General features: G+C 41.1%; 2 protein-coding genes and 1 pseudogene across 5 annotated transcripts; 2 read left to right on the top strand and 1 right to left on the bottom strand.

The window, feature by feature from the left end:
* Positions 1-3892: 3892 nt before the first annotated feature.
* On the top strand, positions 3893-22812 carry LOC105353548 (NLR family CARD domain-containing protein 3-like; annotated as a pseudogene). Its single transcript, XR_013648617.1, has 10 exons — positions 3893-4033; positions 4213-4354; positions 4438-4542; positions 9840-9918; positions 10080-10283; positions 10536-12193; positions 15407-15580; positions 17807-17980; positions 22169-22215; positions 22376-22812. The product of XR_013648617.1 is annotated as an NLR family CARD domain-containing protein 3-like (transcript).
* Positions 22813-28373: 5561 nt separating this feature from the next.
* On the top strand, positions 28374-44872 carry LOC101171392 (NLR family CARD domain-containing protein 3). Its single transcript, XM_011483263.4, has 10 exons — positions 28374-28487; positions 29659-29799; positions 29883-29993; positions 32139-32217; positions 32379-32577; positions 33579-35340; positions 37530-37703; positions 39266-39436; positions 41030-41076; positions 41215-44872. The coding sequence occupies exons 2-10, from the start codon at positions 29711-29713 to the stop codon at positions 41760-41762; spliced, it is 3180 nt and encodes a 1059-aa protein (XP_011481565.3). The 5' UTR covers positions 28374-28487; positions 29659-29710; the 3' UTR covers positions 41763-44872.
* Positions 31828-58818, bottom strand: LOC101171144 (uncharacterized). 3 transcript variants are annotated; one of them, XR_013648469.1, is made up of 3 exons: positions 58340-58478; positions 34763-34855; positions 31828-34675 (listed from the first exon to the last, which is right to left on the bottom strand). XR_013648469.1 is itself a non-coding variant. In XM_078933837.1 (3 exons), the coding sequence occupies exons 1-3, from the start codon at positions 58509-58511 to the stop codon at positions 46597-46599; spliced, it is 1305 nt and encodes a 434-aa protein (XP_078789963.1). In that variant the 5' UTR covers positions 58512-58779; the 3' UTR covers positions 46434-46596. The 3 variants fall into 3 exon arrangements, 2 of the variants coding, with proteins under 2 accessions (XP_078789963.1, XP_011481571.1); XM_078933837.1 differs by lacking the exons at positions 31828-34675; positions 34763-34855 and adding exons at positions 46434-47651; positions 56678-56755 and having other exon boundaries at positions 58340-58779; XM_011483269.2 differs by lacking the exons at positions 31828-34675; positions 34763-34855 and adding an exon at positions 46434-47651 and having other exon boundaries at positions 58340-58818.
* Positions 58819-72089: the final 13271 nt, after the last annotated feature.

Here is a 72089-nt window from a genome sequence, read left to right on the forward strand (position 1 = left end):
CCGCACCTTAGACATTTAGGGCCCCTTGGTGTGGAGGGTGAGGGGACATCACTGTGAGTAATCAGGAGATGTCCCCTTAGTGCCCTACTCGCCAATTTTAACTGCACCCCCCTTAGTACACACACCCCTCCCCCTTCAATATATACATTCAAACATAAACACACACACATGCACACAAACACCCTCTCAAACACCCATACACGCACACACATTTTACAAGGAAGGTGGGACCTGGGTCCATCTGTCCCCTACCCCTTCCCTGGTGGGGGGTGCGGGCCCCTTGGCGATGGCGGCCGTGTCCCTTGGGTGCCGGCTCCCTGGGCCCGGCGGTGCTCTCTCCGCACGGTGGGGGGGTTCATATTACACCTGAGCCGGGGGTGTTCGTGTCCCTGGGGGGTGGGTCCTGGTCCTTGCCCCTGGGCGCTGGGCCCCGCCAAACTTCCAACATGGCCGAGCCTGGTCGGGCCATATTTATAACATCCCTTGTGGGCCGCCCTTTTTTCCCCGGGGTTCCCCCCTCCTGGGCGGGGGCGGCGGGCCCCTGCCTTGCTCCTACCTGGACCAACCGTGGGCCGGGTGGGTGGCTGCCTGGAGTGCGGAGCGGGTCTCCCTTGGGGGGTCCTGGCTCGTACCTGGGGTCGGGGCGGGGGGATGCCCGGAACTCCTGGGTGGTGGTGGGGTGCTCGTCTGGGGCTGTGGGCGTCCCTCTCCGGTGGGGCCCTGCGTTGGGCTCTTCCGGCGCGGCGGGGGGCTGCTTTCCTGGCTGGGCTGGGGCGGCGCTCTCTTTCCCTCTGCGCCTCCCTGCTCTCTGGCTCTGGGGGCCTCGCGGCGGTCCTGCTGGCCCTGGCCTGGGTGGCGGTCTTGGTCGCCCGGGGGGCGGTTGTTCCCTGCCTGTTCCCGTGTGGCGTTGGGGGGGCTCCGGCTGCCGCTGCTGCTGCGGCGGGGGTATGGGTGTGGGGGTGGCTGGGCGCTCCTCCTCCTTCTTTTCACATTCCACCATCCATTTTAGAAGAACATAAACACTCACCTGAGCACAGGTGTTAGCTCACCTTTGCACTAATAGTTTGCATGATTGAATGAATGAAAGATTTCACACTAGTTGGTTTAAAGGCATAGGTATGCGTTCGTGAACACTATCTGTTTTGTGTGCATGTTGACATGTGGACATTTTTGCGGCTAGCAGGTGTGTTGATAATATTTGAGTGTGTGTGAACAGGCCCCGCCCTTTTTGTACTACATTTGAACCGTACCGTAACGATAAACAACCAGTAAACCTGTCTGCTCTATGCTGCTTCATGGTCTTACCCCCCTTCCCCTCCTATTATCACCCTCCTACCCCCCCCTCTCTCTAACGTCCCTCTCTCTTCTTCCCCTCTTTCCTTTTCCGTCCGGTCCAACACCAAAGATTTTCAAACATGATTGAAATTAATAAAGTTTGGCCTCAATTACAAAAGGGGTTTATTCAGACATACCTTTGGTTTGTCTGAAGATGAATAACCCCTCTTGTTAAAATAAAATATGTCCAACACAAGAGGCCCTCAGCTCTCATCTGTTTGCCTAGCTGTTGGACAGGACAAGTTAAAAAAAAAAAAAAATATATATATATATATATATATATATATATATATATATATATATATATATTGAATAATACAATGTCTAATTTAAAATCGGTGTGCAGGTTTTTCACAATTTCATGATCTTTTTATATATTTATAAGAGATTTATTGGTTGATTGTGTATGTGCATGAGGTCATATTTATTTATTTAATTAAATATTTATTTATTTAATTATGAACAGTATAGGACTCCATACTTCTCATGAGTTCTGGAAAACAAAAACGAAGAGTTTTAAGTCTTTTAAAGATGCATATTTAGAATTTCTAATATTTATTATTGGGGCATATATTGGCAGAAAGTGGGAAATTATTCATTTGTGCACAACTTTGCAAACATGTGAATTCATAATATTCTATATATTTAGTTTTACATTTGACCTGTTTTACTTTATTTTCTTGAACTTTGTCTTCACTAACTTGACGCTTTCTGAATGTTTAGAGAAGATTTTCTTTCTCCACAAACTCTAATCACTCTGCTGTTTAAAGATTGGATCTCAGAATAGATCAAAAGCTAAAACTGTGGATCAACTTATTGATTAGTTACATTTCACTGACTTTTGAAGAAAATGACAACAGCTGATGATTTATTGAAGATTTTATACATAATAAACTGTCGTTATTTACAGAATTAAAACCGCTGACTCATTAAATTGGGAAAAATCAGATGACTGGTGCTTCCTGTCAGATTAAGCTGACTAAGGACAATAATGTCTGTTTTTTCAAGACACAAGCCAAGACAAAATCATTATTTCAACTCTGGACACAAAACAAACAAAGTGGGATTAGCCTGGAAGAAGATGGTATGACTATACAAAAGGGAGTGTGGAGATGTCGCCCCACATAAAGTGTTATTTCCAATTTGTCATATAGGCCAGAGTCGCTAAGCTAGAACGCAAAGTTGGGCGCAATAATGGAAAGGATGAGATGCCTGCTCACCTCTGCGCTACAATTGCACAAACAGAACTGGAAAAACAAGGATGGGACTTTCCACAAGTAAATTATTACTGTCAGCTAATAAAGAAGAATTCTAGAAAACATTTAAAGAGGATCTGAGTGAGTTTACTCTCAGAATAGTATTACCAGTATGTTTATGTTAGTTTAATCAATAAACTTCAATACCAATGCGTAAATTTGAACGATCGATGTTTCGGGACAATGTGAGCGACCTTGGGAGCATTTCGGGCAGGCAACTCAGGCAGGCTTTTACTTAGGCCACTCCCCTAGGGTGAGTCAGTTAATCAACTCACCTGTGCAGCATCCTATTTAAGTCCAGGTGTGTAAGTTGTTCATCCTTCTTTACTGCAGCACTGCGTTCTTTGCCCCACCCTCCTCCCCGGCTTCCACCTGTGAGCTCCGTTAGGGGTAGTTATTACCCAAAAGTTTATGGAAATTTGTCTCTTGGAATTGCACGGAGTTTTATGCCAAACTAAAGGAAAGTGAAATGCAAAGTGAAATGCAAAGTTACAGCAAGTGAAATGCAAAGTTACAGCAAGTGAAATGCAAAGTGAAAGCAAAGTGAAGTGCAAGTAAAAGGAAAGTGAATGCTAACTTGAAGGAAGTGAATGTCAAAGAATGTGAAAGCAACAAAGTATGTGAAAGAAAACTAAAAGATGTGAAAAAATAAATATTATTACTACTGCATGAGTTGTCTGACTGAAATGTATTTGCCTGTGACCCTGTGACTTATTTTTGACAGGGAGTTAAAAAGGAAAAATTCGTATTCAATACAAGCAAGAGTTGTATTCCAAAAAAAGAAATGTCAAATGTAAAACTAAAAGTTGTATTCATGCATTTATAGAGAGCACAAAGTTTGAATTAATTTGTGCACAACTTTTTCTGTATGAAAATCTTTCTTATTGACAGTTATCTTACCCCATAGAAAAGAGCCTGATCTGTGCGTAATTACAGTTGTGTGTGTGTGTATCATCTGTGTGTAATTACGGTTGTGTGTGTGTGTATCAGGTGTTTCATGCATACTTTTTAAAATTTGCATGCGTAGTTAGTTTCAAGCTGGCATAAGTTTAAGTTGTGCGTGTGTAAATCGTATTTCCTATTTTTTTCCTATATTTTTGTATTTTGTCACATTTTTGTACATGTGAATACACAATTGCAAGCGCACAAAGTTAAACACAAAACATCTTGTATGAGTTAGAAATCAAGAGTTACACACAAACAAATCGGATGAGACTATTTTCTTTTCGTACAATACAGACAGACGTCATGTGATCAAATCCTGAAGAAATATTCAAGACAAAGACTGAAGCTGACTGGTCCAATCCATAAGCCTGACTAAAGGAAAAATTCTGAAGAAAGCAGAAGAAACTGACGACATATGAGGAAGTTTTTTGGTCTTAAAGCAAAGCAGAAGAGAAAGAAGCAGAGTCACTAATCTATGCTGCAGCTGCGTTCACATGGTGAGTGGAGACTTGCTGTTTCTTGAACTTTGTCTTTACTAACTTGATTGTTTCTGAATGTTTAGAGAAGCCTCAGAAACCTAAGAAGAAACACGATAGAAAAGTCAATCAATGAAGGAAGAGCAGCTGATTTGTAAGTGAAGGAGGAACAGATGTAATGATGTGTGTTTCCTCTACAGATAAAGGGTAGAATGTGTGTGTGAGCTGATGTGGATCCAGTGAATCCAACAGCATGGATCAGTGTGAGGACAGAGAGGAGGGAGCCCCTCCCTCTAAAAGCACTCTGTTAGATGAAAATGAGAGCAGGAGCAAAGCGCAGAGGTGAGATGAACATCTCTAACTGTCCATGACTTTTCTCCATGTCAGAGCTCAGCACTAACATCACCAACCTTCATTCTTCACAGGAACCAATCTGGACCTGGCTCTGACCCCATTTGTGTGTCTTTCAGAAGTAACAGGTCAAGGAGTTTTACTCAAAACTTCAAAGACCGCAGTTCAGTAGGAAAACAGTAAGTGTTTTTCAGGTCAAGGTAAACCCTTTGTTTTTGTTTTCTGCTTCAATCAGTTTCTAAAGATGAGTTTCTTATCTAGATGCAGATAAGGGAAGCAAACATTAGAAACAGATTTAATCCAGATCACTGGAACTCTAATTCAATTGTGAGCTCAGAATAAATCTTTCTCATGGAGTCTCATCTCTTTGAGTGGAATTATTGCTGTTGTGAAAACCACAGCATTTGTGATGGATTTATAATCTGAGATGATCCAGATTCAAAAGAAGTCATCAGACATCATCTTAAAAGAAACTTCCAATAAAACAAATGTTTTTCTCTCAGGATCCATCAGAGACTCAGAACTGGATCTGGATCTGAACCCAGCTGTTTGTCCTTAAAGAGGGACCGGTGGAAGCAGGAAATTATCCGCTTTTGCATTTTAGAGAAGAAAAATGAGTGACAATCTTTCCTCACATTGAGATTTTTTTTTCATAAGGAAAAGGTCCATTCATGTAGCGCTGTTTCTGTGACCCCGCCCACGTGTCTTGCACCTCTCGGCCACCGTAGGTCAGGATTCGGTGTGGACACAAAAGGCAGGACGCAGGATTTCCAAATGAAAGAATTAAATTAAATTAGAGAATGGAATTTAATTTCCAAGATGTTCTGCAGACAAGGATGCTTGTAGCTCTATGAACAGCACAGTGTGGTAGATAAACTAACAATGATTTATTTAAAAGGGGCTGTAAAGAGTCTATGTGTGTATCGGCGTCAACTGCCTTTCCTTTGCTGCTCAGCAAATTTGCTGCTTGAGCATAAAAAACTGCATTTTTGATGGCCAAAACACAATTCTTTTTCTGGCAATTTATGATACTTTTCCCTTACCAAAGTTCAAAGCTTGTCCAAAATAAGGTTATCGAGATCAACGCCCAAGTGGGATGAGCTACCACCAAATGTTTTTAGCCTGAATGCTACATGGAGGGCTGTCTGTGTGTATCACAGTCCAATGCATGCAAGACATGGAGGATGTTTAGAGCAGTGACGAACATAAAGGTTGTGGGGCAATGACTCTTTCAGAGGCAGATACAGGTCATTTTAGAAGTGGAGAAATTTTATGTACACTATTATAAACAGTGCAGTTTCGTAGAGGATGCTCTCACATGCACGCACACACCCACACACCTACATGATAAATGAAGTCTATTCTCTCTCTCCTACTGAACAAAAATCTCTGTGACTTTAAACTAAAAAGTCCTCATTATCCTCATTTAAGTTATATATGATCATCCATTAATTTTTAGTACTTCATGTTTTGAATAAAAGCTGACTCATTTTTAATTAGATTAAATCTGCCACTTTTGCAGTCAGTCAATGCAAAACATAAAATACTGGCTCTTATAAAATAAACTTCATTAGTAGCAAATGAGAAACAAACGTGAGCTCACAAAAACCCTCTCTGTTGAGACAGCACTACTATGTACCTCACCAACTCATTTCAGTGAGGTTTTATTTCACATTTTAACACAAAATAAACTAGATAAACATGAAATACATTAAATATTAGACGGAAGGTGATCATGTAAAAAAAATGTTGTACAGTGAACATTTTAAAAAAAAATATAAAGCATTAGATTTAGGCTTTACATGTTTAGGGTTGCTAAGGGGTTGCTTTGTCAAATCTTGCAGTTGTTATAGCAATCCCTGTCTACCCCTTGGCGTCGCCCCTTTATAAGACATATCTTTTCAGTAACTGGCTCTATTTCCAATCTAGTTGTCCACTTTCTCTGCCTTTCTTTATGTCTCTCTGTGTCTGTGTGTGAAGGTCCGCTTTTCTAAAATATTCTTCAGTTTTGTTTTCATTATATGTTGACATCAGTTTTAAAATATATTTTTCTGCACAGTTTCTTCCATCAAAGCGTATTCTGATCATTGAAATAAATTCAAGTTAAATTATACGATTTGCATGCGATTGCACTATGGGCGTAAAATTCCAGTCAGAAGTGACGCCACCAGCAGGCGTCACATTCTGCAGAAATTCTGGGGAAATTCTACTCCAATGGCGATTACTGTGATGCCCTTATACCAAGACTTTCTTTCTGTTCTGAAAATGTCAATACGAAATATGATCAAGTTTTAAATAAAACTAGAGCTGATCACCACTCTACTGAGGATAAAATAATAAAGAATGACGCTGTCCAATTGTGGAAAATGTATATTACTATCATTAGCATACTAGGGGAAAAGTAAAAACATTTACGTCAGATAAATGCATCTAGACAATAAAGAAAAACACAATAAGAAACCATAAACCACAACAGCAAGTGAGTTTATTGTGCACAAGGGACAAAAGTGTGACAGAGTTCTTCCAGCACCCTTCTCTTTCTCAAAGGAATGCTCCTTTTATTAAGAATCCAAGTAGGAGGTTACAATTTCCAAACAGAGAAACAAACTGAAAAGTTCATTAGGGGATTTCGTAATATTGAACCATTTGGGAGGGTTTTTAGTTCAAACAGCATTCCTTGTCAGCTAAGGACAGTGTGTCGTAAAAAGGTTCACTTTTTACCTTTTACCTGAGGTTCACTTTTTACCTTATTTTACCCTATTTTTTTACTTTAAAAAATATTTAAACAATGATAATATTAAAAAAACATATTTTTACAATTTAATTTTACATGCAATAAAAGCACCATCACAGAATTGACATAAATTAAGTCACTCAGGCCCTGTCTAACAATGTAACAAAAGATTAATAAGCTAAAACCAACATTTTTCTTATGTCAATGGTTGTGAAGTTCGAGCGACAACAAGATTTAGTCTTAGAAACACTAAAAATACATGGGGGCAATGCAGATCGACGTGTTTGAGATGAACCAGCGCCTCGTCTGGATCATTGAGGAGACCAGGCCGGAAGGGTGGGTGAGATGAAGGCAAAGCTACAGTGAGACTGAAGGAGAACAGGAAGTTGGAGTTGTCATTAACATTTAATTGAGGTTTAATGTGCCTCTCCTCTCTTAGTTTGTTATTATATCTTTTAAGAATATTTTCATGTTTTGTAATGTATGTAGCCTTTTTTAATGAATATGTATTTTAAATTATTTCAATTGATCACTCAACTACAAAAACCGTCAGGACACGTTTCCCATCATGCAGTATTTTGTAGTCAATTGCGGCTTGCAGTCAGGGCAGTACTAAATTTCCAGCTCCGTTCGCTTGGGTTGGTGCCTTGCATCCACCCCTCTCTCGTGATATTTTTGTGATGCAAAAGATGTGGAACAAAAAAATCAGGTGATCTGCACAGCGTTGCGACCACCTGGGTGATCTCAAACACGCTTGTTGTGCATTTTGGCTGCACTTGATTGGTGTCACCAACATGAATTTCCATCCGTTTTTGAGCCTTTCTCTGATCTCAGGTATCTGTAACGATTATTCTGATTTCCCGTTTCCTCTACAATAACTTGTGACCGGGGTTTAAACATGCAAAAAGTACCGTATTTTCCGGACTATAAGTCGCACCGGAGTATAAGTCGCACCAGCCCAAAATTGCATTATAAAGTAGAAAAAAACACAGATAAGTCGCACTGGACTATAAGTCGCATTTTAACTTTCACAACCTTATATGACACAATCATAGCAGACTGTTTATCTAATAATTTCACAGTAATTTTTTCTCAAACTTATTTATTTATTCTTTTCATGAAGCATCATTGGCTAACTTATACTCTGTTTTCATCCTGTATTTGTAGAAACAGTTTTCACTTTTATTGCATTTCTGAATTTATGAAATCATTGGAAAATAGAATATTATGTTGTTAGCCTTCAAGATCTTACTGTAAAAAAAAGTTTGCTGATTCTCTGAGTCACTTAACATCCTCTTAACACTTAACATACCTCATACATCAAATTGACCCAGGAACATCATCTCTGTTCCTCACAAATGAACATAACAGGAGGGTTAACAATGTATTTATTTCAATTTATTTCTAATATAAGTCGCTGCGGAGTATAAGTCGCACCCCTTGCCAAACTATGAAAAAAAGTGCGACTTATAGTCCGGAAAATACGGAAATAAGTACGAAAATCCAAAAATGGTTTCTAAATTTTGTTTCTCCTTTACTGATTTGCGTGTTAAAAAGTGAGCTTGGAAAAAAAAACGTTCAACCCAGACTCAAAATTGGGAGCACATACTCTCTGACTTCACCTTAAATTTTAATAAGTCCAAGTATTGTCCAGATTTACTGACAATCCTCTTAAAGCCAGACTGAGGGTCTTAGCTGTATGGGAGGAAGTGCTGCCAAGTGTCCAGCAGTAAGACGTTGTTATTAGGACGCTCAGATTTTACCCAGCAGGCCAAGACATGGTTGTAGTTTTAAAAATAGTTTTATTTTAAGTTAAAAGAGAATAAAAACCTCACACTGCAGGGAAAAACAGCAAGGAGGCCTATTTGCCTGGACAAAAAGGCACACCAGCGCCTCTATTTCCTGAGGAGGCTCAGGCGTGCTGGGATGGGGATCTCAGTCCTGACCTCCTTCTACAGGTGTGTGGTGGAGAGCGTCCTGGCCTCCTGCATCCCGGTGTGGCACGGCAGCTGCTCTGCGGCAGAGAGGAAAGCTCTGCAACGAGTGACCAAAGCTGCACAGAGGACTGTGGGCTGCAGCCTGCCATCCACCACTGACCAGATGCAGGAAACGGGCCTCCCGCATCCTGAAAGACCCCACTCACCCCTCACCCTGTTCTCCCTGCTCCCCTCAGGCAGGAGACTGAGGAGCATAAAGAGCAGGACCACCAGACTGAGGAACAGTTTCTTCCCTGAAGCAGTCAGACTGCTGAACTCTGGTTGATCACTGCAACCCCCCCCCCCTCTCCATGGACAACAAGCTAATTTTCATGTGCAATATCACAGGGCTGTGCAATACTTAATATAATATACTGTGCAAATTGAAACATACTTTCTGTGCAATACTCACCAGGAACCACATTGTAACATATTGATATCACATTGATATTATATTATTTATTAATGTCTGAATGTAAACGGCTGGCCCGGGACCAGAGAGCCTAATTTCGTTTTATCATGTGATAAAATGACAATAAAGATTTCCTGATTCCTGATTCCTGATTCCTGATTGGGCTGTGGCTCAAGGACAGAGGGGAAAAAAAACCTCAGAACGAAGACAGAAAATACACACATATGAATTATGACTGAATAATTTGTATAGAAAGTTTTCCAGCTGTGACTTGGTGAACTGACCAGACCTCAGTTAGTTTCGAGACCTTCCAGCACAGACGGAATGGAGCTGATTGTTGATGATTCTCCACAGAGTGGACCAGCAGAGCTCAGAGACTCCCAGTGGTCAGTCTGTCCAGCAGGATCAAACACAGCTGGACTTCATATTTCTGGTCTGTACATAAACAATAACTATTTTTCCATCATTCTGTTCAAAGTCATCTCCATGCTGCACTTTGTAGACCAGTGGATTGTCAGTTTGTCCAACATGGAGCTGATGTTTGGCTCCATGAATTCACTCTGATTGGCTCATTCATTTATAATTCTGTTGCAGCTGCTGGAGGAAAACATTGTCACTTTTGTGAGGAAGGAGTTGAAGAAGATCCAGAAGCTTCTGAATCAAAATGAGGATGAGGAGCTGGAGGATGAAGATGAAGGGCAGAGGCGCAGCAGAGAGTCACTGGTAAAGATTACGGAGAACTTCCTGAGGAGAATGAAGCAGGAGGAGCTGGCTGATCGACTGACGATTTTTCTGAAAGTTTCACCTTGCTGGATAAATTAAGATTTAGTAATGTCTAATCACAGATCACCATGTATTCAATTACTGCTGTCATGTGATTACTTTTATGAGCAATTAGTTAACTATGCCATGGCTAATTTGCCTGTAATTAATTAACTGCGATTAACTCAATAACCTGACACCTCTAATTAAAATCCTCATAATTTAGGTCTGCAGAGAGTTTACTTACTTTGTTTTTGTCTTCAATCAGGATTTTTTGCAGTTTATCAGCATAAAGTCAAATCTGGGCACAGGAAGAAGTTCCAGCGTGTGTTTGAAGGAATCGCTCAAGCGGGAAACCGAACCATTCTGAATGAGATCTACACAGATCTCTACATCACAGAGGGAGGAACTGGAGAGCTAAATGAAGAACATGAGGTCAGACAGATTGAAGCAGCATCCAGGAAAGAAACAGAAACAATAATCAGACAAGAAAAGCTCTTTAAACTCCCAGCTGGAAGACAAGAACCAATCAGAACCGTGTTGACAAAGGGAGTGGCTGGCATCGGGAAAACTGTCTTAACACAGAAGTTCACTCTGGACTGGGCTGAAGGCAAAGCTAACCAGAACAACAACTTCATATTTCCATTCACTTTCAGAGAGCTGAATGTGCTGAAAGAGGAGAAGTTCAGCTTGGTGGAACTTGTTCATCACTTCTTCCCTGAAACCAAAGAAGCAGGAATCTGCAGCTTTGAAGACTTCCAGGTCATCTTCATCTTTGATGGTCTGGATGAGTGTCGACTTCCTCTGGACTTCCATAAAACTCAGATCCTAAATGACCCTAAAAAGTCTACCTCAGTGAGGGATCTACTGACAAACCTCATCACGGGGAAGCTGCTACCCTCTGCTCGCCTCTGGATCACCACACGACCTGCAGCAGCCAATCAGATCCCTGCTGAGTGTGTTGACATGGCGACAGAGATCAGAGGGTTCAATGAGCCACAGAAGGAGGAGTACTTCAGGAAGAGATTCAGAGATGAAGAGCAAGCCAACAGAATTATCTCGCAAATAAAGAGATCCCGAAGCCTCCACATCATGTGCCACATCCCAGTCTTCTGCTGGATCACTGCTACAGTTCTGGAGGTTCTGCTGAAGAGCACAGAAGGAGGAGAGTTGCCCAAGAGCCTGAGTGAGATGTACATCCACTTCCTGGTGGTTCAGGCCAAAGTCAAGAAGGTCAAGTATGATGGAGGAGCTGAGACAGATCCGCACTGGAGTCCAGAGAGCAGGAAGATGATTGAGTCTCTGGGAAAACTGGCTTTTGAGCAGCTGCAGAAAGGCAACCTGATCTTCTATGAATCAGACCTGAATGTTCTGAGTGTTCAGGAGTTTCTGGCTGCTTTTCATGTACACCTGACCTTCATCACCTCTGGACTCAACCTCATGAAGGAAAAACAATCAAAGATCACTCAAACTCAACTAAACAGTTCAGTCCAGTTCTACCAGAGTGCTGTGAACAAGGCCTTACAAAGTCCGAATGGACACCTGGACTTGTTCCTCCGCTTCCTTCTGGGACTTTCACTGCAGAAAAACCAGAGTCTTCTACGAGGTCTGCTGTCTCAGACAGGAAGCAGCTCACACACTAATCAGGAAACAGTCCAGTATATCAAAAAGAAGTTTAGTGAGAATCTGTCTGCAGAGAAAAGCATCAATCTGCTCCACTGTCTGAATGAACTGAATGATGATTCTCTAGTGGAGGAGATCCAACAGTCCCTGAGGTCAGGACGTCTCTCCACAGATAAACTGTCTCCTGCTCAGTGGTCAGCTTTGGTCTTCATCTTACTGTCATCAAGAGAAGATCTGGAAGTGTTTGACCTGAAGAAATACTCTGCTTCAGAGGAGGCGCTTCTGAGGCTGCTGCCAGTGATCAAAGCCTCCAACAAAGCTCTGTAAGAACTCTCATGGAAGCACGAGAGAGTTGAAGCATTTGTTTTATTAGATAAAACTAAGGTCATTTAATCTCTTTTCCTTAATGCATTTCTTCTTCTTTTCATTTTGGCTTTTCCCTTCGAGGGTCGCCACAGTGAATCATCTAACCTTGTCTTCTGCATTGTCTCCTATAAAACAAGCTAGTTAAAAGCTACTTTGATTTCTTCATTGACTACATCGATAAGCCCCCTCTTTAGTCGTCCTATAGACCTCTTGCCTGGTAGGTCTAGACTCTGCATACTTCCACCAATATATTCACTCTCTCCCCTCTGGACATGTCCATACTATCTCAGTCTTTATTCTCTGACTTTATCTCTTATTTTCTCTGACTTTATCTCCAAAGCTTTTGCTGTCCCTTATAACAGATCCCATACATACTGGTCACTCCAAAAGAGAACCTTAGTGTTTTCATCTCTGCTACCTCCAGCCTTTCCCCAACCATTCCAACCTGCCACACTCTCCATTACCCTGGGCTGTTGACCCTAGATACTTAAAATCATCCACCTTCTTTGTCTTTTCTCCCTGTGACCTTGCTCTTCTACTTGGGTCCCTCTCATTCACACATACGTACTCTTTCTTTCTGTGGCTAACCCTAATTTCTCTCCTTTCCAGGCCAAACCTCCACCTCTCTAGTTTTTCCCCCAACTGTTCCCTGCTTTCGCTACAAAATCACAATTTTAACTCCAAATGTTATACTCAGTGGTGATTCCTGTCTAACATAATCTGTCAGCCTGTCTAGCACCATTCCAAACAGAAAGGGACTAAGAGCTGATCCCTGAAGTAATCCCACCATCACCTTGAACTCCTCTCTTACTCCTACAGCACACCTCACCACTGTCTTACAGCCCTTGTACATGTCCAGCACTGCCCCAACATACTTATTTACCACTCCAGACTTCCTCATACAATACCACAGTTCCTTGTTGGGCATCCTGTCATAAGCTTTATCCAGATCTACAAAGACACAGTGTAGCTCTCTTTGACCTTCTCCGTCCTTTACTAATAAACTTCTCAAAGCAAATATTGCATATGTAGAGCTAAATCTTTGCATGAGGCCATACTGCTGCTCACAAATGTTCACTCTTGCTTTTAATTTAGCTTCAGTTACTCTTTCTGCCAACTTCATTGTAAGGCTCATCAGGCTTTATTCCTCTGTAGTTTCCACAACTCTGCACATCTCCATTATTCTTAAGAATGGGCACCATCACCAAATATCCTGTTGAACAATCCAGTCTAAAACTCCACTCCCATCTCTCCTAGACACTTCAATACCTCCACAGGCACGGAAGCATCAGGACCAAGTGCCTTTCTACTTCAATGCCCCCACACTACACCCTTACTAATCTTTGTTACTCACCTTTTCTATTATTTGTTCTCTCTCGTTTTCTTCATTTATCAACTCATGTTTGGCTTTAAAGTATTCTTTCCATCTTTCCATTACACTATTGGCACCTGTCAACACATAACCATCCCTACTCTTAATCACCCCAACCTGTTGCATTTCCTTCCCATCTCGGTCTCTCTGCCTTCCTGCTTTGCCTAGGTCAGTTTCTCCCTCTTTACTACCCAACCTAGCATGCAAGTCATCATAACCCCCATGTTAGGTCTTTGACACCTCTACTTTCACCTTGCGCTGCATCCCTGTTTCAACTGCTACTTAAAAGCCATGAAACATGCTTCCTTTTTCAGCTTCCACCAGTTTGTCCTCTTCTCTGCCTTTGCACTTTCCTTCTTCATCTTCTTCATCACCAGAGTCATCCTACACACCACCATCCTATGCTGTCTGGAAACATGCTCACTCCTTTACAGTCACTGATCCCCTTCATATAACACCCTCTACACAAGATGCAGTCTCCTAAACTTCTATCCTTGCTACCTTTCCAAAAATCCCGGATGAGGAAGTAGGTCCCGTTGTAAACAAACAGCTGCCACAGACATTTATTTTATGCAGCAGCTTGGTCATATACGAGACGGTCTTCCAAACATGCTTTTATTAATGTTATGAATTTTATGAAGCGCCTGTTCACTCATTTTATTTCATCCGTGTGGTCAGTGCTTTTTTTTGTGGAAGAACGGAGCTGGAAGAAGGCTTAGGATAGGCTAACACACGCTAACAACATTAGCCTTGTGGACACAAAATCCAGGACCATGCGAGAAACGCAGCAATCTGCATCCTGGCTGCACGTAAATATGTGTGAATGACATCAGTCTTTATTTTGTCGGGACACAACTGGAAACATAAATCCACGTGATTGTTTGAACAGTTTCTAAGGACTGAGCGACATTTATTTCTGCTCTGAAAGGTTCACACACACCTCCCCAAAGCCACTGTGTGTGCTGGCGGTTCCTCCCGGGTCCTGCAGCCGCTAACCCAGAGCGGCGGGATGGCTCGCAGTCTGAATTCTCCCACACATAACAAAACAACAAAACGCACACGTAAAAAAGCATCCTCCTCCCCTCAGACACAAATTTATCAATCCAGCTGCTCTGCTCACTCGGGTGCCAGTGGACCGAGTGAGCGTCGGGGGGCACGAAGCGGTCCTGCCCCGCATCTCCCTCGTGAGGGGTGTAAGAGAGGCGAAGAGCCAGCGGGGCGAGAGTGGAGCGGCGCTTTTCACGGGGCCTCCGCAGAACAGCTGGTCGGTCCCCTATGTGCTCCAAAGCTTTCTCTCAGCAAAACACCATCTATGCCTGACGTAAACCAGAGCAGTAGTGACACACGATCCGAATGAACCATTTACAAGCTCAACGATCGGATAAACTATCGGTATAACCCAGCTATCTCGACCGGAAAGAAATATTGATCCGAACGAGTCTAATTGGGGCAGACTATTCCAAACGGCATGTTTATATGACGCATTTTCTTTCCGATCAGGCGTTCTTTCCGATTACTTTTGCCCATGTAAATGCAGCTAGTGAGGGTCATTGTTAATTGTGCCGGTATGGATATCTTGGGTCTGATTTGCATATTTGGTTTGGCTTTTTACGTTGGATGCTCTTACTGGCACAACCCTCTGTATTTATCTGGGTTAGGGACTGGCACAATGGAATCCTGGCTTTGGCTCCCTTGTGGCTACATTCCTAAATACATTACTGAAGAGGGATTATTCAAAAGTAAAATATGTAACTGATTGTAATTATTTTATTTCATTACCTACCATCACCTGTTTCAGACTGGGCTACTGTAACCTGTCAGAAAGAAGCTGTGCAGCTCTGTCCTCGGCTCTCAACTCTCAGTCCTCCAGACTCAGAGTTCTGGATCTGAGTAACAACAACCTGCAGGATTCAGGAGTGGAGCTTATGTCTACCGAACTGAAGAGTTCACACTGTGAACTGGAGACTCTCAGGTCAGGTCTGATTAAATTATTGATTAAATTATTTTTTTCAGATTCTGTTTGGTTTTCTCTGATTAAGAAGAAGCTGATAATTACAGTGATAATTCTGAGTTTAGTTGTATGTTTGTCATGCCAAAACAAAACAAAAGCATTTCATTTGTTCAAGAGTAGTCAGCTGGGCCAAATGTTAAAGTTTTGTGTAATTTGAGGGCACAATATCACGAACTGTGTTTCCATTACACTTATGTGCAAAACCATATCAAAATTCAAAAAAAATTAGAAAATACACAGTTTCGCTATAACTCTGTCTCCATTAAATCATAATAATGCAAATAAACACAAACAAACGTACACGATAATTCATTCAAAAACATTGCAAAAAACATTACATCAGATGTTTTCAAATTTCTGCAAACAGCACTAGTGCTCATCATCATCTATCAGAGGAAATGTCGGCGTCTTATCTAGGCCATGGTGTGGCAAGCTACATGGGAGCGGGTACAGAAGAAGCGATTTTGGGAAATTGTTGTGAGTGATTGTACAGAGTAGCTGTGGATCCAACTATTACACATGACATGCTCAACTTTTGATGAGTTGTGTTATGCAGAGGCATAACATCCCAAGTAAAAACTAAGTAGTGCTTGTCTCAAAACAAGCTGCTTCTCGCTGAGATCGTGTAGTTGTTTGGTGCGGTATAGAGCTGCTCAAAGAGGCTCAGTATGCGGTGCTGCCAACTAGTGGTCGGGGTTTAAGTGGAAAACAAGAGCTAAAGGACACTCATAAATAATTAATTAAATGTCATCCTGAGAGCATTTTAACCCTTGTGCTATCCTATGACCCCACCCTTACATTGACGTGTTCTCCCTACCAAGACAAAGGTGGATATAGGTGAAGAGGATTTCATGTAATCCATGGACACCAGTGAAGATCACAAATCATTGAAGAAAAAAGTGTCCAGCGCACTGTCTTGTGGGGTCTAGATCAGTGTTTTTCAACCTTTTTTGAGCCACTGCACACTTTAACCTTGAAAAAAATCCCGCGGCACACCACAACATCCCAAAAAAAAACAAGGCTGAAACTCTGTTTTGATTTACACGACCGCCCCCCCCCCTCCCCCCCGGCAATCTGACGTGCATTTTTGTGATAATTGTGGCAGAAAAAGCAGATGCTGACAGGGCAGAAGTTGCAGATGTTGTTTCTAAAAGATGTAATAAAAGTTAAGTTACATACAAACTGTAATTTCGTTGTGGTTACAAGACGTTTAGCAAGGCGCTGTCCCTTTAAGCCAATGCATCATGGGAGATGTAGTGTGAAAACTACGTGAAAAAGGCAGAAAGACTCACGTCTCTGAGCTTCATGGTTTTGTTCTCTTGTTCCACGGTCTGATACCGGATTCTGTGGAAAGCTACACCGCTAAAGACGAGCTTTAGCTGGTATTTTTGTTGGAACTGAGTGACTTATGAGCTAAATTGGAACAAGGAAGTTAAGACTTTAACCACTTCTGATTGGTCAGACTGATGACATGTGATTAAGCCTTCAAGAATGATTGGTGGAGTCGTGGAGACAGTAAAAGCTGCGGGACTTTTCAGAAAACAGTTATAGCGGCAGCTAAATCAGGGTACCGTCATTATTATCAAAATGTCTTTAATAGAATCAAATAAACACAAAGAAAACAGTATTTTACGATCTTTCATATTCCTAACTACTCAGTGTTTTATCAGGACCTGTTTGGATGAACAAAGAGCTGTCTGATATCCTGGAGATGGAAAATGCTTTTAGATCAGTTAATGAGGGCAATTTTCCACGGCACACTTGACCATCTCCCACGGCACACTAGTGTGCCGCGGCACAGTGGTTGAAAAACACTGGTCTAGATGACCTCACATCCAATGTTAAAGTGCTTAGGATATCGCAAGGGTTATATCAATGCATGTGTTGCCAAATAAACCATTGCAATATATCGCCAAATCGATTTTTTTCTCCCTAATGTTTATTGTTTAAAGTGTGATGATTCAATAATTGTTGGTAGCATTTTTTGAAATTATTGTGCTCTAGGTCACTCATCTGTTGTTAATAGGTCGCTTATGGATCCAGATTGCTCTGCCAGAAGTACCTGCTGGACAAAATCAAGACTTTTGTTGATGTTGAATCATTTTTAACGGTTGTCGAATGCAAGTATAGTAGCTTTAGTCTCACTGCAGTTCTCGCTCTCTTTCTCCCATTATGTTGTGTGTGCAGCCTGTCAGGTTGTCTGATCACAGAGAAAGGCTGTGCTTCTCTGGCCTCAGCTTTAAACTCCAACCCCTCCCATTAAAGAGAGCTTGACCTGAGCCACAATCATCCAGGAGAGGCTGGACTGAAGCTGCTGTCGGCACAGCTGGAGGATCCACAGTGGAGACTGGACACTCTCAGGTATTATATAATTTCCGTGTTCAGCCCACGCTAGTAACCATTAATGTCAGACATCCAGAATTAGCCAAATACTAACCATCAACTAATTTGTAAAATCATCATACAAAGCGAAGATTTATCATGTTTTATTAAGGTTAACGTGGAGTTCATCACCATGCTACCAAAATTTCACTTAAGGCTTTGGAAAATATAAAAATAATTATATAAGTCAAATCGCAGTATAAAAATTAATAAAGTGTTTGTTGACTCTGCATACCAAGCAGTTTGGGGGCCCCGGGCAGACAAAAATATGAGGCCTTCTACAGCAGTTGTATCGATTTCTTTTTTTAAATCATTACCTATACGGAAACAATTTGGATAACTTCCTTACTGGTCTATTACTTTTAGACAACATCGATGTCAAGAATCTAAATGTGAATTTAAAAACTGAAATCACATTTACATGTTTTTTTATTTTGTCAGGTTTGGCTAAAGATGGCAAAAGAAACAGAGTTTTTTTTTACATTTTTTTAATTCTTTTTTTGTTTTTCCTATTTTATCTATCTTCCAGCACTTTTGGATGTATGGCAACAAATGTCTCTTTATCTTTTCCTCTTTTCACATCCTCTTGGAAAATTAAGATTCAATACAGTAAACCCTTGTTTATCGCGGGAGTTACGTTCCAAAAAGAACCCGTGATAGGCAAAATCCGTGAAGTAGAAACCTCTATTTTTTAACAATTATTATACAATTAAATACTCTGTTATACATTGAAAAGAAAGAACAAACCATTTTACAGGCTCAAACATTTGTTTCACAAATCAAAGTACTTTAAAGACGTTTTTTTTTTCAACAAATAACTTCTGTACTGTACTGTCAAATAATAATTTTAATCATCAATGTGAACAGAAGGCTTCAAATCGCGGAGATTAGCCCCGCCCACCGCGACCCGAAGAATTGGATTAAACGGGAGAAAATTTAAAATGATCATGAAAAAAATACAAAGTACAAACGGACAAATAGTGGCTCAGGTGTATTTCAATGCTCTTCAGTCTGAGAAGCTGCAGTGTTTTCTCCTTCTCAAGCCCGCGGTGCAGCTGTGTTTGTTCGGGAGAAGAACATAGTGATTGACAGTTGGTGTTGCTCTTTTTCTATGGGTTTTAGAGAAACTTGAAATTGCAAGATGATTTGCATGTACGTAATTTGGAAAGCTGATTTACGTACGTGTACATATTAAACTGCAACATTATTGACGCGCAGGTAGAGAAAAAGCGGAGTGACTTTTTTAGCCAATCAGAATGCAGAACACAATGCACGATGCAAATCCGTGAAGTAGCGAAACCGTGAAAAGTAAACCGCGTTATAGCAAGGGATCATGGCCGGCCCTCCCTATACGCGAATTACGCAGCCGCGTAGGGCCCCCGTCACCACCAGGGCCCCGAAGTGGAGAAAAAATAAAATTAAAAAAAGACCCAAATCTGGCAACCTATTTCATAGCTGTGAATGTTGTGCAAAAGAATGTTGCCTGCACTTTTGTGATCCCCCCCGTCAACACACCTGAACCAATCTGGCAACCCAAATAATGACGTTACGCCACTCTCAGCAACGATTGGTCAACATCACTGCATCTGAGCCTGGCACAGTGTGCATTTACGAGAGCATTTTGTTTCAATAAAGTTGAGAAAAGAAAAAAAAACGAGCACATTTTGTCACACTGATCAAAGCGACAACAAGAGCACTTCATGCCACATAGACTTTAACCATCAGGAACTGAAAAAAGATGAACAACTTCAGCATCAATCACAAGGTAAGTTTGGAGGATGATGGGGCCATATTTTTTACATTATCCAGTATTTCTGTGCATTCGCGATTTAAAATACTAATTGATCCGAAGTTCGGTAAAGTTAGAAAGACAGGTGAAGTTTGCACATAAACGACCCCGTTTCGTAATTTCCAATGGAAAACTCTAAAATAATTCTGATACCCAAGTTTCCTGGATGAGGTCAGACATGACCTTCCAAAACGGCGAAGAGAAGATTAAATAACGACAACGGTGATGGCTGATAAATGTTTAACTCACGTTATCGTATTGTTTCATTATTTTGCTAACACATATTAAGTGCGTTCTGCATTTTCCGGTTTATGTCAGTAAAAAAACTCCTGTTTATCTGTTATAGACAGTCAGGTAGTCTGACTTTTTCAACAATGTGTCTTAAAATCTTGCATTGGCATGAAATATGGAGAATCAAAACTGCCAAATACATAGGAAATAAAGGTTCTAATTTATTAATGACAAAAAAAATGTACTCATTGTAAAATTATGAACATACAAAATAATAGAATAAGAAGTGTATAAATGCTTATATTTCCATTTATACTCAAATTATTATTCACATTTATTATTTATAAATAGGTACAGTTCTTTCTTATTTGTATTTTGCAGTTTTGGTTTTACATAATGAGGATGTTTTGCACAGTTCCGTGTCAGCCAACATTTTCTTCTGCTCTCAAAAAGTATCAAAAAGTATTGGAGGAGGTGCAGCATCCACATCCCTTCATGTGGCATGTATAGTAATTTAAAAAACAGTGTCTGCATAACCCCTTTTTTCCATAAACAGCGGCTGAAGAGTATGGAGCCCCAAACTGTTCATAATTAAATAAATAAATATGATCTTGTGCAAATATATAATCCAACAATCTATTTCTCATAAATATATAAAAAGATCATGACATTGTGAAAAACCTGCACACAGATTTTAACTGAACCACTAAACTATTAGTAGTAATCTGCTATAGTTATTTTATTAACTTCATCATTAATTATTGTATAATAATTCTTGTTTTTTAGCTGCAGAAGAAACTCCTGTCACCACATCTTCTGTTGAAAGGGAAAACGTTGATGCTGCTGCTGGTAAGTTCAAATTTACCCAATATGGAACCCAAATCAAACTTATTGTTTCATTATTACTTAAAAGACAGTTATACATTTGTGCACACACGCACAACAGTGAAGGCACTTCTTTCCAACATTCTGCACTAGATATATCTCATTTATATTACAACAACAGTTGCGTTTTGTTGGTGCTGCTGATCAGTTAGAGGGCCCACAAATTAAATTTCGCTTAGGGCCCCCGGAAGACCAGGGCCGGCCCTGCAAGGGATCACTGTATACGACTTTTTTAAAAATCACTTTAAATCATCATTTAATCTCTGCCAGTGTTGCTAGATAGTCATGGTTTTCCAGCACAAAAATCATCTAAAAGCCAATAGATCCACCTACCCAAAATATTAATCAGTGATTAATTAGCAGTAATAATCATCTATTATTTATTACTTCCTCATTTGATTGAAAGTTCAACTTGAACACATTTTAGATGATAATATGTCCACCGTTTTTATTTTGTGGATTTTACAAGGGTGCCTTGTTTGTGCTAGCTTTATCGTCTTGATAATTTTATGTGAGTGGAAAAAAGTAAAGTAAAGTAAAGATTTGTGAATTAGTTTCAATGTTGAGAAATGTGTTAAGTAATTTAATTACAATTTCATCCAGTAACTAAAAAAAGTAATACATTACTTTTTAAAAGTAATTTACACTGATGCCAGTTCAGTGATTGTTTTTTTTTTAAATGACAGTGTTGAATAATGATGGACGCAAAGTCTATTTTAGACATTTTATTAAGTGCTCAGCTCGGGGCCCCTAAAGTGTTGGGGACCCCAGGCGATCGACTACCTTTGCCTTGTGGTAGGTCCGCCCCTGCCAATACACTGTCAGCTACTTGTTCACAGGTGTGCCATGATGACAAGAGCAGGGGGACAGAGACAAAGATAATTGATTTCATTTATTTATTCTACAGCAAACGAAGGCAGCAGCTCACATAACCATGGAGCTGCAAAAGCAACCCACCTTCTCAAAGCCATGCAGCAGAGCAACTGTCACAGGCCAAATCAAAGCCCCGCCATCTCTGTTCCACACACACGCTGTCCCCAATTAATACAAGGCCTATTTATGAATTAGATTCCCATTAGCAAGACTAATAAACACTTTATGGTAGTAAAGTGTTGCATTTTAGTTATTATAATTTAAATAACGTCAACACTGGAGCTAAAGCTACTGTGTTAAAGGGTTAAAAAAATGAGGCAGAAGGGAGCACTTTCCAAACATCTCTATTGTTAAAGTCAGAATTTTCTCTGAACCTCCTCCTTTTTCAGGGTGGAGCCTGTTGGAGATCAGTGGTTGACTCCAGGTCTGAAGAAGTGTAAGTGTGCTTTTCAATTGATTCATAACAACAAAGTAGCTCAAATTCACACATCTTTAAACTGTCACATCAGTCATTCATGAGTCCTCGTCAAAGTGTCCATCAATAATCAGATGATGGATCAATAACTGCATCTGGATTGTGTTTGTGTCTCTGTCAGATGCCTGTCACCTCACAATCGACACAAACACAGTGAACAGACACCTCAAACTGTCTGAAAACAACAAGAAGGTGACCTTTGAGAAGAAGCTTCAGTCATATCCTGATCATCCAGACAGATTTGATCATTGGTATCAACTGCTGTGCAGAGATGGTCTGACTGGTCGCTGTTACTGGGAGGTTGAGTGGTCAGATCTTGGTTACATATCAGTGAGTTACAGAGGAATCAGAAGAAAAGGAAACAACAATGACTGTTTGTTTGGTTGGAACAGTCAGTCCTGGGGCCTGTTTCAGAAAGGAGGTTAAGTGTAAACTCTGAGTGCGTTAACCCTGAAATCAGGGAAACCCTGGGTTTTCCGTTTCAGAATGGGAGGTTTGTTAAACCAGAGAAAGCAGAGTAAGTCAAACCCGTTCCTGAAAGAGAGGTAACTTATACTCGGAGTCAGTGTCCATGGTTACTTATGCTGTGAACCTAACCTGGTCGGGAGCAGGTTTTATTCTCCAAACTCAAAGTTTCTGCCGGTCCCCTCCCCTTTTTAAAGACGAAGCGGTATTTTTTGCTTTAACCTTCATTGTCCAAATTTCCGTCACACAGAGACGGTCTAAGTGACAAGAATGGCTTGTCCTTTTTTGGAGGACCCAATAGACGAGGAGGCTGCATTAATTCATAGAGAATTACATTTACGTCGTGCGAGGATTTTGAGACCTAGACTCGATTTTTTTTGTCATTTCCCCATACGTTTTTGTTTGAGCGTTACCGTTTTTCGTTGCAGTCAATTACATATATACAATGAAAACAACATTAGATATGTATTGCTATGTAGATGTTTCATATGTCAAATATTGTCAACAAAGCCTACATCCATGACATGCTCAAATTTGACCTGATTGAATTATGTTTTTATACTTCATTTTTAGCTGCTACCATGTTCTTTTAATTCCTGCAGGATTGCATCTACATGAAAATGAAATCAGGGACATTTAATTAGATTAATGTAAAAATTACTTTTTGGAAACACAACTTGCTAGTACTGCTTACTTTCTTAATCCCATATAAACCTATACCACTTGATCAATTCAAGGGTAGTGTTGCAGTGTGTGTGTGCTGAGCGGGGTGCGAGCCACGAGAGAGAAGGGGAGGGGCGAGTGCAGGTGCAGATGGGGGGGGGGGGGTGTGCGTGTGTGCGTGGTATATATTGTGTGTTCGGAGAACGGAGCACTTAGTTAAATAAAGAGAAGGTGTCATTCCCAGAATAACTGCTTTGGAGTCATTCTTAATCCGCTCTGGAGGTTGAGGGTTTCGAACGGGAAGTGAACCCCGAAGGAGAATTCCCTTCGGCCCTGAAGGAAATCTCCCCTGCGCTTCTGACCACGGTCGGTCGGAAAGACGAGAGAAAAGAAAGGAGAAGTCTTCGCGCAGCGAAAGGTTCAACAGTAGACAAAAGTTCACTTTTAAAACACAATTGCATGTATTAATATTAAACTGACCAAGAGAGGAAGGTTAACAAAAAAGTCCTCTAAACATTACCGACGTCAAATGCATTTTCCCTCAGATTGGTTCTGTCACTATGCAGCATTTCATGCATTTACACCAGGAATAACACTTCAAAAGTACACCTAGATATCCCCATTTTTTTATTTCACACCTTACGCTACTTAAAAAGTTATTACAGCCAATATTTTTATAACAATGATTTAAATGCAAACTTACGCATTAACTTGAGCAGCTATGTTTTCCCACGCTAACTGTCTCTGTTTTGCAGATGCAGTGGTGTTGCTTTTCTTCTGGAATATGTGCTCATATTCACTGTAACTCTGCAGCAGCACGTCAAGTTCAGCTGGCAAAAAATATGCAGACCTCTTTGTTTTCACGGTTGCCATGGTGACTCGTGATATCTGCGCTCCATTGATAATGGCTTCTTATAGTCGCGGTGCGGACGCTTAACTCTGAATCAGTCCACTCAGAGTTGATTGACCTAACTCGGATCAGCTTCTCTGAAACAGAAAACTCAGAGTTGTTAATCTCTCGATTGACCAACTCAGAGTTCAAGTTTAACCTCAGAGTTGGTTGAACCTCCTTTCTGAAACAGGCCCCTGGAGTCTGATCTGCTCTTATGATCGTGGTTACTCCGTCTCCCACAATAACATAGAAACATACATCTCCTCTTCCTCTCCCTCTCCATCTTCCTCTCACAGAGTAGCAGTGTATGTGGACTGGCCTGCTGGAACTCTGTCCTTCTTCAAAGTGTCCTCTGACTCACTGATCCACCTCTACACCTTCAACACCACATTTACTGAACCTCTTTACCCTGGTTTGGGGTTTAGAGCCAGGCCCGAGTCCTCCATGGTTCTGAGTTAAGTTTGTGATTCTGTTAGAGAACCTTTCTGTTGTACAATTAGTTCAGTCTGTACATGTCTGTGCATGTCTCACATTTTCATTCTTTCACATTTCTACTTTTTAAATTCTGTATTCAATTCATCAAACTGACTTTTTGTTACAATATCTATAACAGCGTTCAAGTTTAAAATGAGCTGAAATATTTAAATTTTATGTCATTAATGATGAAGAGAAAATACCTGCTAAAAAAGAGGGCATAAGGGGAAAGGAAGGGACTTTCATTGGACTTTTCCTATGAAGGTTCCTCAAACTAGAATCCCAGCTCTGCTTCCATGATTGTAATGATCACATTGATGTTGTTTGAACATTTTAAAATCTTTAAAGATGGTGGAAGAAGGACAAGCTGAAGGTTTCTTCTCAGATCTTGAAAGACTGCTGGCATCACTACCGGATCATTGTCAAAAAGTCACAAGAGGCATAATTGTTCAGTACTATTGAGACTTACAGCCACAATCTACGAGTGCTGTTTTATTTGGTGTTTCTACATTTTTATATCACTGATTCATACTTTTTATTTTTCATTGTTTTAACCTTTTAAGCTGTTGTTTTTATTGTTTTTGAGCTTTTAATGTACAGCACCTGTCTTTGGTCATTTTAAGGCACCATATAAATAAATAAAACATAAATTTAAGAAATTAGAATGGGATTAAAGAAAAAACAAACACACTGATGACTTCCTGACAAGCCTTTTTTTCTGTCTTGATTTCATCACCATCAATCATCAGAGAAGAAAAAAGTTGTGTGTTTGCAGTTTGTATTTGCCCTTCACGGTGAGAGCTTGGAGATTCTCACTGCTGTTGATCTTTGAGCTGAACTTGTACACAACTTTGTAAGGATCTATTGATCTTTGATTTGAAGAAGCAGAAAATCAATAAAACACGACCAAGTCACAAAACTAAGCTAAAGTGAGCTTCTGCTTTACAAAGACACACTCCACAGGATTCTAGAAAGTCTGCAGCTCACACGCAATTAAACTTTTTCAAAATTGAAAAGGCCCAAAAAAATATGATTTTAATGAAAAATCGAATTTATGTACAAATGTATGTGAAAATACAATGTATTTACAAAGATGTTTTTGATTACGTTTTTTTAGTGAGAATGAAGTCATAAAGATGTTTGAAAAAATAATTTCCACCCAAAGAAAGCTGCAGCAGCTTCTGTCTGTGATTCATAAGAAGATACAGAACAAGCAGAGACTTCACACACAATTGCCTTCAAAGAACCTGTTGATCTGTGTGGAGAGTTTACTGCAGTCTTGGTTACGGCTGTGGAGCAGCACACGGCCTGGTCCCACACAGGCTAGTGACTAAGTTGGGGGACCTGAGACTTCTCCCATTTAACCTGCATGTGGATCAGCATCTTCCTCTCTGGTCACATAGAGTAGGTTTTCAAACATCCACATCACTAAGACTCAGTACAAACCTCCCCCAAGGTTGGCTACTTAGTCCTCTGCTCTGCTTCCTGTACACGAACTCGACTCGACCCCGACTACTGGCCCGACCCGCTGGCGCACCCTGACTCTGCCACGCTTGTCCTGAACTCTATGCCTGAGCCGACGCCGGCTTTGGATTACAAAAACTGCAAAACTATAAAATGAATTAACTCAGTAGAGGTGGGATTATATAAACTCACTTCTTCCCACTCCTTTTCAAGCAATAAATCCAGCTCTACTTAACTTTACTTAATGATCACTGTATTTAATTAAGCAAATGTGATTTAATTGACTTTTTTGTTTTGTTTTTATGTTCTGTCTTTATAATGTATGCATTTCATCATTTTTGTAATGAGTTTAATAAATGTGTGTGAATTCTTTATTGCTTTGACTAGAATGCTTGAAAAAAATCAAATCATAACAAACACCGCGTGAGGCTTTACCCCTTACATAATAGATAATAGCTGTGGCATTGTGGCTTTGTTTTTGGTTACTTTTGTAAAGAACTACAAAGTCGCATATTGACAACGTCAAGGCAGCAAGCGCCTTGAATCGCGTTTATGGACAATTGATTGAATGACAGGGACACAGACCTGCACTGAGTGTGATGTGAGTTGAGTTCAAATAAAAAGATTATTGCAAGTAAACAATTGGACCATGTTTTTTACATCTGAAAACATGACAATAGTTAGGGATTAAAACAAAGATCAATGTGATAAAAAAAAATATGGTAATTAAAAGCTCAGAGTCAAAAGGTCCTTTGATTTCGGAACTAAACAGAAAATAGCTCGAAATACTGCCAGATGCTCGTAGCTCTGCAAACACACAAAACAATCAGGCAATAAATGTAAGGGAGACGTAGATTATAAAACAAGAGGTGTGACTGACCAACTACAACGAGTTGCGCACAACAGGGAGAAAAGGTGATGACACTGAGGGAGAATTACACTGATAGGGAGAAGTCAAGACACCTGAAAAGAAAGGACAACAGAAAGTACCAAAAAAAAATTCTAAATTAAAGCAGAAAACTCCATCCTGGCAGCAATACCTTACAGACGTAACAGCGGAAAGCCTTTTTAGCGTACCGGGAGAGACTTTGAATTAACCTGTTGGGTTGAGTGGAAGGATCCCAAATTCAGAGACTGAAGCCGAGGGCCAGTTGACAATTTATTCCTCAGGAACAAAAACTAAATCAGACAGGATGCTTAATTCACAGAGCTAGAGCGATAAACGGGACAGGTGCTGAGAGCCCCTGAATAGTATTAATCTGTCAGGGAGCAGTGACAGGCTCAGGCTTTTAAAGACAGTGACGAAATGAGGATCGGGTATGGCATGTAGAGAGCCATGAGGGAAAGGGTCAACCACGCCTCCCCTGCTAACACTGATCATAACAGAACCCAGACATGGAGACGTGATTACCAATGCTTTTGTAGAGCTTTTTAAAAGAAATAAATCCGATCTCTAAACATCCTCTCTGTCTTCTTAAGGAAATAAACACAGACTGAAATGAGAAGGTATCTGCTGTAAATCCAAAGATCGCTCACATCTGTGTTTTTGAATGACTTATCACATAAATTATTATAAAAAATAATTTATTATCATAAAGAAATAATATTCCGCATGCATGTATTTGCCTGTGACTGTGTGACACATTTTTGACAGTTTGCTAACAAAGGAAATTTAGAATTCAAGACATCAAGCAAGTCGTGCTCTGAATAAATATGAATTTATTAATTTGTGCACAATTTCGTTTTTATGAATATGTTTGTTATTGACAGTTAACTTACCCCATAGACAAGAGTCTCAATTCTGATCTGTGTGTAAATGCGGTTTTGTGTGTGTGTATCAGGTAAATCATGCATAATTTTTAAAGATTTGCATGCGTAGTTAGTTTTAAGCTGGTGTAAGTTTAAGTTGTGCATGTATAAATTGTATTTTGTATTTTTTTGTATTTTATCATTTTTGTACATGTGAATACATTTTTGCTAGGGCACAAAGTTACAAATAAGTATTGTATGACCTACAGATCAAGTTTTACGCACACACAAATAGACTCTCCATAGAGGACAGACAGACAGTGTTCAAATCCTGAAATAATATTCAAGACAAAAACTGAAAATGACTGGTCCAATGCAGACGCCTGACTGAAGGAAAACCGTCTGAAGAAATCAGAAGACAAAACTCAGCACAATTACTAAAACGTGAGGAAGTGTTTTGTTCTTAAGGCAAAGCAGAAGACGAGGAAGCAAAGTGACTGATCTGTGCTGCAGCTGTGCTCGCATGGTGAGTGGGGACTCTTTTTTTCTTCTTCAGATCTTTGAAGAAACTAAACTTTGTGTGTTTCTTGAGCTCTGTCTTCACTAGCTTGAGTGTTTCTGAATGTTTGGAGAAAATCTTCTTTCTCTGCAAACTTTAATCACTCTGCTGTTTAACGATTGGACCTCAGCACAAATCAACAACTTAGGATCAACTCTCACTTATTGATCAGTTACTGTTTCACTGATTTATGGAGAGAATGAAAACAACTGATGTTTTTTATTGAAGATTTTTTACAGAATGAACTGCAGACTGCAGTTTCACTTAATTACAGAAATGAAACTGCTCACCCATGAAAGTGGGACGGATCAGCTGACTGGTGCTTCCTGTCGGATTTAGCTGACTAGAGACAATAATGTCAAGATACTTTTCATTTATATATACATATATCTCAAAACTATGAATTAACATGTGGAATTATATACATAACAAAAAAGTGTGAAACAACTGAAAATATGTCTTATTGTATTGTATTCATAGTTTTGATGCCTTCAGTGTAAATCTACAATTTTCATAGTCATGAAAATAAAGAAAACTCTTGGAACTAGAAGGTGTGTCCAAACATTTGGTCTGTGCTGTGTATGAACAACAACATGTAGTGTGCGCAGTTAAGAAGACATAAACTATAACTTTTGATATTCCAGCAAACAGATAGAGTTGAGACTTCCTGTCATAAACATAAAACAACATGAAGCTCTGGAGTTCAAATGTTTCATATCTGATTCCCAAACCTTCCTGTTCTCCTCAATACAATGTGTGTCTGAATCAAAGTTCAACTGAAAGTCTCAATTGGAGCTTTGAGATGGAAAGATTCCTGTTTTTTTTTCTTTTCACCTCATTGTTTACTTTGTTTTTCTTGATCTGCTTCATTTTTCCTGAATTGTAGAAAAAGGAAGTTTGTTCTTTATTTGTCAAAGTGAATGAATGGAAATCTTGCTCATCATGGACTGTTTGCTGCTGCTGGTGAAGTGAGAGCAGTAGTGCAGCAGCTGATGGCAGCTTACTGTGCCTCCCACTACTGTCTGACTGTTACCATCTGAACCTGAGAGGAAACACAAGAGAAGAGCCAATCAGCGGAAGAGCAGCTGATCTGTTTGTGAAGGAGGATCAGAGCTGATTATGTGTGTTTCCTCTGCAGACAAAGGAAGAATGTGTATGTGAGCTGATGTGGATCCAGTAAATCCAGCAGCATGGATCAGTGTGAGGACAGAGAGGAGGGAGCCCCTCCCTCTAAAAGCACTCTGTTAGATGAAAATGAGAGCCGGAGCAAAGCTCAGAGGTGAGATGACCATCTCTAACTGACCATGACTCTTCTCTATGTCAGAGCTCAGGACTAACATCACCAACCTTCAATCTTTACAGGAACCAACTTGGACCTGGATCTGAAACCAGCCATGCGTCCTTCACGAGTAACAGGTCAAAGGATTTTGGACTTAACTTTGAAGGCAGCAGTTCAGAAGTGGAACAGTACCAGTAAGTGTTTTTCAGGTCAAGGTCTATCATTTCATTTTGTTTTCTGCTTCAATCAGCTTCTAAAGATGAGCTTCTTCTCTAAATGCAGATGAGGGAACTAAACAGTAGAAACAGCTTTTATCTGATTAATCTGTGATCTCAAAATGAAAGTTTGAGAGTAATTATTGCTGTTCTGAAAACAAAAAATGTTTACAGTTAAACTCCTTAGCTCCGTGATCCACAAAGTGAAATGAACTATCCAACTCTGCAAATAGATACAGTGCTAGGATGAACTCTTCTATATTTTCCTTACTTCACTATATATATATATATATATATATATATATATATATATATATATATATATATATATACATAGTTCTTGTTTTTCGCAGGGGTTACATTCAAAAAGGAACCCGTTATAGGCAAAATCCGTGAAGTAGAAACCTTTTTTTTTTTTTACAATTATTATACAATTAAATACTCATACACTGAAAAGGAAGAACAAACCATTTTACAGGTTCAAGCATTTGTTTCACAAATAAAAGTACGTAAGTAAGTAATTTTTTTTTCAACAAAAACGTATGTACCGTACTGTCAAAAAATAATTTTAATCAGCGATATGAACAGAAGGTGATAGTAGTGATAGGCAGTTGTTGTCGCTCTTTTTTGATGTTTTACACACGTGTACATATTAAACTGCAATGTTATTGACGCGCAGGTAGAGAAGAAGCGGAGTGACTTTTTAGCCAGAATGCAGAACACAATGCACGATGCAAATCTGTGAAGTAGCGAAACCCTGAAAAGTAAACCGTGTTATAGCGAGGGATCACTGTGTACACTGTCACATTTCTTGCACCTGAGACATTTCTCTGACAGCGTTTGATTTAGAGTTTGACTCTGATTTTGTTGTTCTTTATATACTTGCTCTAGACCAGTGTTTTTCAACCAGTACGCTGCGGCACACTAGTGTGCCGTGGGAGATGGTCAGGTGTGACGAGGGAAATTGCGCTCATTAACTGATTTAACAACATTTCCCATCTCCAGGATATCAGTTCTTTGTTCATCCAAACAGGCCCTGATAAAACACTGAGTAGTTAGGAATATGAAAGATCGTAAAATACTTTTTTCTTTGTGTTTATTTGATTCTATTAAAGACATTTTGATAAGAATGACGGTACCGCGATTTAGCTGCAACTAAAGCTGTTTTCTGAAAAGTACCGCCCCTTTAACTGTCTCCACCAATCATTCTTGGAGTCTTAATCACATGTCATCAGTCTGACCAATCAGAAGTGGTTAAAGTCTTCACTTCCTTGTTCTGATTCTATTGGTAAAGTCTCTCAGTTCTAACAAAAATACCAGCTAAAGCTCGTCTTTAGCGGTGTAGCTTTCCACAGAATCCGGTATCAGACCGTGGAATAAGTGAAAAAAACAATGAAGCTCAGAGACGCTTGTCTTTCTGCGTTCGGCAGATTTTTGCACTACATCTCCCATGATGCATTGGGTCAAAGTGACAACGTCTTAGCGCACAATGAGTCTCTCCTCTTAACTTGTTGAAACCACAACAAACACACATCAAACAGTTTTTAAATCTCCTAAATTAACTTTTGTTACTTCTTTTAGAAAAAAAACTGCAACTTCCAGCTTTTTCTGCCACAATTATCACAAAAATGCATGTGAGATTGCGGAGGGGATGTAGATAAATACAGACTATTATTTTCTCCTTTTTTTTTGGTGGATGCTGGTGTGCCGCTGGATTTCTGTCAAGGTTTAAAGTGTGCCGTGCCTCAAAAAAGGTTGAAAAACACTGAGCTAGACAAAAGACAGAAAACAAAACAAACATGTAGAACAAACAAATCTTTAAAAGTATTTTTATTTCAAACAAAAAGACAATAAAAATCACACAGGGAATGGAAAAACAGCAAGGGGGCTTACTGGGGTTGAAGCTAAAGGATAGAGCGGAAAAAGGAAGGAAAAAAGGAAGGAAAAAGGAAAAAACACACAATCAGACCGAAGAAAAAAGTACACTGGAATGAAAAAAGACTGACTTATATGTATAACAAGTTTTCCAGCTGTGACTCGGTGAACTGACCAGACTCCAGTTAGTGTGGTTTGAAACCTTCCAGCACAGACAGAATGGAGTTGATTGCTGATAATTCTCCACAGAGTGGACCAGCAGAGCTCAGAGACTCCAAATGGTCCGTCTGTCCAGCAGCATCAAAAACAGCTGGACTCCATCTTTCTGGTCTGTACATGAACAAGAACTACTTCTTCTTCATTATGTTCACATTCATCTCCATGCTGCACTTTGTAGACCAGTGGATTGTCAGTGTGTCCAACATGGAGCTGATGTTTGGTTCCATGACTTCACTCTGATTGGCTCATTCATCTAGAATTCTGTTGCAGCTGCTGGAGGAAAACATTGTCACTTTTGTGAAGAAAGAGCTGAAGAAGATCCAGAAGCTTCTGAATCAGAAGACAGATGAGGAGGATCTGAAGGATGAAGATGAAGGGCAGAGGAGCAGCAGAGAGTCACTGATGAAGATCACAGAGAACTTCCTGAGGAAAATGAAGCAGGAGGAGCTGGCTGATCGATTGCAGAGCAGTAAGAGGATTTCTCTAAAGATTTCACCTGCTGGATAAATGAAGATTTACTGATGTCTCAACACATAGAACAACATGGATACAATTAGTGCTTTAATGTAATTACTTTTTTGAGCAATTAATTCATTAAGACCTTTAAATAATTAATCTAATTAATTGATTTTTAATCTAACCAAATAATTGCTGTAATAAGCCTAATTCTGAGGTATTTTGATTTAAATGTGTGACAATGTGGCACAGTAAAAGATAGAAAATACAACAAAAAAGGCTTTAATGAAGTTTATTTATTGTAAATGACTTCCAACTTTTTTTTTGTTTCACCAAGGGGTATTTTTTTAAAAGTCTCGAACAATTTAAGAAAAAGAGACATCAGGTCCAAAGTGCTCAATTAAACATGTCTAAAAACAGTAGGAACACTTTTCTGGGTAATCCACAAAATATTTACCACAAAGAACATGTCATACTGCGTATATTGTTTTTCTCTTTAAGCTACCATACCTAGTGAATGTAATAATTCATTTGATAATTTAGTGTTCATTCAATTCAATTCAATTCAATTCAATTAAGTTTAATTCAATTAAGTTCAATTCAATTCAGTTCAGTGTAAATACCCCGCTTTTTGTGAAACAACTGCTTTAATGTAAAAATAGCCAGAATAAAGTAGTAATAATTGGTTTAATATTTATTTTTTTCGTAAGTGACCATGCCCTTTGAGGTGTTCATTATCAGAAAATAATGGAGTTTGCAAAAGTAACCATCTGATGCACTAAGGGTCCATCGTTGATTCATTTCTGACAATGGACAACTTGTTGGCCACTATCCCTGACATAATAGATAATAGTTATAGATGAAATATTAGACTAATGCAACGAAAAAATAACTAGGTAATTTGCCTGTTATTAATTAATTGGGATTAACGCAATAATCTGATACCTCTAATTAAAATCTTCATCATTCAGAGCTGCAGAGAGTTTACTTACTTTCTTTATTGTCTTCAATCAGGATTTTTTGCAGTTTGTCAGCATAAACTCAAATCTGGTCTGAAAAAGAAGTTCCAGTGTTTAACTGAGGGAATCACCAAAGCAGGAAACTCAATCCTTCTGAATGAGATCTACACAGATCTCTACATCACAGAGGGAGGAACTGGAGAGCTGAATGAAGAACATGAGGTCAGACAGATTGAAGCAGCATCCAGGAAAGCAGACAGAGCAGAAACAAGCATCAGACAAGAAGAGCTCTTTAAACTCCCAGCTGGAAGACAAGAACCAATCAGAACCGTGATGACAAAGGGAGTGGCTGGCATCGGGAAAACAGTCTTAACAAAGAAGTTCACTCTGGACTGGGCTGAAGGCAAAGCTAACCAGAACATCCACTTCATATTTCCATTCACTTTCAGAGAGCTGAATGTGCTGAAAGAAAAGAAGTTCAGTTTAATGGAACTTGTTAATCACTTCTTCCCTGAAACCAAAGAAGCAGGAATCTGCAGCTTTGAAGACTTCCAGGTCATCTTCATCTTTGATGGTCTGGATGAGTGTCGACTTCCTCTGGACTTCCATAAAACTCAGATCCTAACTGACCCTAGAAAGTCCACCACAGTGGGTGATCTGCTGACAAACCTCATCAGGGGGAAGCTGCTTCCCTCTGCTCACCTCTGGATCACCACACGACCTGCAGCAGCCAATCAGATTCCTGCTGAGTGTGTTGACATGGTGACAGAAGTCAGAGGGTTCAATGAACCACAGAAGGAGGAGTACTTCTGGAAGAGATTCAGAGATGAAGAGCAGGGCAACAGAATTATCTCTCAAATAAAGAGATCCCGAAGCCTCCACATCATGTGCCACATCCCAGTCTTCTGCTGGATCACTGCTACAGTTCTGGAGGTTCTGCTGAAGAGCACAGGAGGAGAGTTGCCCAAGAGCCTGACTGAGATGTACATCCACTTCCTGGTGGTTCAGGCCAAGGTGAAGAAGGTCAAGTATGATGGAGGAGCTGAGACAGATCCTCACTGGAGTCCAGAGAGCAGGAAGATGATTGAGTCTCTGGGAAAACTGGCTTTTGAGCAGCTGCAGAAAGGCAACCTGGTCTTCTATGAATCCGACCTGAAAGAGTGTGGCATCGATATCAGAGCAGCTTCAGTGTACTCAGGAGTGTTCACACAGATCTTTAGAGAGGAGAGAGGGCTGTACCAGGACAAGGTGTTCTGCTTCATCCATCTGAGTGTTCAGGAGTTTCTGGCTGCTCTTCACGTCCATCTGACCTTCATCACCTCTGGATTCAACCTCATGGAGAAAGAACAGATGATGCCAATTGAGTTCTACCAGAGTGCTGTGAACAAGGCCTTACAAAGTCCAAATGGACACCTGGACTTGTTCCTTCGCTTCCTTCTGGGTTTTTCACTTCAGACCAATCAGAGTCTTTTACGAGGTCTGATGACTCAGACAGGAAACAGCTCACAGACCAATCAGGAAACAGTCCAGTACATCAAGAAGAAGATCAGTGAGAATCTTCCTGCAGATAAAAGCATCAACCTGTTCCACTGTCTGAATGAACTGAATGATGATTCTCTAGTGGAGGAGATCCAGCAGTCCCTGAGGTCAGGACGTCTCTCCACAGATGAACTGTCTCCTGCTCAGTGGTCAGCTCTGGTCTTCATCTTACTATCATCAAGAGAAAAATTGGAAGTGTTTGACCTGAAGAAATACGCTGCTTCAGAGGAGGCTCTTCTGAGGCTTCTGCCAGTGATCAAAGCCTCCAATAAAGCCCTGTAAGTGCCCTCGTGCAAGCAGTCACTGTTGAAACATTAGTTTTTTGTCAGAAAACTAAAACCATTTAACGTCTTTTCCTTAATACATTTTTCTTCTTTTCCTTTCGACTTTTCCCTTCAGGGGTCGCCACAGTGAATCAGCTTCCTTCATCTAACCTTGTCTTCTGCATAGTCGCCTCTAACAGGAGCTACCTTCATGTCTTCGTTCACTGCATCCATAAGCCTCCTCTTTAGTCTTCCTCTAGATCTCTTTCCTGCCAGCAGTAGCCATTTTTTTATATGGGCGAGGTGGGCGGTGGCCCAGGGTGGCACTTCACAGGGGGCGGCATTTTCCGTGCCCGCTGAGTTACACACAACCATATATTGTTCAAAATATTAAAGGTTTAACTTGAGTTACTCTGGATTGATGTTCCTGTTTTTATTCCTATTTATGTTCAAAAAGTTCAGTTTTAAAGGTTTAAAAGGTTTAAAAGTTTAGCTATAGTGTGTTCAGTAAATGTTTATCTTCCTCGGCCCAAAACCTTAAGCGTGTTTTTAATTGATTTTTTTAATTTAATTTAATTTGACCCCACTGTAATACGAGTCTAGAAAATTCATGCATTTATGGGGTAAAATGGTTAAATAGAAGATAGGGAACACAAGAGGATGTTGTCAAATTTTGTATGTGTGCAGGGGGGGCGGGGCGCTGGTGGGGTTACTTGCCCATGGAGTAAGTTAGTGTAGAACTGCCACTGCCTGCCAGCTCTAGATTCAGTATCCTTCTACAATTATATTCACTCTCTCTCCTCTGGACATGTCCAGACTATCTCAGTCTGGCTTCTCTGAATTTATCTCCAAAGGTTTTGAAGATAAAGTCAGCACATTTTAAAGTCTGACACAGGGGTCTGCAACCTGTGATAGACCCCTGTGTTAGACTCAGGGGTCTGCAAACTTAATCATTCGAAAAGTCGTTTGGATCAGTTTCCCACAGAAATTAAAACACAGGGAGCCGCAACACCTTTTGAAAAACCCGGTGTTAAGTGAATCGCATCAATTCACTTGTTTTTAAAGTCTTCACTCGTTATCCACTTCTCATTCAACTTTATTCAACATGTACTGTCTTCAGAGGCCGTCCTGGCTAATTTGACACCCTGGGCGAAACACTGAACATTAACTAAAGGACATATTCTGTTTTTTGTGCTTAGGTATCCCAAAAAACTGAACGAAAAAAGACAAACGATTTTTTACATTGCACCTGAAGCATTGGCTGTATATGAGAAGGGCAGATAATCTTAGATGAAATCCACCAATAAGCTATTAACAAGACTAATCTAATTGAGTGCAAACCTTCATTAGCCATGTTGCTAATGTTTCTCAAAAGCTTACTACTTCATTGCTAAATTTGGTCTTATAGTGACAACTCTCTCACTTTCAAGATGCTCATTAACACTTCATCAAGGTCCAACCTGAATTTCTTTTTCTCCTCCAGCTCATATTCAACCTGTGCTTACCCACTAACGACAAATAAACATCACATCTTTGATTTCTATCTTCAGACTCATCACTGTATTTCACACACTTTTTGCCTCTGCAACACTCCCAACAAACTTCTCCTTTAAGATGACTCCTACCCCATTTCTTTTCCTATATCCATTATGAAAAAACCACATGAACCTTGTTCCTAATCTTCTATTCTTGCTACCTTTCCTCCTAGTCTCCTGAACACACAATTAGTGTCTACCTTCTTTCTCTGCATCATGTCAACTAACTTACTACCTTTCCTGTCATAGTTCCAACATTCAAAGTCCCTACTATCAGTCCAACACTCATGACTTTCCTCTTCTCTCTCTTTCTACGAACACACTTTCCTATTCTTCTCCTTCTTTGACCAACAGTAGTCCAATTTCCACCGGCACCCTGTTGGTGAACAGCATTGATGGTGGTCGTTGTTAACCTGTACTTTGACATAGCCAGTATGGATATCATAGGTCTGATTCACATATTTGGTTTGTGCAGGATTTAATGTCAGATGCCACCCTGACACAACCCTCCGTATTTATCCGGGTTTGTGACTGGCACAATGATACACTAGCTTGGGCTCCCTTGTGGCTACATTCCTAAATACATTTCTGAATAGGGCTTATTCAAAATGAAAATATGTAACTGATTGTGATTTTTTTTATTTCATTGCCTACCAAAACCTATTTTAGACTGGACTGCTGTAACCTGTCAGAGAGAAGCTGTGAGGCTCTGTCCTCAGTTCTCAGCTCTCAGACCTCCAGACTCAGAATTCTGGATCTGAGTAACAACAACCTGCAGGATTCAGGAGTGGAGCTTCTGTCTGCTGGACTGAAAAATTCACACTGTGAACTGGAGACTCTCAGGTAAGGTTTGATTAAATTATTTTTTCAGGTTCTGTTTGGTTTTCTCTAAGAAGAAGCTGACAATTACAGTGATTTTTCCAAGTTTGAATTAAACTCAGAAGTTTGAATTAAAAAAGCACTACTACTATCTAATTAAAGAAACGTTTCCATTGCCGTTTTTAATTTAAAAAAACACCTCCGCCAAGAGCAAAAACCTTTTCGATAAATCCAATTTATTTTTTTTTCAAAATTGTAGTGTTTCTGTTAGGCTAATTTATCATCGCATATCCAATATGCGCAATTTCAGTCGATGGAAACACAGCTACTGACTAGAGGTGTAACGATATACGTAGTTGAACCGAACCGTTTTAGTACGGCAGTTTTGGTTCGGTTCACTGCTCTACCGTTTCAGTACGTTTTTTGTCCCCCCACATATGCATTGTAATGACCCTTTGTTTCCTTGGTTTCCTGTTTTATTTTGTAGTATTTCCTGTTTGGTTGTTGTTTCATGTTTTACCTTTCCCCGTCAGTCCTGAGTGTTTCCACCTGTGTCTCGTTTGTCTGCATGTATTTAGGTCTTGTCTTTCCCTTCCTCCTGTGCTGCTCCATAGGTTAATGCTTCCCCGTTCCTGTGTATTTCGAGTTTCGAGTTTGAGTGTTTCTAGCCTGCTCTGCAGTGGTTTTTGGTTTGTTTAGTTTTAGTTATTAAAGATCCTGTTCTCCTGAACCCTCCTGCCTCCTCCTCTCTGCACCTGGGTACTCCCTCCCTTTCCCCACCGTAACAGCTGCTTTGTCACTCGTAGCAAGGAAACGAGAGCTGAGCTGCCAATTAACTAACTGCGTTGACTGTCCTTGCCCCATACTCCTCACACCCTCAATCAGTCACAGAGAGAGAGAGAGGTAGACGGAGAAGCAGAATGCTCATTCTCCTTTCCAGCATTACAACCCACTTATTATGAACACACAAACAATATAACAACATGAACATCACTTCTCTTCACAGCTCTCTAAGTGATAGTGAAGGATTCAACACACAAGATTTCACACTTCCTATGAGTCTTAGTGGCTATAGGCGGGGCTAACCCCCAGGTCGCCACAGTATTAACTTTGCGCCGAGGTGGAACTAATGTTAGCAGTGAGTTTCCTTCGAGACACTATTAAATGACAGACAATTAGCATATCAACATTTGGATCACACACATCTAATCTGTTAACGAACTTAAAATGGCATCACCCGACTGTATCAATCGGGTCTACAAGAAAAAAAATGTGCAAGTTAAAATAGTTTTTTACAGGCCAATATTAACCATCCAATGTATTTGGTTTGTGGCAGCTAATAGTTTTTCTTATTTCATAAAGCAAATCACCTACATAGGTCAATTTTATTTATTGTCATGTAAATTCTTATGTAAAACCAATAAATACGTTCATGGATCCATATTGCTCTGCCATAAGTACCTACTGGACAAAGTCAAGACTGTTGTTGATGTTGAATCATTTGCAACTGTTGTCGAATGCAGGCATATTAGCTTCGGCCTCACTGCAGTTCTCTGTCTCTTTCTGCCATGTGTGTGTGTGTGCAGTCTGTCAGGTTGTCTGATCACACAGAAAGGCTGTGCTTCTCTGGCTTCAGCTCTGAAGTCCAACCCCTCCCATCTCAGAGAGCTTGATCTGAGCTACAATCATCCAGGAGTGGCAGGAGTGAAGCTACTGTCGGCACAGCGGGAGGAACAGTGGAGACTGGACACTCTCAGGTATTGCATAACATCTCCCAATTCATTTCTGTGTTTAGTCCACGCTAGTAACCATTAATGTCAAACAGAATTAGCTAAATACTAACTATTAACTAATTTATAAACTCATCATGCTACCAAATTTTCACATAAGGCTTTGGAAAATATAGAAATAATTGCAAAAGTCACAGCTAAATCAAAGTAGAAAGTGTTTTGTTGACCCGATAAAGATGCCAATAAAGCTCCTTAATTTTTTAACATCAGTTGTGTCGCTGAAGACACAAAAAACCCTATGCTCTTTAAAGTACCATAGTTATGTAAATACTTTAACTCTTCAACTGTTTATGCTTTCTAAGTGGATTCTGAAGCGGAAAAGAGCAGCTTTGCACCAATATGCAGTGGCGAACTTTGCAGTTTGGGGGCCCCAGGCAGACAAACTATGAAGTCCTCTGCAGCAGTTGTATTGATGTTTTTCTTTTTTAAATCCTTACCTATTGGTTCCAACTTTGAATAACTTCCTTACTTGTCCACTTTTACACGACAATGTAAAGAATCCAAATGTTTTGAAGTTTTAAGAATGTTTTAAGAATGTAAAAATTGAAATCACATTTACATGTTTTTTTAATTTGTCAGGTTTGACCTAAGAAAGCAGTTTTTTATATAGTTTTTTTATTCTGTTCTTGTTTTTTCTATTTTATCTGTCTTCCAGCACTTTTGGAAGTATGGCAACAAATTTCTTGCTTTCTCTTTGCCTTTTCCTCTTTTTGCATCCGCTGGGATAACTATGATTCAATATACAGCTTTTTAAAAAAATTACTTTGAATCATCCTTTAATCTCTGCCAGTTATACTTGAGAGCCATGGTTTTCCAGCCCAAAAGTCATCTAAAAACCACCAGATCCAACTAAAAAACACCCAAAATATTAATCAGCGATTGATTAGCACAAAAGAATCATCCATTATTTATTACTTCCTGATTTAATTGAATGTCCAACTTTAAAACATTTTTATTGACTTTACATCCACCGTTTTTATTTTGTGGATTTTACAAAGGTATCTTGTTTGTGCTAGCTTTATTCCCTTGAAAATTTTTATGTGAATGGATAATCGACGATCAGCTACCACTGCCTAATGGTAAGTCCGCCCCTGCCAATAGGCAGTTAGCTACTTGTTCACAGGTGAGCCATGACAGCAAAAGCAGGGTGATAGAGACAAAGAGAGTTGATTTCATTTGCTTATTCCACAAAAGGAAAACACAGCAAACCAAGATAGCAGCTCACTAACCATGGAGCTGCAAAAGCAACCCACCTTCTCAAAGCCCTGCAGCAGAGCAACTGCCACAGGTCAAATCAAAGCCCCGCCATCTCTGTTCCACACACACCTGTCCCCAATTAGTATAAGTCACATTTATAAATTGGATTCCCATTAGCAACACTAATAAACACTTTCTGGTAGTAAAATGTTGCATCAGTTATGATAATTTAAATAACGTCACCACTGGAGATAAAGCTCCTGTGTTAATGGGTTAAAAGACAAATTGAGGCAGAAGGGAGCAAATTCCAAACATTTCTATTGTTAAAGTCAGAATTTTCTCTGATCCCCCTCCTGTTTTCAGGGTGGAGCCTGCTGGAGATCGGTGGTTGACTCCTGGTCTGAAGAAGTGTAAGTGTGCTTTTCAAGTCAAATTCAAACATTTCAAAACTGTCACATCAGTCATTCATGAGTCCTCATCAAAGTTTCCCTTAATGATCAGATTATGTATCAATAACTGCACCTGGATTGTGTTTGTGTCTTTATCAGATTCCTGTCACCTCACAATCAACACAAACACAGTGAACAGACACCTCAAACTGTCTGAAAACAACAAGAAGGTGACCTTTGAGAAGGAGCTTCAGTCATATCCTGATCATTCAGACAGATTCGACGTGTTCCATCAACTGCTGTGCAGAGATGGTCTGACTGGTCGCTGTTACTGGGAGGTCGAGTGGTCAGATCTTGGTTACATATCAGTGAGTTACAGAGGAATCAGAAGAGAAGGAAACAATAATGACTGTTTGTTTGGTTGGAACAGTCAGTCCTGGACTCTGTGCTGCTCTCGTGATCGTGGTTACACGGTCTGCCACAATAATAGAGAAACATACATCTCCTCTTCCTCCTCCTCCTTCTCTCACAGAGTAGCAGTGCATGTGGACTGGCCTGCTGGAACTTTGTCCTTCTTCAAAGTGTCCCATGACTCACTGTTCCACCTCTACACCTTCAACACCACATTTACTGAACCTCTTTACCCTGGTTTGGGGTTTAGAGCCTGGCCCGAGTCCTACATGGTTCTGTCAGAGATAAGGTTGTGATTCTTTTAGAGAACCTTTCTGTTGAACGATTAGTTCAGTCTGTGTATGTCTCTCTTCACATTTGACTCAAAGCAGATCATCTTCAAAAATATTTTCCTCTTTGGTAAACATTTTTATTTTTTCAAATATACAAGAAGGACAAGCTGCATGTTTCTTTTTAGATCTTGAAGGATTGCTGGCATCACTACATGATCACTGTCAAAAAGTCTCGAGAGGGATAATTGTCATGTACCATTGAGACCAACAGCCACAATCTACGTGAAGTTTTTAAAGCCGTCACCACAGTCTGACTGCTTGAAGCATCCTCTAAATTGTGTAATGAATTTTTAATTTTTTTCATTCAGAAAGTTTCTGACATAAGAGCTGTTATTTCAGCACCCAGCTCTAATCCATCGCAGTCTGTCCCTCCTTGAGGTGTGCTCTAGTAATTTGAGCCTGTGACCTTGTCTTTTCTAGAAGACATTATCATTCACATGAAACCATCAGGCTCTCCTCTGGATGCCATCACCCCTTGGTTCTTTAAACAAATTTTCACCATCATAGGAGACTTACCGTACTCAACTTTAGGCCCATCTCTAGGTTACCCTTTCTATCAAAAATCTTGAAGAAGGTGGCTTACCTACACTTGAACTCTTTTCTCGATAGGAACTGTGCCATGGAGAAGTTATAGTCCTGATGAAGGGAACTGTGTTGTCCTTCTTTTGCTTGACTTTTCAGCAGCATTTGACATTGTGGACAAGAATCCATTGTATGAATTCATGAATCTTTGATTTGAAGCAGCAGAAAAACTAAAACAAGTCAGAAAACAAAGCTAAGATTTTATACATTTGACAAACATAAAAGTGGGAAGAGTCAGCCTTATTAAGTTGTTAAGAATCATGGAAAGAAGTTCTAGATATTTCCCTGTAACCCTTGTGCTATCTTAGATGACACCATCCTTACATTGACGTGTTCTCCCTACCCTGACAAAGGTGGATAAAGGTGGAAAGATTTCATGTAATCCATGGACACCAGTGAAGATCACAAATCATTGAGGAAAAAAGGTTCAGCGCACTGTCTAGTGGGTCTAGATGACCCAACTCCCAGTGTAAAAGTGCCTAGGATAGCACAAGGGTTAAGCATGTTTTGTTCTTCTTTGAATGTTCTAGTGTTTTAAACACATTAAGGTGTGTTTCGTTATCTTTCAGTTTTCTAATTCAGTTACTGCAGCATTTTGATCATCAAAGTTAAGAAAGAAATCTGAATCCAAACGGCTCCCATTTTTGTGGGAGAATAATGTTTTTGAACTTCTCATTTAGCCCTTGTGCTATCCCAAGACCCCACCCTTATATTGACGTGTTCTCCCAACCATGACAAAGGTGGATAACGGTGGAAAGATTTCATGTAATCCATGGACACCAGTGAAAATCACAAATCATTGAAGAAAAAAGGTGCAGACCACTGTCTAGTGGGGTCTAGATCAGTGTTCTTCAACCACTGTGATATTGTCAAGTGTGCCGTGGAAAATTATTCATTTGTGTGCATGTGCATTCTAGCGCCCGGCAGAATAATCATTACTCTTCAGTACTCTTCCATACCAGTAGATGGCAGCAGCAGATAACTAATTGCTTTGTGCTTGAAGTCAGGCGAACTAGTGACACATGCATGCAGCGGCAGGTGTATGGAGTCCTATACTGTTCATAATTAAATAAATAAATATTTAATTAAATAAATAATTATGACCTCATGCAACTACACAATAAACCAATAAATCTCTCATAAATATACAAAAAGATCATGAAATTGTGAAAAACCTGCACACTGATTTTAAATTAGCCATTATATTATTCAATATATTTCATTTTGGCTTTAAAAACCTGTTAATTATTTTAAAACAGCATTTTAAAATATTTATTTTTAATCATGTTGAATTTTATTATAACTTTGTCTTTTTTCAGAAGCTCGTATTTCAAAATCAATATTTTCCAAAGTAGCTTTGTTTTATTTCATGTTGCTGTTTTTCACAATGGCTTATTTATTTCATGAAGAGCTTTTTCAGTCGCTGTGGCGACCCCCCATCAGGGGTCGCCACAGCGAATCATCCATTTTCATGCAGACGATTCGCATGGATACCTTGGCAATGTTTTACCAATGTTATGCCCTTCCTGACGCAACCCTCTCCATTTAGCCGGGCTTGGGACTGGCACAGCAGTAGAGAAGGGAATAGGGAGCAGCCCGGATTCGAATCCTGATTTCAAAGACGGAAGGCGCCGTAAACCAGCACGAGCTAAACCTGCTCCCAAAAAAAAGCATAAAAACAATTTAAAAGAGATTAAAACCAGCAATAACAGGGCTAGGCTTATGCTAAAGCACTGAAATGGAGGGACAATTCTTTTTTTAAACTCTCCAAGAGCGTGACCTCTCTAATTGCCGGTGGCAACTGATCCTACATAGTTTAGGAGCCAAAGCAGCAAACCCCCGGTCCCCCCGAAACTTACATTTGGTTCTGGGAACCATTAACACAAACTGGTCGCTGGAGTATAAGGACTTCAGGGGGAAATATTTTAAAAGCAGACTAGAGAGGTAAGAAGGTACTCTATCTGCCAGGGACTTGGAGGTATAAGGACCTCAATTTTGACAAAACCAAGTATTGCACCGGCAGCCAGTTAAAAGACACCAAGATCAGTGTTATGCAGTCAAACTTCTTCGACTCACAAATAAATCTGGCAGCTGCTTGGACCAGCTGCAGCCTGGCTATTGATGCCTTGGGTAAGTCAGAATACAAAGAGCTGCTATAATTTAGTCTGGACAACACAAAGGCATGGGTGACTATTTCAAGGTTCACTTTTGATATACAAGACTTAATCCTACCGAGACGTTGCAACTGAAAAAAGCAGGACCTAGTCACAGCATTAATTTGTAGGTTGAGTTTTAGAGCTATATCAAGTTGGTCCAAAAGGGGCAAGACAGAGGAGATCATGACCATGATCTTTTCGACCACTAGGGGTAACACAATTACCTCAGTATTGCTTTGATTTAGACCTAGAAGCAGCACAGACCAAAAGACAGAGATAATTTCCTTGAACGAAAGTTGATGGAAAAAATAAAAAATCATGATGATATGTGATAAACCACTGCTTCCCAGCTTGTTCCTCTCAAATCCCAGATCCCTCACAAACCAGGTGGATGAACCGAGACTACAAAGTGCAACAAGCAACTGCATCAAGCATTTGATCATTTTAACCTCAGAATTTATTTATTTTTATCGCAGACTTTTTCTTCTTTCCTCTTCAATCACAGCATACACAACCCTCACCATATGTCCCTGCAACAGAGTGACTGTAGACAGTCAATGTTCACCAAACATTGAATACCTGACAGTAAAAGACAGGTCCTTTTAGCTCCCAAAAGAGTTTACTGCAGTCATGGTTATGGCTGTGTATGCTGATGACAATTCAGTGATCAAGCAGAGCAAATATCCTGTTGCTGTTCAGATCATAGCTGGGGATTTTAACCATAAAGCCTTAACCCTAACCCAAATTCTAACAGCATGTTAAGTGTGCCAAAAGAGGAAACAACACCCTGGACAAGGTCTATTCTAAAATAAAATAAAAAAAAATGTGTAACAGAGACAGAACTTTACCACAACTGGGCCAAACCGACCATTTGTCCTTTTTTTTTTTAATCTTGTACACACCTCACTCAAGAAAACAGTTCCCACTTTCACAAAGACTGTTACCACATGGCCAGATGATGCATCCCAACTTCTCCCTGACTGTTTTGGGAGGACGGAGGTGTTTTCAGTCCCTGACACAGTCAACGGCTCCACTCTGCCTGAAGTCCACCAACATAGTTTCCCTTCCCAAAAAGTCTGACATCTCCAACCTCCAGGACTGTGGCTCTCACTCCAACAGCCATGAAGGGCTGTAGAAAACTGGTCTGCAGTCATGTAAGCAGCCCTCCCGCCAGGACTTGACCCCCACCAGTTTACACACAGGGCAAACCGATCGATACATGCCATAGTAACAGTTCTGAATGCTGCACTTTCACATATGGAGCAGTGTGTGTGAGGATTATCTTTGTGGGTTGCAGTTTGGCCTTCAGCACACGGCCTGGTACCACACAAGCTAGTGACCAAGTTGGAGGAACTGAGACTTCCCCTATTCAACCTGCGTGTGGATCAGCAGCATCTTCCTCTCTGGTCACAGAGTAAGAGTAGGCTTTCACACATCCACATCACTAAGACTCCGTACAAGTCTCCCCCAAAGTTGGCTACTCAATCCCCTGCTATGCTTCCTGTACACACGCGACAGCACACCTGTCCACCACAGCTCATGAAAAAGGCCCAACAGAGACCGAACTTCTTGAAAATACTCAGGAATAACAAGATCACCCAAAGACTTCTTATTAACTTCTACCGTGCCACTATAGGAAGTATTTTTCACAACTGTACATGCATTAGGTAGAGCAGCTGTAAAATGGATCGAAGAACAGTTCTTCAACAGGTCAACAACACCACCCAAAAGATTGTTGACTGCCCTTTTCCCACTTTGTAAAACTTACCCAGCTCCCGCTGTTTCAACAGAGCAAAGTACATCTTCAAAGACACTTCACATCCTGGTCACCCCATGTTTTGACTCCAAATTGATTTACTGTTTGGAATTAATTAGCAAATCAAGGACGGACCAAGAGTTTCCAACATTACACTTTTTTTAATAAAATGTTCTTTTTCCCTGTGAAATGAAACAAGATTATGTGGTCTTACACTATTCCAAATCTATATATATGGGTGATGTATAAAATTCACATTACTTTCTTTAAACAAATAAACCCTTTTCTACACCATGGATGTCTTTTACTGCGCAAGATCTTTGCTATGAGTTTCTCTGTGTTTTCTAAGTTTAGACTTTTCAGTGAAGCCTTTATTACATTCAATACAAAAAAAGGGCCTCTCTCCTGTGTGAGTTCGCATGTGTGTTTTCAGATTAGAGATATGAGTAAAACTTTTGTCACATTCCTTACAAGAAAAAGGCTTTTCTCCTGTGTGAGTTCTTATGTGTCGTTTGAGAGTAGATGCATCACTAAAACTTGTGTCACATACTTTACAAGAAAAAGGCTTTTCTCCTGTGTGAATTCTCATGTGTCTTTTGAGACTACATATTTGACTAAAACTTGCATCACATTCTCTACAAGAAAAGGGCTTCTCCCCTGTATGAGTTCTCATGTGTCTTCTGAGATTAAATTTTTCACAAAAACTTTTATCACATTCTTTACATGAAAAGGGCTTTTCTCCTGTGTGAGTTCTCATGTGAATTCTGAACTGAGACCAGAAACCAAAACTTCTACGACATTCTTCACAGACATAGGGTCTTTCATCAGACTCAGTTCTCATGTTGACTGACAAATTATTAGCAGGACATATGTCCCTTCTCTTTCTCTGACCCCTGTTCTGTGGGTCTGTCTCTCCATCTGTAGTTGATGTTGATTCTTCATGCTGGTTTCCTTCTTCAACCAGTTTATCAGTTGCTTCAAAGCTCCATTGACTAATAAGATCTGCTTCGCTGTGCTCATTTTCCTCATAAGTAGGAAACTCCATCGAGGTATCGGTCTCTTGCTTCAGATCAAGCTGCTCTTCATCCTGACTGATACTGAGCCCTTTTTGCTCCTCTTTGATATGCTGAATTTCTCTTTCTCCCCGTTTCTCTTCAATCTGTGCAAACTCTGGTTCCTCCTGCTCCTCTTTAATCTCCTGAGGTTTTGGTTCTTCCTGTTCCTCTTTAATCTGTGTAAACTCTGGTTCCTTTAGTTCCTCTTTCATCCGTGGAGGTTCTGGCTCCTCTTGTTCCACACTGGAATTCCTCTGGTGGTTGCAGAGATCCTCATTTCCACTTGCATAATGCTGGGGGAGGACTGCAGAGACAAAGGAGAATCCTCCTTATATTTTCAAAAGATGTGTATATTGCAAAGCACCAATAAAGATCTTAATGACCTCAGTTAGAAGCCTTACTGTTAATTTTTTTTTATTAAAAAGGACACTCTTTTTTTCTTATTTAAAGTTAGGACAGTAAAATGGTGATGTTGGTTTTTCAGTCTTCATTGGATCAAACATCTCCACAAGGAAATACATCTCTGACCTTTTAAGTCTATACTTTACTGTTAAGCATTCCAAAAACCAGCTTTAAGACGAGAGGAGATCTATGCTTCCAAGCTGTCACTCCTCATCTTTGGAAATCTCTTCCATTGTTGCTGCACAAGAATGACTCCACCTTTTTTTTTGTCTACTACTGTTTCACAGCAATTTCTTTAACTATATTTTTCACGGGCCTCAAAGGTTTTCAGCATAGGAGGCCACGGAGGAAAAGATAGGAAGCTACTGCTAGCAGAATCTGAGCACAAAAGGAGTGAGGAGTTGACTGAGAGGGTCCCCCAGGAACATTTTTATAATAAGGGTTCTGTCTATGCATTTTACAAGCATCTGGGACATTATTTCAGCTGATTTGAAAGCAGTAGAGAAGAAGGTTTTTATACTGAACTCAGTCAATGTTGACAATTATGATTTCCCTCAAACTGTTTTCCTGCGACTGCTCACCAAAATGGCAATAAAAATTGTGACCTGGCCTTTTAACTGATCAGCTGTTTTTCTTTTTACTTAATAAAATAATATGTTCCAAACAGAAAAGAAGTCAAAACATAACTAAAAAATAAGATAAAAACTAACTAATTTATTAAAATGTTTTATTGATATCTAATTAACGTCTTTGCTTTGTCTAGCCACAGGGGTTGCAAGCCAGTTGCCTCTGTGCCGGTCCCAAGCCCGGATAAATAGAGAGGGTTGCGTCAGGAAGGGCATCCGGCGTAAAAATTGCCAAAATAACCATGCGAATCATCCACAACACTTTAGACATACCGGATCGGTCGAGGCCCGGGTTAACAACGACCGCCACCGATGCTGTTAACCTACAGGGTGTCGGTGGAAATTTGACTACTGTTGGTCGAAGAAGGAGGGGAGGCAGAAGGGCCCGTGGCCAGAGAGAGAAGGGAAAAGGCAGGAACATAGGTTTGAGAATAGGGACTCTTAACGTTGGCACAATGACAGGGAAAGGCAGAGAGCTGGCAGACATGATGGAGAGAAGGAAGGTAGATGTACTGTGTGTGCAGGAGACAAGGTGGAAGGGCAGCAAGGCACGTAGTATTGGAGGAGGATACAAACTGTTCTATCATGGTGTTGATAGGAAGAGAAACGGGGTAGGAGTGATTCTGAAGGGGGAGTTTGTAAACAGTGTTCTAGAGGTGAAAAGAGTCTCAGACAGGATGATGAGCTTAAAGTTAGAAATCGAAGGGGTGATGGTGAATGTAGTCAGTGGGTATGCGCCACAGGTTGGCTGTGAGTTAGAAGTGAAGGAGAGATTCTGGAGTGAGTTGGATGAGGTCATACAGAGTTTCCCCAGAGGAGAGAGAGTTGTTATTGGAGCAGACTTTAATGGGCATGTTGGTGAGGGCAATAGAGGTGATGAGGAGGTGATGGGCAGGTTTGGTGTGAAGGAAAGGAATCTGGAGGGACAGATGGTGGTGGACTTTGCGAAGAGGATGGAAATGGCTGTAGTCAACACTTACTTCCAGAAGAGAGAGGAACATAGAGTGACATACAGAAGTGGAGGTAGGAGTACCCAGGTGGACTACATCCTATGTAGACGAGGCCATTTGAGAGAGGTTATTGACTGCAAAGTGGTGGTAGGAGAGAGTGTAGCCAGACAGCACCGCATGGTGGTGTGTAAGATGACTCTGGAGGTCAGGAAGAAGAAGAGAGGGAAAACAGAAAAGAAGACCAAGTGGTGGAAGCTACAGAATGAAGAAACTTGTGAGGAATTTAGGCAGAAGTTGAGACAGGGTCTGGGTGGTCAGGATGAGCTTCCAGATGACTGGGAAACTACAGCAGAAATTATCAGGGAAACAGGTAGGAAGGTGCTAGGTGTGTCATCTGGAAAGAGGAAAGACGGTAAAGAGACTTGGTGGTGGAATGAGGAAGTACAGGAATGCGTCCAGAGGAAGAGGTTGGCTAAAAAGAAGTGGGATGTAGAAAGGACTGAGGAAGGTAGACAGGAGTACAAGGAAGCGCAGCGTAGAGTGAAGAGAGAGGTGGCAAAGGCCAAACAGAAGGCTTACGATGAGCTATATGACAGGTTAGACACAAAGGAAGGAGAGAAGGACTTGTACAGGCTAGCCAGACAGAGAGACAGAGATGGGAAGGACGTGCAACAGATAAGGGTGATTAAGGACAGAGATGGAAAGGTGCTAACAACCCAGGAGAGTGTACAGAAAAGATGGAAGGAGTATTTTGAGGAGCTGATGAACGTGGAAAATGACAGGGAAAGAAGGCAGGAAGATGTGGTTGTTGTGGAGCAGGAAGTAGCAGAGATTGGAAAGGATGAGGTTAGGAAGGCTCTGAAAAGGATGAAGAGCGGAAAGGCCGTTGGTCCTGATGACGTTCCTGTGGAGGTATGGAAGTGCTTAGGAGAGGCAGCAGTGGAATTTCTAACAAGGTTGTTCAATAGGATTTTAGAGAGTGAGAAGATGCCTGAGGAATGGAGGAGAAGCGTTCTGGTTCCGATCTTTAAGAACAAGGGTGACACGCAGAACTGCAGCAACTATAGAGGAATAAAGTTGATGAGCCACACAATGAAGCTGTGGGAAAGAGTAGTGGAAGCCAGGCTTAGGAAGAAGGTGGAGATCTGTGAGCAGCAGTATGGTTTCATGCCCCGTAAGAGCACCACTGATGCCATTTTTGCTTTGAGAATGTTGATGGAAAAGTACAGAGAAGGTCAGAAGGAGCTGCATTGTGTGTTCGTAGATTTAGAGAAGGCGTATGACAGGGTGCCGAGGGAGGAGCTGTGGTACTGTATGAGGTCGTCTGGAGTGGCAGAGAAGTATGTCAGAGTAGTTCAGGACATGTATGAGAGAAGTATGACGGTGGTGAGATGTGCTGTAGGTCAGACAGAGGAGTTCAAGGTGGAGGTGGGACTACACCAAGGATCAGCTTTGAGTCCTTTTTTGTTTGCTATGCTGATGGACAGGCTGACAGATGAGGTAAGACAGGAATCTCCCTGGACAATGATGTTTGCGGATGACATTGTAATTTGCAGTGAGAGTAGAGAGCAGGTGGAGGAACAGCTAGAGAGGTGGAGGTTTGCTCTGGAAAGAAGAGGCATGAAGGTCAGTCGTAGTAAGACAGAATACATGTGTCTGAACGAGAGGGATCAAGGTAGAAGCGTTAGGTTACAGGGGGCTGAGGTGAAGAAGGTGCAGGAGTTTAAGTACTTGGGGTCAACAGTTCAGTGTGATGGGGAGTGTGGAAAAGAGGTGAAGAGGCGAGTGCAGGCAGGTTGGAGCGGTTGGAGGAAAGTGTCAGGAGTGTTGTGTGACACAAGAGTGCCAGCAAGACTCAAAGGAAAGGTGTACAAGACAGTGGTGAGACCAGCTCTGCTCTATGGGTTAGAGACGGTAGCAGTGAGACAGAGACAAGAGGCTGAGATGGAGGTAGCGGAGATGAAGATGTTGAGGTTCTCCTTAGGAGTGACCAGGTTAGACAGGATAAGGAACGAGTACATCAGAGGGACGGCTCATGTTGCCTGTGTTAGCGACAAAGTCAGAGAAGCCAGACTGAGATGGTTTGGACATGTTCAGAGGAGGGATAGTGGATATATTGGTAGAAGGATGTTGGAGATGGAGCTGCCTGGCAGGAGGGCAAGAGGACGGCCAAAGAGGAGATACATGGATGTCTTAACAGAGGACATGAAGTTGGCTAATGTTAGGGTAGAAGATGTCCATGATAGAGTGAGGTGGAAAAGGATGATTCGCTGTGGCGACCCCTGATGGGAAAAGCCGAAAGAGAAAGAATTAACGTCTTTGCTTTGTACTTTTGGCATTTTCAAACCGTCAATGATGTGTTATATTTTTTTTAATCACAAATAAGTTGGTTCGTTTAAGGAAATGAAATTGAACAAAAGTAGTTTAACATTCTGGTATGAAGATGTTTTCATGTCAATTAATTGTAAACCCAAATTAAAACATGCTGAGAAAACAAGGACAGATTTACTAAAGAGCTACAAATTTATAAAAAAAATCTCTTTTCCTAATTCTGCCTCCAGTTGATGAATTTTTATGTGAACGTATGACAAAAACATCCTGAAAACAGCCTGTTGTTTTAGATTCTTGCTACTATGTCATTGACAGTAAAAATGACAGCACTCTCATGAGGAAGAGGAAAGGGGGAGGGGGGTAGAAAGTTTAATTCACAATACATTTATGTGTGTTACTATATTTTGAAAATACAGTTTTATGAGTGTCAGATGAATTAATTTTGTTGTGTTTATCCGTCAAATCTTAAAGTACTGTCCATAAAAATATTGTCTGATATTAAACCAGTTTGTGGTCACGTACTGGTAACACACGGAGCAACTCGTTAGCATAGCATCCCAGCATCAATTTGCAATAACACAGATATATCCAAATCAACAGTTTTAATTAAACTTTCTGTTGCTGCTTTAAGTCCAGCAGGATTATCCTCCAGTTCTTTTCACTCCCTTGCGGAAGAAGCTCATCTTTGCTAGATGCCTTTTTCTATGTCTGCGCCTTGCCAGAACCCTACTCCGAACAGCAGAAGCCCAAGAGGGCAGAGAGCTGGGAAAATAAACCCCTCAATAGTCTAATTTGGGCGACAGTGGCTCAGGTGGTTCAGCAGATCGTTCAATGATCGAAGGGACAGCAGTTCGATCCCTGCTCCCCCCAGTCCACTGTCGTTGTGGCAAGACACTTCACTTGTCTTGCCACAACGACAGTGTGGCTCCACTGGTGTGTGAATGATGATGAATGTCCCGGAGATGATCAGAGAGGGTGTAGGCGCAAATGGGCAGCCACGCCTCTGTCAGTCTGCATCAGGGCAGCTGTGGCTACATCAGTAGCTACCATCACCAAGCTGAATGAGGAGTGAGTGAATAATTATAACGGACACATTATAAGCGCTTTGAGTGTCTGGAAAAGCGCAGATAAATCCAATCCAATGTTACTAAAAAGGCAAATTCAAATTAATTGATAAAATGGATCTATTGGTAAGGCTGGGCAATAAATCTCCCAACAATTGTGCTCTGCAAAATGGGTGGTGACGCAGATACTCTGGCTATATACATTAACAGAAGATTTAAAACACATTCATAAAACTTTCACTCATAACAGAACAGACTGACATGAGCTGAAAAAAACCTTTTTCCATGGGATTGATATGATATTCTAAATTTTTACAATAGTCTTTGTATTTTATATTCTTTAAGCAACAATTATCAAAACCAAAGAAAAAAAAGAACCAATATATTTAAATCTGTGTAAGGATACTAGTTATAAAGATATTAGTTTCAAGTTTTTGGCAATATATTTTGTAACCAGATGCTTCAATATTTAGTAAAATGTTTGTTTTTAATATTTAAAGAGTTTTTTAGCCATCATAAGAGGCAGTTGATATTAGATGTATAGTAGAAATAAAGATGTAAGTACTGACATCTGAGTAGATTTTGTTGCTGTTGAATATTGGTATCGAAGGACAACCAAATATTATTTGCCGCTGTCAGGGATCAACCAATGTTTATATCCCACTGCTTTCACTGATTGACAGACAGACTCATTCTACTGAAAAAGCTAATTATGAGTAAATAAGTCATTCTAAAAAACCAGCAATGTGAAATAAAAACAAAGATACTCTGAAAAATATTTATCCAAAGGTCTTAAAATTCCCATTGAATTATAATAATTTTTAACATGATTAAAATTAATATTTTAAAATGCTGTTTTAAAATAATGAGCAGGTTTTTAAAGCTAAATGAAATATATTTAATAATATAATGGCTAATTTAAAACCTGTGTGCAGGTTTTTCACATTTTCATGATCTTTTTATATATTTATGAGACACATACTGGTTGATTGTGTGTTTGCACGAGGTCCAATTTATTTATTTAATTATGAACAGTTTGGAACTCCATTGTTCTCAAGTCCCGCTTCAGGACCTCTAGGAGGAAGCACGGGGACTGACAGAGAGACACTCATAATGTACATTCTAAAGTAAAATCTGAATAACTGCTCTGAATAAATAAATAACAAACTTTATGTTGAGCAATATCTCAATATTCTTTTATATATGTTTTACAAAGCTTTAGAAATATTTCAGGAGGGTTTTTAATGAGTAAGGGTCAGTGATGGACATTCTTTGGCAGTGGGGGGTGGGTGGGTGGTCCTCCGTATTCGCAGATTCTGTGTATTCGCAGATGTCACTGGTCCCTAACCCCCGGGAATATGGGGGGAATATTGTAAAGCTGTTTAGGTTGACCGACTGTTAGCATTAGCCGTCCTATGGGGGATCCATTAAAAATTACTCTGTAGATGTTTTAGGTTAAATTAGCAATGTTTCATGAACCTTATGATTGTATTTTGTAACCTGTCTAGCAGTTTTACAGTTGTATACCAAGATTGTTTCAAAGCTTGACCTCGCCAAATCTCACAAAATCTCATGACTGTTAGGTCACCAAAAAAGAAAGGCATAAACAACCCATCTCTCCTTTTATGGATCAATTATTGATCTATTAAGTTTGAATTGATTCAGATCTATTAATCGATTCTATCGACTTAGCAATGTTAGAATGTTGCTGATCCGGCTCCAAAGACAAAGTCATATTAGGAAACTTTTCTAAAGACAGACTGTAATTTTAAAAATTGATGATGTGCTAATTTTTGCATCCCAATTTTATAATAATTATCAGTGATTCCCTGTCACAACTGGGTTTCTTTTGATGTGTTTTTTCTTTAAGTTGTGTTGTCTTAGTGTTGTTTTTTGAAAATTTGAGTTTGAATGACTCCAGGATGTAAGCGCAAACCACGGTAAGTCTTCGTTGATGCAACTAGCATAATTTCAACAGATTCTGGGGTGGAGAAAAGCAGGTGTGCACCAATATCCAACATTTGTTGCTTAAGTGCAACACAACAAACTGATTTCTCTGCGTCAGAATCAGTCAGTCTACGTTTATTGCATAAGCCCTTCACTATTGTAAAGCATTGCATATCAAATGTGTTCTATATCAAGAATCAGACAGAAATAGCCTCATACCTATTTAAATAGCTCATATGCTGTTCATAAAGCTGGGTGAGTTGGTAATTTTTTATGATGGTATCTTTAGGATTCAGAAGGTATTTTATTTAAACGTTTGAATTGTTGCAAACACAACCACAGTTCTGGGACCCATTTGAATCAAGAAAAGGTTCTTACTCAAGATTTATGGTACATGCCTTCGTCCATCCTCCCATCGAAACGACGAAGTAGCCCCTCCAAAAAAACAGAGGAGTTGATGCCAAAGAGATCAATTTGGGTCTCATCCGACCATAGCACCTTTTTCCAACCAATCCCTAAATTACCATTTCTTGGTGACTGTGGTCCTAGTTGCTTTGAGATCACCAACTGGTTTGTAATAATACTTTCTCTAATATTATAATCGCTTTTTTATCTTAATTTTGATACTTGATCAGTGATATGTAACAAAGATTTCTGAAATGTTATGTTTACTTGCATACTATTAATATGTACTTCATCTTTGTTGTTCAATGTGATTAATTCTAAATTTTGATGTCAGTACATTACCTCCCTGAAGTGAATAACAGCTCCAAATATCAGTTATTGACCTTCTAGACTTCATTAATCTGTTTTGATATCTATTTTGGAAAAGAAAAAGAAAAAAAAAAGACCAATCTCGATTTCTTAGTCTCACTTCGGAAAGATCTAAAATTAGGCACAGTATGTTCCCCGCTTATTGACAAAATTTGTGGTTTCGTGTATTCCCAGATTTTTTTTCAGTCACGTGACTCCTCCGGTTCATCACAAAAGCTCAGACAACTCAAAACGCTTGTATGAGACTTTTGCATTCAAATGAGGTGCTGGGGAAATTTCTCAGGAGGGGAGCAGGAATGTAGAGCACGCCGGCTCATCGGCTTCCTTGCCGGCTGCTAAAGAATAGTTCACGGTGACCAACAGCTCAAGCAACAGTTCCACCGGTACCTGAATCACTATAACCAAAGTTTGGGCCCCTGCAAGGAGAAATGGCATCAGTTGACTTGACTACAGAAGCGTCCGGAAAATATCCTGAAACGCTGAGGAAGATAATAGCATTTACAGGTTTTGAATCTTAACAATTTGGCAGGTGTATTTGATGTTATTAAACATGTGTTCTTTTATGTGTTCTTTTATGGTTAAAAGATGCCAGCTGAGAGTAGAAGGATTATTATTTTGAAGGGATTATGAAGTCTTTTATCTGAATGGAATTTTTGAATACATTTTAGATTTATTTGCAATGTATGTAATCCAAAAATAATGAAAGATAACAGAACAGTTGTAGTTTCTAACCATTTTCTTTTCAATACTAGATTTTACAATGTATTACAAACCTCATTTTATTTGTATGTAACTTGGTAGAGGGAAAAAGTGCTTTGTTCAGCACTTTGAGGTGTTTTTAATTGGAAAGGGGCTTTGTTAACCCTTGTGCTATCTTAGATGACCCCACCCTTCCATTGATGTGTTCTCCCTACCATGACAAAGGTGAATAAAGGTGGAAAGATTTCATGTAATCCATGGACACCAGTGAAGATCACAAATCATTGAAGAAAAAAGGTTCAGAGCACTGTCTAGTGCAGGGGTCGGCAACCCATGGTTTCGGAGCCACATGTGGCTCTTTCATCCATCTGTTGTGGCTCCCTGTGACTTTGGAAAATAATGAGTATTTTATAATAATTCAATTTTATTTTAGTTTTTTCATTTTTCATGGCATTTCAAAGGCGCTGCTGGCTCCGCACGAAGCGAGTGCCACGTAAAAAACAGCTTCGTAATGAGCTCGTATTTATCGGACGATACCTGCAGAGCTGATAACAGGGAGAGGCACGCGGGGCGGCTTCAATAAACACTCCGATCTTCTGCCGGGAACTTGACGTGCTGTGGGGCAGAGACTGATGACAGACTGAGAGTTCGCGCCAGCGTTGCCAGATAGAGTCACAGTTTTCCAGCCCAAAAGTCATCTGAAAACCGCCAGACCCAGCCAAAAACCGCCCAGCACAGCTTTTGTTGATGTTTTTTTTCATACTGGACTGATAAAATAAAAGATTTTTCTAAATAAAAGAAAGTTCAGACTAATAATAAAATGTGTACAATATTGAATATTTCTTCAGCGGAGCGCCTTCTTTCATTCATTTTCTTAACCCGCTCTATCCCCGCTATAACCTGAGTCCGGCTCTTTCATCTTTGTACTACGCAGGAGCGCCCCGACTATCGTATTTTGTGCTCTCTGTGTAGGACACACTGAGGAGGGCGGGGGAAACAACTCTCAGCTGCAGAGGATGTGAACAGGTGAACAGGTAGAGAGGAAAAGCAGGTAGAGAGGCGGAGGAGGGGCTTTGGCTTCAAACTCTGTCAGAGAGATGCAAACACGGGCGTCAGATTGAGACGCAGCTTTCACTGCGGGAGTTGAAGCAGAGACTTTCTCTGGGATCATTTTATGAACTCACACGTGGAAACATGATTACCAAGTAGATCTCTTCAAAATAATAATCCTGATCTCTCCACATTCTCAGTGTCTACCATGCATTGACAAACACATCGCTCCATGCAGCGATCAGACCAGAACCAGTAACTCCTCCCACACGCGGCTACGGTATTATCCTTTAAAGAACATAATGTGCATTTGCAGCGGTGTATGCTTCAGACGATGTCCGATTGGCCAACCTACATGTCAATCAAGTCCCTTACTTCTCAGTGAGGATTTTGATTGGCTGGTGGATTTTAAAGAAGTAATTTTTTTTTTATCTTTTCTGGCCCGCAATCTACACTCATGTCATTGAAGGTCGATCGCGATCGACGTAATGAGCACCTTTGAATAATATATACATGCATAATATATATAATGATGTCAAAACGGGTTGTGGCTCCGAATGCTTTCTTTTTTATTAGGGGCGGTCCCAAATGGCTCTTAGAGTAAAAAAGGTTGCCGACCCCTGGTCTAGTGAGTCTAGATGACCCAACTCCCAATGTTAAAGTGTCTAAGATAGCACAAGGGTTAATTTGTCAAGTTTATCAGTCATTCATGCCATTTAAATTCATCATTCTCCCTACTTTCTGGGCTTGGGTGACATGCATTTAGAAATGCAAAATCAAAAATCACGGTTATTTAAAGCTTTTAATTTGACCGCAGACTAGTTGAACTTACCAACATATCTTTAGAGATAGTAAATATTTAAATATAAAACGTAACCAATATTTTCCAAGCTTTAATTGGAGCTTTTTTTAAATCTGTTTAGAAATGAGGGAACTAGCACCATATTTGTGTTTGATGCCTGCCCGTCCTGAACTGGAACAGCAGCTTTCTGTTGTCGTGCGCGCGCACGTTGCTGTGTAGCAGCAAATTGTCAAAGGCCAATCTAGTTTATCGATGGTTTCTACATAAGCAGTCACCGGTCCACTTTCATTTACATCAGAATGTTCTAGAGGAATAAGGGTTTATCTCCGAGGTTGAAGTGAACCTACCTATAGCGTCCAGCTGTGATTTCCTGGTGACATGATGATCCAGCAGTCTGCGCTGACGACAGAGCTCCTGCTCGTACTGGACGATTATTTCTTCACAGTGTCTGAAGATTTCTTCAGCTGCACAAGCTAGTCGCTCGCTGATAAACTCTCTCAGAGACTGAAGTAAAGACATCGTTACTGCAGCTGCTCCGATTTTTAGCTCAAACTCGCACAAACAACGCCATCCTCGTCACTGCAGCTCCGATCATCTGCTAGTTCCACAATCACAGTCACGTTGTCATTACACGTAACACTTATTCACTCATTTATGACACTTTGGAAGATGCGGAGAGTTTGGACGCGAACCACGTATCGTCCTTTCTGTCCAAAACCTCAGAAACGTCCAAACAAAACACCACTGTCCTCTGAACAGAAGCTAAAGCTGCTAGCCTGCTAGGCCCTTAGCCCGTGTTGCCAGATAGAGTCACTGTTTTCAAGCCAAAAGTCATCTGTAATCCGCCAGGTCCAACAAAAAACTCCCAAAGGGTTAATCAGTAATTAATTAGCTATTGTAAGCAGTAATTAATCATCTATTATTCAATACTTTCCTCTTGCGTCATTTTCTACTGATACTACATACATAATTTTGCTGCTAGTTAGAGCTAAACATAAAATAGTAGACTCTCATCTTCAATAACAATCACATGTGAGCTTGCCCCCCCCCTCCTTTAATTTATTTCTTAAACATTTACAACATTAAGGAAAAAAAGGAAAGAGGAAAATATACAAACTTTTGGCTGTGTTAATTTTGACAGAGAATTTTAGTTTAGTTTTTTTCGTAGACTTTTGAGTAAAGTAAGGTTTAGTTTTAGTCGCAATTTAGTCATGTTGATTCTATTAGTTTTAGTCTTATTTTTGTCGACTGAATTAGAGTAAAGATTTAGTAGACTAAAATCTAGAGTAAAAGGTAAAGCACAGTTATGAAGATATGAATAACACTCAAAGACTTAACTAATTTGAAAAAAAAAATCCATTTTATTTCACTTTGCTTTCCAAAGTTGTCATCTCTGCAAATTCAGCATCACAACATAAAAAAACTCAGAGACAAGAAATTATAATTCCATCACATTTAAAATCGGTGTCTGAACATAAAAAGAACTTTTATTGAAGAGTCAATGTTGTCAACGAAGTTAACACTGCTAATTGATAACGTGTTTTTTTTTTCTTCCAAATTTTGTGCAACACCAACAGTAAAAATCCTCCCACAAACTTGGTAACGCTTTATAATAAGAGTCCTTAATAAACCATTTATAAGACATTAACAAGCACTACTAATGTTTTATTAAGCTGATTATAAGTACATTAAGTAGCATTTGTAAATGTCTTACAACTGACTTACAAGTTTAAATATGGTGTTGATGAATACAAGCCATTTATAAATTGCTAGTATGGGAATAATAAATATATTAATAGTGTTCTTATTAACAGTTTATTGAGTCTTTTGCAGCCCTCCAATCTAAAGTGTGACCAAATATTAACAAGCCATTTATAAATGGCTTGTACAGGATTAATAATAACAGTTCCCATGCTGAGCTGGACTTACATTTTTTAAGTCCATCTGATTTGACCCAACCTCAACACTACACCACCTGGATGAACGAGAACCTTTATTGACAGTTTGAGTCAATGAAGTACCACGAAGAACCACAAACTACAGAAAATGAAAAATGACCTTTATTACTTTAACCAGGCCACAAACATATGACAACTCCTCAACACATCACAACCACATTGTGAAAGAAGAGACACCCGTACTGCCCTTTACAGATTGTGCCCTACTTTATATAACATTTTGAACCAAACAAATCAGAATCTGCCCGTTCCAAGGGGTAGTAACATTCCACTTTTTAAAAAAATGTCAATTGTGTCTCCAATCTGTAAATCAACATAAATTATGTTGGCTTGAACACCTTTCGGTAATGCTCCACCACCTCATCATCCACGTGCTAAAATATAGAAATGGTGGTCAAGCAATGTATTTAAATTGTGTACTCTGTAGGTTAGCGTGACATATATTTACACATGTGGTCCAAAACCTTTACGACTGCATTCCCTTAACCTTTTAATCAATATGCTGACAAACTCAATTTCACGAAAGATTAACTTATACAAGTCTCCTCAAATTTCAGAAGTTTCACGTCATGCTCTAGCATAAAAGCCCCGGCCATCTTAAAAGGTGTAACGGTCAGACGTGGAAGTTACGCATCAGTTGTTAAGTGCAATTGGCATTGAATCCAGCAAACTGTCCTTTTGGGATTTGCAATGAACATTCACTCGGGATTCTTTGCTTAATACATCAGACATTATTAGTTATGATGTTAGCGTCATTTTATCACTCAGACACAGGGATCCTGCAAACCCTCTGCTGTGCTAGCAGCCCCACCGTTGGGCATTGTTGAGGCAGTGTCTTGAGTCAGCGGCTTGAAACAATAAAGTTATGGACCATTAGTGCCTGCCTCGGTAGAAGGTGGCATAGAAAATCCTCAACCTCCACAGAATGTTCTGTGATGAAACCGGCGTCACTTTGTTCTGGATCACTCTCCATACTGAAGACTCAGTGTGAGTGTAACCTACTGTACCCTAGTCCCGTATCGCGGGGTCCCGCCGGAAAGGATGCAGAGGAGCCAAGGTGAGTGAGTTCTTCCTTTATTTCAAGAACAAATGAGCTCTTCACTAGCTCCACGCAGGGCCACATCAGCATTTGACACCTCCATCACTCACTTTCTCTACCTGTGATGCTCCCTCTTAAATGTTAAGCCCCTCCCATTGGACGTGGCTCTTCATTATTCTCCAGGTGGCACCACAGGTAGTAATTTTAATCATAAAATAAATAAATAAATACACATAAAATAAATACACGGTATGGGCCCCCTCGCCATCTGACGGTGCCACACCGTCACACCGCGGCACTAATTTTTTCTGTAATTTTTTTAATCTGGGCTGGGAGTGGAGTCAGTCCAACAGTCCCAGGTTATGAGTCTACTCCTAAAAAACTGCTGTTTGTCTACCACTTTGTAGAGAGGATGGGAGGGATTGTCCATGGTGGTCCATAGTTTAGCCAGCAGCCTGTCCTTCACCACCCACTCTATTTTATTCAATTCTATGCGATTCTATTCTAAGAGATGAAGCAAGAGATTTGAAAAATGCAAAATGTCTCTATGGATTCAAACAATTTGACCTTTTTTTTGTTGTTTGTTTAAATGTGCCTAAATAGACGGCAGAAAATTTTATGCAATGATCAAATATTGCTTTGATTGTATTCTATAAAAAGATAAAGGACTTCAACATCTCATCAATGGCTGGAACAGGAGCTTGTTGTCACGGGGATACCCAGGGACAAAAACCCAAGAGCAGGAAAGACAAAAACTCAGATTCTAAATCCAAAAAAAAGGGCTTTTTTTGAGAGAGCAAAGAACAGCAAAACAGCAAACTCGAAAGAGCAAGTCCAAAAAGACGCTTAGACACAGTGCAACAGAAACTCAAACCTTAAATAGGAACCTTAATAATAATTAGATACACCTGTGAGTCTCAGAGCAGGCCTCAGGAAAGGGAGGGCCTCCAGGAGAGGTCACAGCAGGGCAAAGATAAACCATTACATAACATAACCCTCCCCCCTACGTCCGGCTACCAGACGGACAACGGGGTTGACTGGGATGGTCACGATGGAAACATGTGACCAGGTTCCGATCAACAATGAAACGGTCAGGGACCCATTGACGATCCGCAGGACCGTATCCCTCCCAGTCCACAAGGTACTGTATTCCTCTACCCACCCTTCTGGAGGCGAGGAGTGTCTTGACGGTGTCTATGAAACGAGGGGCTGGAGGAGAAGCTGGAGCGGGTTGAAGAGGAGAGTCTCTGGCTGGCTTGATCTTGCTGACATGAAACACGGGGTGGATCTTTAGAGAGCGTGGCAGGTCCAGTTTCACAGCCACAGGGTTGATTACTTGAGTGATGGAATAAGGTCCGATGTAGCAAGGCAGCAGCTTCTTGGACCCTCCTTTTGAGGGAACATCAGCAGAAGAAAGCCAAACCTTGTCCCCCACCTTGTACCTTGGAGCCGCAGACCGCCGACGATTAGCCACTCTAGTGAACCTCTCCTGGTTCCGAAGGAGTTCGTGCCTATATCTCCTCCAGGTTCGCTGACAGCGCTTCACGAAATCTGCAGGACCAACAGAGGAGGCAAACAGTTCCTGGTGGGGAAATAGAGGGGGTTGATAGCCGTAAGCTGCTTGAAAGGGGGAGAAACCAGATGAATTGATGAGGGTGTTGTGGGAATACTCAGCCTAAGGAAGCTGAGAAGACCAAGTCCTGGGGTTCTTGCTAAACATGGCTCGTAAAGTGGTTTCCAGGTCCTGGTTGTACCGCTCTACCTGGCCGTTGGTCTGGGGATGGAAGCCTGAACTGAGACTAACCTTAATCCCAAGAAGGTTGCAGAACTCCTTCCAGAAGGCAGCAATGAATTGTGGACCACGATCAGACGTGATGTTCAGAGGAAGGCCATGTAATCGGATCAGATGACGAGACACGAGAACAGCAAGCTCCTTGGCAGATGGAAGTTTTTGTAGGGGTATGGCGTGCACCAATTTGGAAAAACGGTCAATGATGGTGAGTATGACCGTCTTGGGCAGTCCAGTGATAAAGTCCATGGCGACGTGGGACCAAGGTCTCCACGGCACAGGTAGGGGGTGTAGCAGACCAGCAGGTGGGGTCCTAGGGATCTTGACACTAGCACATACAGGGCAAGCAGCCACAAAAGTCTTAATATCGGAGGACATAGAAGGCCACAAAAACGTTGAGCCACAAGAAAACTGGTTCTGGTTACTCCAGGATGACAAGCCAGGCGGGAAGAATGACCCCACTTTAAAACTAGCGTGCGTAATGATGGAGTCACAAACAGGCACCCATCTGGACAGCCGGCAGGAATGGAGGCAGGATCAGGTATAGATGCCTTTACCTTGCGTTCCAGAGTCCAGCGAGCAGTTCCTAACACAAGGTGAGGGGGAACAATAGTAGAGGCAACAGCAGACTCCTCAGTCTCCTCCTACCGTTGGAACTGGCGTGAGAGGGCATCTGGCTTGACATTCTTGCTGCCGGGTCGGTAGGATAGAGTGAAATTGAACCGATCAAAGAAGAGGGACCACCTGGCTTGGCGAGGACTAAGTCGCTTGGCGGTCCGGATATCTTCCAAGTTTTTATGGTCTCAGACCAAAAATGGTTGTTCAGCTCCCTCCAACCAATGGCGCCACTCTTCCAAAGCCAGTTTTACTGCCAACAGTTCTCTGTTCCCTATATCATAATTTCTCTCTGCAGGAGAGAGCTTGCAGGAGAAATATGCGCAGGGATGGACTTTGTTATCGGACGCCCTCTGAGACAAAACAGCCCCCACCCCAGACTCAGACGCATCAACCTCCACAATAAATTGTTTGGAGGGGTCAGGCTGAGTCAGAATGGGGGTAGTAGAGAAACGTCTCTTAAGCTCAGTAAACGCTTTATCGGTCCCCTCATCCCAGATAAAACGTACCTTAGCCGAAGTAAGCCTATGGAGGGGTGCAGCAATGCCACTGAAGCCTCTGATAAAGCGCCTGTAAAAGTTGGCAAATCCCAAGAAGCGCTGGAGCTGTTTACGTCCCGAGGGTACGGGCCACTCCAGAACAGCTTTGACCTTGGCGTTGTCCATCTGAACACTACCTGGGGAAACAACATGGCCAAGGAACCGGGTTTGTGTGGTGTGGAATTCGCACTTCTCACGGCTCACCAGTTCCCTCATTGCTGGTGAACCCTGGTGTTTCCCGGGCAGTTACGTACAAAGTGTCCTGATTGACCACAATATAAACAAAGTCCCTCTCCCATGCGGCGGCGCCGCTCTGTGGGGGTGAGACGACCAGCTCCCAGCTGCATGGGTTCCGGGGGAGGAGGAGGAGGAGGAGAAGCCCGTTGTGGGGTGCTGGAGGTGAGCGAGGGAACTCCCTCCAGAGGCAGCGGGCGGAAGCCGGTGTTGCTGCGCTGAGCACGGCCGCGCTCTCTCATCCTCCGGTCGATACGAACGACAAGATCGATCAGCTCCAAATCCTCCGGAATCTCCCTCGCCGCCAGCTCATCCTTGAGAACGTTGCAAAGACCCTGAAGAAATACATCCACCAAGGCTTCGTCCGCCCACCGGGTGCTGGCAGCCAGCGTACGGAACTCTACGGCGAAATCCGAGGCGCTGCGAGACCCTTTGCTTGAGACATAGGATTTCGGATGCAGCAGCTCGATGGGGCGTGGAAGGGTCGAATACAGCGAGGAGTTGGGCGGAAAAAGCTCGGAAGGACCGGCAGATCTTGGCTCCACACTCCCACTCAACCAACCCCCACCGCTTGGCCCTTCCGGTCAGGAAACTCAGAGCAAACGGCACCTTGCTCTTCTCGGAGGGAAACTCACTGGGATTGAAATTGAAGTGCAGGCAGCAAGAGGTGAGAAATGCCCGACAGTCCTCAGGAGTACCATCAAATGGTTCGGGTTGACCTAGTCGGTTCTGACGGGGCGAAAACGAAGGGACGTGTTTCAGCCTTGTGAGACGCTCGTGGAGCTGTTGCATACCGGTCATGTATCCACGCATCTCCCGCGCCAGGTCCCACATGTACTCACCGGCGGCTGCCTCTCCTTCGGTAGAAGAACCAGGTAGGTCCCTCCCATGTGTTCTTCCTGCTGGGTTTGACATGGTCTAAGCGTAATGTCACGAGGATACCCAGGGACAAAAACCCAAGAGCAGGAAAGACAAAAACTCAGATTCTAAATCCAAAAAAAGGGGCTTTTAATGCCGAGAGCAAAGAACAGCAAACTCGAAAGAGTAAGTCCAAAGAGACGCTTGGACACAGTGCAACAGAAACTCAAACCTTAAATAGGAACCTTAATCATAATGAGATACACCTGTGAGTCTCAGAGCAGGCCTCAGGAAAGGGAGGGCCTCCAGGAGAGGTCACAGCAGAGCAAAGATAAACCATTACATAACACTTGTATTTCTGTGATCCTGAAAGGGACAAGTAGATAGAGAAGATTGATAGATGTTCATGATTAAATACTTATTAATTATTAACTTTAGATATTAAAATTGTTTTATTTTTTGTGTGGAAGATTTTTTCTTTGTTAATTACTAATTAATCCAAAAAAAATAGAAGAAAATAACCAGAGGCAAATGTATACAATTCTAAAGATAACGGGGATAGAATCAGGGATCACTGATGTCATAGATCTCATATGACATCAGCGCCCTTCTGTAATGATGATGTATGAGCACCTGATGTTAGTTTATGTCATCATGATGTCATATGACATCAGTGCCCTTATGTAATAATGTCAGAGCACATGATGCTAATTTAGGTAATCATATGACTTCATATGACATCACATGATTTCATATGACATCATGCAGATTGGGAACTCTAGTCCAGATATACATCTCAGAATTCTAGTCAAAACATTTGCTGTGGTCGAAGAGATCCAAGGTTATTGCTCTAGAAAGAGTCTTTTGAAAACGCACTTGGAGCACATTCCTTGCTGAGACAAAAAGCTTTTGTTTCTGAAAATTTCTGTAAACTTTGTCATTCCTATTATTTTATACCTAACAAGTGGTAAAAATGCCCCGTGTAACCAAGGCAAACAGGCGCAAAAATCCAAGCCCAAAACTCAGTGAAGTTCTGGAGGAACTCAACACGCTGAAAAAGGCCCATGAAAACCTCATCCAGGACAAAAAAGGCCAGGGTCTTTCTACCAAGGTCGTAGCTCTTGAGCATGAAAATGCTCAATTGAAGAAAGAACTGGAAGAACTTACTGTTCCAACTGACACCAAAGAGTTGAGAGAGAAATTCAAAAACTTAAAGAAAGAGAAAGAACAGACGAAAGAAGAACATTTGACCCTGAAACAGGCCAACCTTGACATGGTCTGGGAGCTGGAAGAATGCAAGGCCGTGTTGATCCAACAAATGGACATCACTGAGAAAAATGAAGCTCACATCAAAAAGCTGAAACAGCAGCTTAAGGATTTAAAAGAGCAGAAGGCTGCAAAGGGAGGCAAAGGACCCAAACCAGACAACAATAAAGCCTTTGAGGACCTTAAAAGAAAATATCAGGAGTCTCAAGGAGAAAATCGGGAACTAAAGGCAGAAAATCAAGTTCTGGTTGACGAAGTTGAAGATTTGGAGAAAGAAAATGCTGACTTAAACAAGAAACTCGAGGTCTCTGCTCAGCATGAATCCACTATCGTTGAGCTGAAAGAGCAACTGAAGACACATGAAGATGAGAAAAGGGCACTCCTTGAACTGAACAAACTCAAGGAAAAAGAAGCAGAAGATGCAAAACGGGAGTTGGAAGAACTGAAGGCAAACAAAGAGAAGAAAACAGTCTCTGTCCAGACTGACTCTGATGCTGAGGAGAAGAAAACAGTCTCTGTCCAGACTGACTCTGTGAATCAGGAATGCATCACCAAAGTGGGAGAAACCATAAGTCCCAAAGACCAGACTGGGGAAAAGACAACAGAGGTTGGAAAAACAAACTCTCCTGACACAGAAAATGATGGAAGGGCTGAGGAGAGGGATGGAATGAAGAAAGATCTTCAGGAAATCCAAGTGGAACTTTCTGTCAAGAACCTCGAAAGCAGGGAGAAAAAAGAACAACAGGCTGAGGTAGAAGAGGTGGAAGAAGAGAAACCAAAGAAAGGAAAGAAGGTCAAGAGGTTTTCCTTCACCAAATTTTGGCGCAGATTGTTTTGCTTGAAAAAGTAAAGTAAGCGACTGCATAGAATTTAAAAAACGGGCTGCATGGTTAAATTGGCGTTTTCTTTCCATGCATGCGTGGGGTTTTCTCTGGGTGCTCTAGTTTCCCCCCACACACCAAAAATTGAAAAGATTTAAATCAAGATTGGTCAGGGTTTTGATGCTTGTCGGAGTATTTGCAGTAATTGGGTTAAACTTTTTGGGATTTTGTTTTTAATTTAAAAAATGGGCTGCATGGATAAATTGGCGTGTTCTTTCCATGCATGCGTGGGGTTTTCTCTGGGTGCTCTAGTTTCCCCCCACACACACACAAAAAAAGTGAAAATCAAGATTCCTAAATGTAATTACATAACACACTGGTAATATCCAGGAAAACATTTACAAATATTTCAACAACATTTATTTTTAGAATACATTTAATAAAAGTGTTCACTTCAAGTCATTTATTAAAACTGTATGAGGTTTTATTTCCATGTATTTATAAAAATGTATATATGTACAATAACTAGATAGTTTTTAGTATATAATAAAAAAGTAAAACAAATAACATAAAATAAATTAAAAAAAAAACATATATAATCCAGCCTCAGAGAGTCACAAACTTTCTGTGATGGTCCCAAGCCCATAGAAATGGAGAGGGTATATATGCTGGTTAGACTCCAGGTTTTTCTTTGCCGCCCATGTTCAGTCAAAAAAGTAAAAGGCACTGGTAGATGGTACTCTGGCTTCAGCTAGACGGGGTTCAACTCCCTGCAGTGTCCTTGAAAATTCTTTGGCATGAAACGTCAAAGTAAATAGTCTTCCAAACAAGATTATTCTAAAGTATAAAAGATTATTATACGTTGATAAAGAACTGTTTAGGGATTGATGAATATAGCAATATTAAATGTATCTCATGTAAATATATTATTTTTTTAACTCAACTGTTTGCATTGGCGGTGGGGCGGCCGTGGTGCAGCGGTAGGGGGGTCGACCCATGATCGTAAGATTGCAGGTTTAATTCCCGCCTTGCACGCCCATGTGTCGAAGTGTCCTTGGGCAAGACACTGAACCCCACCTTGCCTCTGGTGGGAGGTTGGCGCCAGTGTTTGGCAGCGGAGCCGCCATCAGTGGGCCTGTGTGTGTGCATGGGTGAATGGGACTGTGACTGTAAAGCGCTTTGGGCCTTCGAAAGAAGGTAGAAAGCGCTATATAAGTATATGCCATTTACCATTTACCATTGATTTGCAATAGGATTGTACCAAGCTGACACTTTTTCCCCTTAAGTTTCAGATATGAGGAGGCAGCTGCTGTTCCTGGAATTGTGTTTTCATGTCTAACCAACGATTGTGCTCCAGTTGAAAATTGCTTCAAGCTCTTCTGTTCCAGAAAGGTCAAACTCATTATCTGATCATCCCTCATTACCTCTGAGGTCCAGAGGTAATGCCTGTGCACACTGCAGTCAACATCTATTTGAAAATTAAGTGTGAATAGTCAATTCCAATCTAACTAACCTCCCAAAAAAGAAAATAAAAAATCCCATTCAAGCCATTTATAAATGGCTTGAAAGGGATTTTCTTTTTTCATTTTCTTTTTATTTTGCTCACACTTTAGGTTGGGGGGCTGCAAAACATAATAAACTCTTAATATATTTAACAGTTTACTGGCAATTTATAAATGGCTTGTGAATATGAACCCCTAATTTGTAACGCCGTAGATGGGGGGGGGGCTGCAAAACACTCAAACTGTTAAAAACAACACAATTATTACATGTATTATTATCTTATAAGGTATTTGTATAAAATTGCAAATGCCAACAAATACTTCAGAAAGGATGAACAAATGCTAATAAATGTCTTTATAATCAGCTTAATACCACATTACTCATGCTTGTTAATGTCTTATAAGTAGTTTATTAAGATTTTATTTTTATTTTAATGATAGATAGATAGATAGATAGATAGATAGATAGATAGATAGATAGATAGATAGATAGATAGATAGATAGATAGATAGATAGATAGATAGATAGATAGATAGATAGATAGATAGATAGATAGATAGATAGATAGATAGATAGATAGATAGATAGATAGATAGATAGATAGAGTACTTTATTAATCCCGAGGGAACTTGCATATCCATCCGATGCTGCTCAAAGACACAAACATTCAATAGAAATTTAAAGTAGTTGAGTAATAAATAGTCATAAAATCATAAAATAGTCACACCCACTAAAAACAGAATAAAAGGAATAAAAATATAAGAGCAATAAAAACTAAATAAAAGAAGTAAAAGCAAAACCATAAAAGTGGTAAAAAGTAGATACCCGTTTAGTGACTCCTACTCATGCCCCCTCCCCTCCCAGCAGCGTTGAACAGTCTAATTGCACTCGGTGCAAAGGACTTCCCGAGTCTTTCTGTGGAGCATGGCAGAGAGCGAAGGCGGTCGCTGAATGCGCTCTTTTGGTCACTGAAGAGTCCATGTAAGGGATGACCAGTGTTCTTCATGATGCTGTCCAGTTTGGACAGCATCCTCCGCTCTGCCACCACCTCCACTGTCTCCAGGCTCCGCCCCACCACACAGCCTGCCCTCCTGATCAGACGATTCAGTTTTTTCATGTCCTTTTTGTTTGCGTACCCCGTCCCCCCAACACACCACTGCATAGGACAGGGCACTTAAAACAATAGATTGATAAAACATCAAAAGGAGATCTGAGCAGACATTAAAAGAGGCGAGTCTTTTTACAAAGTACAACCTGCTCTGCCCCTTCCTGTGTATGGAGTCCATGTTTACCGAGCAGTTCAGCTTCTTGTCCAGGAGGACTCCAAGAAATTTGTAGTTATCCACTACCTCCACCTCTGCTCCACCAGTGAGGAGTGGCTGAACCTCAGCAGGTGTTCGTCGGAAGTCCAGCCCCATCTCCTTTGTCTTGGATGTGTTCAGGTGGAGGCAGTTTCGTTGGCTCCAGTGCACAAAGTCCTCCACCAGCTGTCTGTACTCCCCCTCCTCACCCTCTTTGATATATGCCAAAATTGCTGTGTCATCTGAGAACTTCTGAAGGTGGCATGCATCAGAGTTGTAGTGGAAGTCGGTGGTGTAGAGGGTAAAGAGGAGAGGTGATAGCACTGTGCCCTGTGGAGCCCCCGTGCTGCCAGTCAGCATGGAGGAACTGCAACTCCCCATTTTGACAAATTGTTGGCCTGTTGGTCAGATAGTTTGTTATCCATGACACCAGTTGGAAGTTCACACCAAGGGAGAGGAGCTTTTGCTGGAGAAGGAGGGGCTGGATTGTATTAAAAGCGCTGGAGAAGTCAAAAAAGAGCATTCTCACAGCACAGCCCCTGGTGTCCAGGTAGGAGAGGGCCCGATGCAGAAGATACAGGACAGCGTCTTCAACTCCTACTTTTGGTTGATAGGCGAACTGGAGAGGGTCCTCATCCCCCCGCACCTGGGGTCTCAGGCGCTGCAAGACCAGCCGCTCCAGCGTCTTCATGACATGAGATGTAAGGGCGACCGGCCTGTAGTCATTCAGCTCATTGGGGCGATTCTTCTTGGGGACAGGAACAATGCATGATGTTTTCCACAGTGATGGGACCCTCCCCAACTGCAGGCTCAGGTTATAAACCCGCTGTAGGGGTTCTCCTAGCTCTGCAGCGCAAGCCTTAAGGAGCCGTGGACTCACTCGGTCTGGGCCAGCTGCCTTCCTGGGGTGGAGTCGTCTCAGTTCCTTGCTCACTTGATCCGCAGTGATGGAAAAGGGATGATCGTCGGGAGTTGGTGACTGGAGATGGGGGCAAGGGGAGGGCAGCAGGAAGGAGAGCACAAGCAAGATGGTTGGTGAGGTCGGTGGGGCACTGCGGCACCGGGGAGCAGGCAACATGGGGAGCTGAACCGGTTGAAGAAAACATTGAGTTCATCTGCCCTCTCCTGACTCCCACTTGCAGCACCACCCTCTTTTTTGCTGCATCCAGTCATGGTCTTCATGGTGTTCTAGACCTCACGCAGGTTGTTGTCCTTCAACTTCTGCTCTAGCTTCCTCCCATGTGCCTCCTTGGCCTCCCTCATGCAGACTTTTAATTCCTGTTGGACCCTTCTCATCTCCTCCCTATCTTTACTCCTGAAAGCCCTCTTCTTCCTGTTCAGAACTGCCTTAACTTCCCTGGTAACCCAGGGTTTGTTATTTGAGAAACTCCTGACAGTTCTGACAGGCACCACCAAGTCCACACAGAAGTTCATATAGTCCGTCATGCAGCCCACAGCTCCTTCAATGTCATCCCCATGAGACCCAATCAGTTCACTCCAGTCCGTGCACTCAAAGCAGTCTCTGAGGGCCTCCTCAGCTCCAGCAGACCATCTCCTGACCTGTCTGGTGGTAGCTGCCTGCCTCTTCACAAGAGGGGTGTAGCTAGGCTGCAGATGAATGACGCTGTGGTCCGATTTTCCAAGGGGGGGGAGAGGGGCAGCTGAGTATGCGTCCAGAGTGTTTGCACACAGAAGATCAATAGTTCTGCTATTTCGAGTGGGGCAATCGACATACTGGTGAAAGGTGGGCAGAGTGGTTTCCAGGGATACGTGGTTAAAATCACCAGAAATGATCATGAACGCCCCTGGGTGCTTGGACTGCAGTTCTGTGGTTGTGTTATATATTGTCTCCAGAGCCGCCTGTGCTTCCGCTCTCGGAGGAATGTAAACACAGAGCGCGATGACGTGGGAAAACCCACGTGGGATGTAATAGGGTCTGATGCCCACCGCTAGCAGCTCCAGATTACGGTCGCAGATCACCTTTTTGACGGTCAGATGATTCGGGTGACACCATCGTCTGTTAGCATACAGGATGAGGCCACCCCCCCTGCTCTTCCGCTGGAGTCTGGGTCGCGGTCTGCTCCTACGGTGGTAAAGCCGTGCAGATCCACGTTAAAATCCGGCTCATAGCTGGTTATCCATGTCTCGGTGAAGATGAGGAGACTGCTCTCCAT

The sequence above is a fragment of the Oryzias latipes genome, chromosome 2, assembly GCF_053564925.1.
Source record: "Oryzias latipes strain Hd-rR chromosome 2, Olatipes_Hd-rR_3.1".
Lineage (NCBI taxonomy): Eukaryota > Metazoa > Chordata > Actinopteri > Beloniformes > Adrianichthyidae > Oryzias > Oryzias latipes.

Excerpts from the sequence above, each read along its gene's own strand:
- LOC101171144 (XM_078933837.1), bottom strand. The coding sequence starts at position 58,511 with ATGTCTTTACTTCAGTCTCTGAGAGAGTTTATCAGCGAGCGACTAGCT. Across the intron at positions 56,756-58,339 it reads ATCACAGCTGGACGCTATAG|CACGTCAAGTTCCCGGCAGA; the intron begins GTAGGTTCACTT and ends TCTGCCCCACAG. Across the intron at positions 47,652-56,677 it reads CCCTGTTATCAGCTCTGCAG|TCCTCCCCCAGCATTATGCA; the intron begins GTATCGTCCGAT and ends TTGTCTCTGCAG.
- LOC101171392 (XM_011483263.4), top strand. The coding sequence starts at position 29,711 with ATGGATCAGTGTGAGGACAGAGAGGAGGGAGCCCCTCCCTCTAAAAGC. Across the intron at positions 39,437-41,029 it reads TGGAGACTGGACACTCTCAG|GGTGGAGCCTGCTGGAGATC; the intron begins GTATTGCATAAC and ends TCCTGTTTTCAG. Across the intron at positions 41,077-41,214 it reads GACTCCTGGTCTGAAGAAGT|ATTCCTGTCACCTCACAATC; the intron begins GTAAGTGTGCTT and ends TGTCTTTATCAG.